The sequence below is a fragment of the Gallinula chloropus genome, assembly GCF_964237585.1.
Source record: "Gallinula chloropus genome assembly, chromosome: 3".
Classification (NCBI taxonomy): Eukaryota; Metazoa; Chordata; class Aves; order Gruiformes; family Rallidae; genus Gallinula; species Gallinula chloropus.
In genome coordinates this window covers 97,966,479-98,033,097 of record NC_140087.1, presented here as the reverse complement: position 1 = coordinate 98,033,097, position 66,619 = coordinate 97,966,479, and the positions used below count along the sequence as shown (strand labels likewise).

Sequence of the window (66,619 nt, the reverse complement as noted above, 5' to 3'; positions counted from 1 at the left end):
AAGCAGAAGGTCTGTGAACTGTGGAAAAAGGGTCTGAGCACCTGGGAAGAATACAGGAAAGTTGTCAGGGCCTGTAGGGACGCAACTAGGAAGGCTTTTCCCTCTTGGAAATGAAGCTGGCAAGGGACATAAAGGATAATAAAAAGGGTTTTTTTGGATATGTGAATAGTAAGAGGATGACCAGGGATAATGTAGGTCCCTTGCTGAACGAGGCGGGTGTCCTGGTAACGGGGGATGCTGAGAAGGTGGAGATACTGAATGCTGCCTTTGCTTCGGTCTGCATTTCAAAGGCCCCTCGGAACGTACAGACACTGGATGCAAGTAGGAGTGTTTGGGAAATGAAGAGCTTCCCTCTGGTTGAGGTGGGGGTGATCCAAGAGTGTCTCAAAGGGAGTAAAGCACACAAATCCATGGGCCCGGATGGGATGCATCCACATGTGCTGAGGGAGCTGTTGGAAGTGATTGCGGAGCCGCTCTCTATCATCTTCAACAGGTCTTGGAGAACAGGAGAAGTGCCTGAGAACTGGAGGATAGTCAGTGTCACTCCGGTCTTTAAAAAGGGCAGGAAGGAGGATCCTAGCAACTATAGGCCAGTCAGCCTCACCTCTGTCCCTGGAAAGGTGATGGAACAGCTTGTTCTGGATGCCATCTCCAAGCAATTGGAAGAGAAGAAGGTCAGAGGAGTAGTCAGCATGGATTCACCAGGGGAAGATCATGCTCAACCAATCTCATAGCCTTCTACGATCTTATCACCAGCTGGGTGGATGGAGGGAGAGCAGTGGATGTCATCTACCTTGACTTCAGCAAGGCTTTCCATACTGTCTCCCATGACATCCTGATAGCAAAGCTGAGAGAGCATGGGATAGATGAGTGGATGGTGAGGTGGGTTGAGAATTGGCTGTCGGACCGATCTCGGAGGGTCGTGATCAGTGGAGCAGAATCTGACTGGAGACTGTGACTAGCGGTGTTTCCCAGGGCTCGGTGTTGCGTCCTGTCCTGTTTAATATCTTCATTGACAACCTTGATGAGGGAATAGCATCCACCCTCAGCAAGTACACTGATGATACAAAGCTGGGAGGAGTGGCTGACACGCAGGAACACTGCGCTGCCATCCAGAGACACCTGGACAGGCTGGAGAGCTGGGCAGGGAGAAACCAGATGAGGTTCAACAAAAGCAAGTGTAAAGTCTTGCACCTGGGAAGGAACAACCGCTGGTATCAGTACAGGCTGGGGGATGACTTGCTGGAGAAGAGCTCTATGGAGAAGGACCTGGGGGTCCTGCTTGATGACAGGTTGGCCATGAGCCAGCAGTGTGCCCTGGTGGCTAAGAGAGCCAATGGGATCCTGGGGTGCATCAGGAGGAGTGTGGCCAGCAGGTCAAAGGAGGTGATCCTCCCTCTCTACTCTGCCCTGCTTAGGCCCAACCTGGAGTGTTGTGTCCAGTTCTGGGCACCACGATCGGAGTCTGTGCCTTTCAATACACCACACAACGGAGAAGAAGATGGTGGAGGTATTTTCCTCTGTGCCTCCCACAGGCTGGGTGCTGTTGCTAATCTTTACCTGTCCGAGGAACAGATGAGGCAGCAAAACTCATACAAATACCAGATCAACCTTGTGATCATCGCTGCTGTCATATCATAGGCTGCTATCACAGAGTGCAGTAAAATGAGAAACTTGAGCCCACTCCTGTACGTGGCAAACAACCCCACAGGGAGTACATAGAGTCACAGAATCACAGAATCACAGGGGTTGGAAGGGACCTCGAGAGATTATCGGGTCCAATCCCCCCTGCCAGAGCAGCTCCCCAGCTCATATTGCACACATAGGTGTCCAGATGGGTCTTGAATATCTCCAGAGATGGAGACTCCACCACCTCCCTGGGCAGCCTGTCCCAGGGCTCTGTCACCCTCACTGGGAAAAAGTTCTTCCGCATGTTGGTGCGGAACCTCCTGTGCTCCAACTCACAGCCATTGCCCCTTGTCCTGTCCCCACAGACCACTGAAAAGGGGCTGGCCAATTCTCCCTGCATCCGATATTTAAGATATTTATAAACATTAATAAGGTTCCCCCTTAGTCTTCTTTTCTCTAGACTGAACAGTCCCAGCTCAGTCAGCCTTTCCTCATAGGGGAGATGATCCAGGCCCTTTAATCACCTTCATAGCCCTCCTCTGGACTCTCTCCAGGAGATCCCTGTCCTTTTTATAGCAGAGAGCCCAGAACTGGACACAATACTCCAGGTGGAGTCTCCTTCACTGGAGATATTCAAGACCCGTCTGGACGCCTATCTGTGCAATATGAGCTGGGGAGCTGCTTTGGCAGGGGGGTTGGACCCGATGATCTCTCGAGGTCCCTTCCAACCCCTATGATTCTATGATTCTATGATCTGGTTTCTCCCTGCCCAGCTCTCCAGCCTGTCCAGGTGTCTCTGGATGGCAGCGCAGTGTTCCTGCGTGTCAGCCACTCCTCCCAGCTTTGTATCATCAGTGTACTTGCTGAGGGTGGATGCTATTCCCTCATCAAGGTTGTCAATGAAGATATTAAACAGGACTGGACCCGACACCGAGCCCTGGGGAACACCGCTAGTCACAGGTCTCCAGCGAGACTCTGCTCTACTGACCACCACCCTCTGGGCTCGGTCCGACAGCCAATTCTCAACCCACCTCACTGTCCACTCATCTATCCCACCCATTGGTGGCCGTCCCGCTTGTCCCCGCCCCCTGCTGGCGGGGCTGGGCTCGAGCTGTTTGACCTGGCACAGCCAATACTCGTGACGGCAGGAACGCCGCAGCCCGGGTTTGCAGGGGTTGCTTCTCCTCACTGTCCCAGCGCGGCAGCAGCGCCCCCCCCTCGCCGCAAAGCCCCGCAAGCCGCACGCGGCTGCCGCCTCCTGAGCAGAGCGTCCCGGCCCCGCCTGTAGGGGCGGGCACAAGCGGGACGGCCACCAATGGGAAGCGTGAAATCTGCATGTGCCGCTATGCCTGGCGGGAGGGAAAGGTCCCGGCGCAGATCCGGACCGGTTCCGCAAGCGCTGCGCTCGGACGGGCTCTGGCCGTTGCGACGAGCCGGGCCCTTGCGACACGGTGTGCAGCGGCGAGCGCAGCGGCGAGCGCAGCGATGTCACCGTGTGTTGAGAGTGATCCTAGTGCTGAGGATATATATAGCAGCTGGGGCGGGGATATGCACTGGATGTGAGGGCGATCTGGCTGCGACATCTGTCACCCCATCGATCGCCAGGGTCGATTCGGCTGATCTGGCTGGCTAGGCGGGTGTCCCCTTCCTCCCTCACGGCTCCACGTGCGTCCCTCCCGAAGCTGCGCGCTCGGTCGAAGAGGACGACCTTCCCCGATAGAGACGAACCGCTCCGCGGTCCGAGGGTATACGGTAGCTGCGCTCCCCTGCTAGAACCTCCAAACAAGCTCAAGGCCCGTGTCTAGGAGAACGTAGGGTAGTCAAGCTTCCAAGGCTGCAGACACATCCAAGTGAGGCGCTGCATGGGGCAGTCTGCCATTGTTTTCCCACCGGCCCCGGCGAGGGGCGGAGCAGAGCAGTCGGATATGGGTCCGGAGCAGTTCTCCATCCTTTGCATCATCCATCCCTGCCTGGCTCGCCATAGCGCCTTGCACCACCTCCCACTGCTGGACACCCGCGGGTCCTTCAGCTCCCTGCCTCACATCCATTACCATCCTTATTCCTGACACCTGATAAGGGTTTTTTCATCTTCTTCACCCCCTCTACCACTGATGTTACACCCGCCTCAAGACTGAGCTAAAGGGCTGAGTTTATAAGTTATCAACTCAGGGAGTTCAGGTGGAACATCGTGACAAGTGGTGCTCCTCAGGGGTCTGTGCTTGGACCCCTGCTGTTCAGTGTCTTTATTAATGATATTGACAGTGGGATTAAGTCCACCCTCAGCACATTTGCTGATGACACCACGCTGCGTGGGGAGGTTAATGTGTGAGAGGGACAGGATGCCATCTAGAGGCACCTGGGCAGGCTGGAGAAGTGGGCTCAAGGGAACATCATGAGGTTCAACAAAGCCAAGTGCAAGGTTCTGCACCTGGGTTGGGACAATCCCTGTTACCAATACAGATTAGGAGATGATGTGCCAGAAAGCAGCCTTGAGGAAAAGGACTTGGACTCATGGATGAGAAGCTGGGCAAGACCCACCACCGTGCATCAAAAGATCAAGAGAGGTGATTCTGCCCCTCTACTCCATAGAAAAAGGATGTGGGCCTGTATTGTAGTGTGTCCAGAGGAGGGCCACAAAAATGATCAAAGTGCCTGAGCACCTCTCCTGTGAAGACAGGCTGAAAGAGTTGGGCTTGTTCAGCTTGGAGAACAGAAGGCTCCAGTGGGACCTTATAGAGGCCTTCCAGTACCTGAAAGGTGCCTATAAGAAACCTGGGGAAGAACTGTTCACCAGGACATGTAGCAATAGGATGAGGGGTGATGGCTTTAAACTAGAAAAGGGGAGATTTAGGTTGGATATTAGGAAAAAGTTCTTCAATATGAGGGTGGTAGATCACTGGAACAGGTTGCCCGGAAAGGTTCTTGTGGAGGCCCCATCCCTGGAGATATTGAACACCAGGTTTGATGGGCTCTGAGCAACCTGATCTAGAAGATGTCCCTGCTTAGTGCAGGGGGGTTGGACTCCCTTGCAGCCTAACACATTCTGTGACTCTATGACTTTCTTCTGCTTCCAGTGCCTTGAAAGCAGGAGGAAAAGCGGTAGGCGACATCAAATGACCAAAACTAGAACCAAATAGAAACAGAGTATTTTAGTTGGAAGGGACCTAAAACCATCAAGTCCAAGTGCCTGTCCTCCTGAGGTGTTACTCATTTTACTTCAATACTGCAAAGCAATTTCAGAGGAGATGACATGCAAGGGATAAGTTTTATATGGAGCTCACAGTGTACCACAGAAATTACATGCTTAAACCATGTGGGCAACGGAGCCACACAGAGCACAGAGCTGCCAGGAGGCAGCACCAATCCAAGAAGGCACCAATTAATGCTTATTTTAAAGAAACAAATTAAAACCCAACCACAACTAAACAAACATCAAGAGCCTAACTAACATGTTTTTATTAAAAAACAAATAATCTATCAAGACTCCAGTCAGCACTTGTTCAAGAGTAACTTTATTGTGGGCAGGAGACTTGACACAGAAGGAACGAAACAAACATACGTAACATCCTTGAACAAAACCACCGAATAAACAAGAACTGATATTTCTCAAAGATTTTACTCACTTGGACAATTCCACCCTCTCCTTCCACAGAAGTTCCAAAATGTTCTTTCAGTAGATGTTTTCTTCCTCCCTTTATGGAACACACTACTCGTAGCAACAGCCTCATCAGAGAGAGAAAGAGCAGGGAAGTGGGTTTGCTGGGTTGGGGCTGTTCTGGCTAACGGCATGGCACGTACACAATACCTTTATGGAAACGTGGATTACAGAGGTGAAGGAGTCCACAGTCAGGCTCCGCTATGCCCAACGGTCATGATTACAGGTTATACGTACACCTGAGACAGTGTAAACAGTAGAATTCAAAAAACAGTTGGCATAAAGATGCTGCTAAATATTAAAACACAAAGTAGTAGGTTATGTATGATAAATTCTCAGATATGCCCCTTGTCCAGACTTCAGTATCACAAAGACCTCCATCTTTTCTGCATCTGCACCGCACACTGAGACAGCACAGTAAAATACACAGCTCGCTCAACTTGGTCCTCAATCAAAAAGAACTTCTTTGAACTTCAGTAGGAATTTGCTTGAGTAAAGGCTACAAGAGTGCTGCCTTTATACTTCTACTTAACAACTTTTATATCCCATTAAGTTGAACTAGCAGAAGTGATTCTGAATATCAAGATTATTAGCTGTTTTCCAAAATAAAGGCTCTACTTTGGGAAAGAAGGAGATACACAATAAAAAGTACTACTTCCCCCTATCATCTTTTCACCAGACTGACAAAACTCTGAACGCTATAGTCAAGAAAATCACTGCAGGGCTGATGAAATTCAGAGCTTGCAGACCAGATTCATCCTGTATTACTTTGAACAGGTGAAGCAGTCCCCTGCTTCCACCAAGAGGAATGAAGTGCATGGTATGGACTAGTTAAATTGCCTATTTAGGTCTAGGGATACTTAGGATAGGTTCAGGGTGTTCCTTCTTGAGACCAATTATTCAGCCATAAAATAAATTAAATGTTATCTAGACATAAATACAAACATTTATTCCCACCAAGAGAAACAACTGTCTTTCCAGTTCTAACACAAATATACATATTTCCCTTTCCACTTACCCAAAGACGCCATCGGTGTGTTTCAGTAATCAAATGGCTGCTTTATTTTACTGCTACACATTGACCTCGCTGCTTCTGAAGCAGTTAGGTATGGTTTGTAGTACTCACAAGGAACAAGTAACTGTGGCAGCTGGGCACATAACGTGCCCTTGGCATATATGAGTATACGCACACTATTGTTTTGGTTTAATGCGTATACCCTTTCGCTCCCTTTTTTGTCTTGTACTCTCGCACTGTGGACTAAGTCCACAAAAGCAAACAGTGACCAGTGCTCCTCACGCTCCCCTGCAGCACCGAGCCAGCAGCTTACTCCAGGGTACAGCATCCTTGACATCCCACACACACACTCACCGTGGGAAGTGCTGAGAAGGCCAGCACGTGTGCTCAAGTCGCCCACTGCCACCGCCCCTCATGGGTGCTGGCAGCTCGCGCAGAGGATCGCACTGGCCATTGAGCTCCTTCAGCACGGCCGGATGCTGAGCACCACATCTGATCTCTTCAGACTGGATTTAAGCCTCATAAATACACAATTTGCCTTATCTGTTCAAAAAATGAGCTCAGAACGGTGAGCATTTCTGTCCATTTCTGCAGGAAGATCATTTTCACAGCACACTTCAGCTTTGGTGGTGCTGTTCCAAAACACAGCTATAAAAGGTTTTCTCCCATTGTTGTGCTGTTGTATCTTTCCTCTGTGGAAGGAGGAGCAGGAACAGCCAAGTACTGACTGTGATCTAATGAATCTTTTGGTGATGGCTGGACTCTGGCACTCCTTTCTAGTGCAGAATTAAACCAGACTATGGGGCTATTTTATTTTCTCTATGATCTGCTAATTAATCTTCTCTAAACCACATTAAAGTGCTCTTCAAAGAGCACTGTGAAATCAACCACAATGTTAGAACAGTTTTTAGCAGGACCAGGTAAGGTCCCATTTTTCTCAGTGAAGCCTGGGGGCCTAATTTACAGAAGCTGTTATATTCTTCACATTGTAAGTGAAGATGTATTGAAGTGAAGAAGTAAGCTTAAGCTGGCTCATTTCTTCTGGATCTTTTTTTTTCCCCAAAGTGATTTAAAACAGTTGTGAAAATTGTCAGCTGTATGCACATTGTTTCCTGAAACTCTGCTGCTGGCTTATCACTAGTACTCTAGTACTGTGAAACCAGCTTTATAATTGTTAATAGTGTCTTAAATATGTCTTCATGTTGCATATTCCTAACAAAAACAAAAAAAGAAGAAACAGAATCTTGGTTTTTCTCCTTAGAAATCATTAGAACACCTAAACGAATTTGAGAGAGGTAGGTCCACATTCTGTTTCATAGTGAACAATGCCAAAAAGCAACTTTGAAGCAGGGCGAAAGTGCTCTCTGTCAGAAAACAGATCTATAAAAGGAGAGCATTCACCCTTCTCCAAACAAGAAGATTCCCCACATTTGGTAAAAGCAAAAATATGGAGTTGGAAAGCTGGAGAGCAGTCCAACAAAAACCTTTTAAAGGCAAAAATAATTATAAAAAAAAAAAGCCCCCTGCTGACTTTACGTAGTGTCTCAATGACTGCAAAGGGGAGTTCAGGCTGTTTGTCACTCACCCCTTTGATGTCAGCACAAAGCAAATGAGTAGAGGACAACAGAAACATGGCATCAGGATGTGGCATCACTGCAATTACACAGCCTCATTTAGCACACAAGTTCAGAAAGCGTCTGATCAATGCCCCTTCCTCATTACTTCCCTTCCACCCCAATATTGCACCACTTGGCTTTTTTAAACCACTTTTATAAAAAAGTTGATTCTAATAAAGGAAATGTTAAATTTTTAAAAAGTTCACTATAAAACTTTATCGTATAAAACCGCCAAACCCCCTGAGCCATATATACAAAATATACCAGATTTATGAAAATAACTGGACCCAATTATATAACAAAACAATTTTATACAAAAAGGTACAAGGTTGCAGTCAAATTAATACAAATAAAAGTAAAAAAAACCCCGACCTTCAAAACGTCTCGTTCAGAGAAGACCTGTTTCTTTTAACATCACAGGTATACAAAACAGTATCAAAGTGTCACAGGTCAGCCACCATTTCCTGGGAAACACACACTGGTTCACAGAGTATCTCCACAGGTCACCGGCGAGCACCGTACTTTGCAGACCAGTCCACACGCCCGTGGATGGGCTGAGCTGGTGGGGGGAGGGGCATCAACCTTGGCGTACTTTTTGTAGGTGAATTGAACGATGGGCGTCCAAGATGGGGTCTCACTGACTTCAGAGAAGCATAATCTACAGGATGAGGGAAAATGCCATGAGACAAAGGTTCAGTAAGTAGCTGTCTATGTTGAACAGCAAGTGGAGATCGAGATCCTTACTTTTTCAGGAAATAAGACTCCTTTTTTAATAGCATTTGCTGATGTGAAAACCCCCCCCAGTGGATTGAATTCTTAAAACCTTATCAGACAAGGAGTATTTATATCACTGATTTGGTAAGTCTGAATTCTGTGCCAGCTCTCACACTAAGCTCTAGGTCAAAGTCCCATTGAAATATGCTGTGGATAAACCACATTTTCCATAAACAAGGTAAAAATAAACCAAATCCTTCTTCATATGAAGTTCTGAAAGGTTACAAACTGCAGTTCCAGTCAGTCAAATGTTTACAAATAACATAAAGCAAAGATCTGAAGTTCAGTGCTGTGTATACATACACACACAGCATTGCCAGAGTAATGAGCAAGGGACCAAGACAGCCTTGGTACTGTACTTACTAGAAGATGGATCCACAACTGGTGCTAACTGAACCCTCTGCCCAGCAGAGCCTACTTCCTTCTTCAGAAATGAAGGGATATAACCACTAGTTAGACCGCCTGATCCTATGGGTCCTGAAAAGAAAAGGCATGGAACACTTGAGCTCAGCACAATGGATCTTACCTACTGTCAAAAGACGACAAAGGTCTGCACTGATGGGTCATCTTCAAGAGCAAGCCTGATGGAAACAATGGGCTGATGGAAACAATAACCTAAATGAAGACACTAGAAATCCACAGATCCTATATATACCTCCACAGATCCTATATATACACCTGCGTTTAGGAGACTGTCAGCATCAGGCTGCAAGTACAAGTTGTACTCTCAGAAGACCAATTTCTGTGCTTACTGACACCTCGTCTTTTCCCAGGTTTCTCAAAGCTTTCAAAACCTTAGCATTTCAGTTGTAGTTATTTTGTCTGACTTGCAGTAACTGAATATACTCACTCTTGGTTTCCTTGCAGTGACTCTGGGGCTTTGATGCTACACAAAGCTCTTACTGAAGCTAGTAAGAGTGCAATTTAATAAACTGGGACAGATTCACGTTCCAAATTTGGGAAGTCAGCTACAAAGCTTGTCCCTAAGATGAGCAGGACCAGACCAGCAGACTGACCTGTGGGATAAGCTGCAGAAATCGCAACAAACACATTTATAAATGCAGCAGTCTAGAGCCGTAGCGCAGACGGACACTAAGCAAGCCTGTGTGCACAGATCCACCACTCCTACACCTCTCAGGCACCACAGCAGCAGAGCAGTGGCAAAGCTCACTGTGGGAAATGCTGGTGGCAAGGAAAAAGGGAAAAACCTAATGACAGCCTGTGCAGCTACAAAAGCAGCAAAAACTTGCAGAAGAGCCAGGAGGGAGATACATGCTATGTGTATAAAGGTTCTCATGTAGGTTATCCATTTACAACATCCTCCCTTCTCCAATCTTTAAAGAACTGTTTTCTGATCAAATTACATTTAAAAAAGTAAGTTTTGGGGTTTTTTTAACAGAGCTTCTAATGGCCCAAAAATGTTTCTTTGTATCAAAATTTCCACAGAAATTTTCTCAATCGAGTATTTTCAGAAAAATATATGCAGAGCAAGTACTGCACTGCAGAACTGCAACATCACATGAAAACCTGAAGCCAAGGAAGACTTAAAGGAAATACAAATAGGCAAGCTAGAAACATCAACACCTTTCTTTATCTGGTAAAATCTAATGTAAAAATCTACAAATTATTTACTTCAAAACAAATAATAGGGATTAAATACCTGAAATAACAAATGCCCCAAAAACCTGGAGAAGAAAAATTGAAGAGTTTGCTTTTTGTCTCAATTTTTTAAAGCTATAATTATTTCACTATTTCAAAAAGCATAATTTAAAAGGCATGATAGAGAGTAAGATTTTATATGCTTTGTTCATATAACACAAGTGGGGTGTACAGCTACTTCTTCTATGACAGTCATTTATGTAAAATAATTTGGAAGCCTGAAAATATGACTGACAAAAACTGGCAAGGGAAACTGAAGGCAAGATGAAATATTTCAGGTTGAACAGACCTAAGTTGTCCAACCTTCTATGTATGTGGTACTTCAAAACAGACTTTTGGGGATTCATTAGAAGAAATTACTATGCTTAGTTTCAGGTAGTCTCCAGATCCAAGGAGCAGTGCTCATAACTGGTTTCAACAGAAGGAACAGGCACGGTAGCAAGTATCTTCAGAGCTGACAATGAATTACAAGTGGGTGACCCCAAAATACAGCTGTCTGCAACTGCAGAGGCATCACCTATTACCCCTTCTCACAGTGTTAAGCACAGATTCTTACCTGAATTCATCCTGTTAATACCTCCTCCCAAATCAGCAGCTTTCCCAGGCAATACAGAACCGGGCCAGGGGTTAGATGGAACAGACTCTTTGTTTGAAGAGGAGACTAAGCTATTCCTTGTGCTTATTCCTGTTGCAGAAACACAAAAATTACCATGCTGAAATCTCTGTTGTTACATGGGTTCCCATTCATTCCATCTGATGCACAATCATAGAGACGTCCAGTTTGGTCAGCTTAACCAAAACCTTTTTCCTTTTAACATGCCTCTGGGTTAATTCCCATCCTCTCCCATGGGAATGCTACGACTCCCATAGGTCCTAATCCTGCCATGATAATAGTGTAAGTAGTTCCCCTAGCATCGAGCTCCTAGTTCTCAAGTCACCAAAGACAAACCTTGCTACCTAAATGAAATCTGAGCTTGCTGTCAGACACATCATTATACAGCTTTTAGCCTAGCAGTGAGATGAGAGGACCTGAGAGTAAATAACGGTAGATTATGTTTCTCATAGTACTATAGACTTCTTTGGCGTATCTACTGAAACTACAGATAACTGTGAACTGTTTGCAGCAGAGACCATATGTCACATATTATCTGTATTTAATATACATGCCATATTTAAGCAGGGTACCTTGCATGCAAGGATGAGCTCACAATTTATGGTAGATCAAAAGCAGACTTGGGATCAATGTGGTCTATAACTTCCTGTAGTAAAACAACTTTTAGCTACCAAAACTCTACTTAGTGATCCATTTTGAAAGTCAATGAAATTAATTTTTTCAGGAAAAAAGAGACTTGAGTTGACCATCACGATACCTTCTAATTTACTTCATTTTGAAATATTAGTATTACAAGGGAATGAACAGCTAACACTGCCTTAATAAACAAAAATTATGAAAGAGGGTATGTTTACATTCAGCTCATTTTAAATACAAGCAGACATCCTGTCTGACCTCCTGCACTTCATCCTGACTAGTGCTGGTCTCAGTATAGCAGAGGTTAACATGAAGACAGGCATGCAATTCCTCTACAGAAGTTATTAGTCAGCTTCTGTTGTTCACAGTATGACATACTCACGAGGTAAACGTAGGACACTTTCTTTTCCAGTCTAGAAGACCAGTCTCATCCTTCTTATAGAAACAGAGAATAGCTTGGCACATTGAAACATTTCCTAGCACGCTTCACAGTGTAACAGTATCCAGCAGGAGGAGTAAGTACCAAGGATCCCTCTTGTATGCAGGATTTATCTCAGTTGCTAGACTGCTAGAATGCAGTTTGTTATCATGGCCATCAACATTAGCAAAGCTCTTGCTCTCCTTATTTTCTTTAAGCAGTAGCCCAATTCCATAAGCTCAAAGGATGAAGCCTCATGTACCAGTAACTATTTCACACTGCTGTGGGAATTACAGGAAGAAAAAGTAGTAAGTATTTTTTACTAACCAGGTAAATACCTAGAATGTCTCAAGTAGTGTTGCTTTGCTGCAGAAACCCGCAATGTGGGAGTGTCCTGCCGTGGGAAGTTCATGTGGGAAGGTGCACTGCTGCCAGAGCCTACAGCATCTGAAGGCTTCAGATCCAAAATGCCTTCAAATCTGTAAGACAAAAATTGCTACACTTAGTCCAATTCTTACAGCATATGTTTATCCACAGTTGGCTGCCTTATCTGCATCCCATCTCCAGAAATCATTTCCTCATACTGTGTTTGTTACAGCATAAATACACAAACAACAAAGACTATTTTCAGCCTGAAGCCATGCAAGTGCCCCTGAAAATCTGGGTTGCAATTCTAGTTCTATATTGCGATAAAAGTTTTTATGAACCATCCTGTAAGTTTTTCTCTACTGTGTGTGACCCACGGAAACTGCAGTTTACAGCCACACAAAGCAGTTTCTATTGTGGGATGTGTCAAAATATTTTAGATGAGCAATATAAAATATACTTCAAAGATTAACTTGGGAACACTTAAGCTAAGCATCATTTTCAGTGAAGGAAAACAAAAATGGAATTCTATATAAAGGTGCAGTGTCCATCAAACAATGTGCAGCAATTCAAGGGGCGGCATTCAACAGGCAGACAGGGCCAAGCAGGAGAGAGACAAGCTGTGTGTCCTTTACCAGCCTGGACAGGTGTTTCCAGACACACAAAGCATAAAGAGCAATGTTAAGAAAGAAAGAGGCACAGCCCAAGGAATTAAGACGAAACAGCACATGGACTCAAAAACCTCAATTTACCTGCAAAGAGTTTCATCACTCTGCCTCTTTTTCAAGTCCATCCTCGTGATGGAAGAACCAAAATCGAGGTCTTCTAAGTCATCCCAATCTTCAGAACTCTTTACTGTTCTGGCAAGATGTCCCCATCTTCGCCTAGGTTTTTGTTTAAATTCACCATTTATATTCTCAGTCCCAGCAGTTGTTTTCTGTTATGAAGATAAAAAAGAAACAACCCATGCATCAATCCCATTAACATTCTGACCACTGTACATCCTTTCTACTCATACAAAATCCCAATGTCATCCTTTAAGTGGTGCTTTACAACACAGAGAAACATCAAATGGCTTTCATCAGAGTCACTTCTAGTTTATAGCAGAAAGTTATAACTATTCTTTATTCCCATTTCCTGCCCTTTTAGTAAAGTACAAGGACATAGAAAGAGAACAAGATGATGAAACACAAGGAAAAATCATGGTGGATGGATCTTTACCTGGTGAGGAATCTTATTGTGAATTGCAGGCAGAACAACCTGGTTAGATTTGTCCTCCTGTAAGTAGTTACTGTGCTCAGCCCCAGAGTTAGAGTTGTCTGTCTTATATGGGTACACCAAGTGCTGAGAAGACTGGCTCTGTTGAAAAGGCCTTGAAGAAATGCGGGCATGAGGTTTTGGAGGGGGCTGTGCTGGAGGAACAGGCTTAATATGCAGAGACGATTTATTATGCAGTTCCTTCTGTTTTCCCAGATCCTGAATGCCAAGGGCATGCCCAACCTGGAAGTATGGATATCGAAGTGCCTAAAACATAACGAAGATGTTAAGATCCAACTTAGGAAATCAAAGGTTTTCATTTACCCTCGCCTTCTGTGGCAATACAAATTTAATTTCCTTTTTTCCTGGGGTGGGAAACAGCAGGAGACCCATCTCTCAACCCTAGATGCTAGAGACCACAATCCACTTCAGCATAATGCTGCAATAGTAGAAACGTTTCAACAGATACCAAGTTATCAAATCCTCTCTGAACATGCAAAAAGGAAAAGGCTGTGCAGAGGTAAGATGCTTAGATGATTAAGGTTCCAGAGGATCTCACATATGAGGAAGGACTGTGAGTCCTGGGACTGTTCAACCAGGGAAGACAAGGGGCATCTTATCAGTGTGCAAATACCCAATGGGAAGGTGCAAAGAAGATGGAGCAAGGCTCTTTTCAGTGGTGTCCAGTGACAGGAGCAAAGGGCACAGACACAAAGTGTAACACAGGAGGTTCCCTCTGAACATAAGGAAACACTTTTTACTGTGAGGGTGACTGAGCACTGGCCCAGGTTGCCTATGGCAGTGGGGTTGGACCAGATGACCTCCAGAGACCCCCTCCAACCCCAACCATTCTGTGATGGATGGCATGCACCAATAGCAATAGCAATGAAAGGCACCGCAGCCTTCAGACGTGTCCTACCCTGACTGTGCTGCTATGCACAGTGACCGGATCGTACTTAATTCAGGTGTACAGACTGCAGTCACACATCTCATCACTCAGCACACACCCAATGCAGTTATGTTACATACAAAAGACAAATTGCTCTCCTTTGATTAATCCCCTTTCTTTTGCAAATTGTTCTTTGCTTCTGCTCCTCTCCCTTCTAAGTGCCACACCCCTGAGCAACTGTTAAATGACTGTCTATAAAGGGTGTCTGAAGTGAAATGAAGAGTCATCATACATAGATGAGAGAAAAAGAAAACAAAACCAAACCTGACTGGCTGTTGGTCGCTTTTTGGGGTCCCACTGCAGCATGTCTCTCATGAGCTGCACCGCTTCACTGCTAGCATTAGGTATGAGGGTTTTTAAGTTGTTAGGTACGCACTGAGGCCAGCGAAAATTCATGGAGGCTGAAAGTTGGTAGCCCTCAGGCCAGTCGTTCTGGAAGAATGAGGTGTGCAATCAAAAGGAAAGTTCAGCTGTAACAACGTATCATAGTGCCAAAGTACACTACATTCTCCTACCAGTACTACGGCTGTGTACAGCTTACTCTACACGACATTTAAGATTTCACTGAAATTTTCACCTGAAATATCTCATGAAAGACAAGTCTTGCTTTATATCTGACCAAGTCAGAGACACAAATTGAATCAGGAGGTAGGAGTCTTACCGTGATTCCAATTTCTTGGCCTCTTAAGCCATGGATTTACATGCAATATGCAGGAGACAATGAAATTTATGCCTAATGAAATCAGTCTAATGATGTTGTTTGCTGTTCAGGTGCCTCTTATTCCTCCTCTAAACGTCAGGTTTTACAGTATAATTGCATAGTGCTTAGTTCACAGAAAGTAAGTTTTAATTTAGTTTACTGTAACTGAGATCAGTACCATACAATAGCAGTAATCATGAGTACTGATTATGTTGGTGCTTACTGCTATTGTGTCATTCTGTATTGCAGAACACCTCTAATATTACTGTGGTGTGGAATGTCACTTTAGGTACCTTCTTTGGTGTCCCCAAGACTTGGCAGATTTTGAATATAGTATCAATTTCACTGGCGCCTGGAAAAAGAGGCCTCAATGTGTAAACTTCTGCCATGATACAACCAACAGCCCAAATATCTATTGGAGAACTATAGCTGGTGGATCTCAGAAGGACCTCAGGAGCCCTGTACCTTTAAGAGAGAAAAGGGGAAAAAAAAAAAGAAAACTCCCAATAATCAAGCCAATTCAAACTGACATACAAGAAACCACCTATCTTCTCATTCTTTCCTTATATGAGCAAACATCCCTTACAAACTCCTGTCTTGTATGCAAGACTTAATTTTTAGTTTCTAGAATGAAGAATTAAAACCTACATGAGCTCTTGTAAGCTCTCTTATGCCTTCCTGACATACAGCAATCCCAGCGTGTACCCCCTGCCTTACCAGGCTCCCTCTTTGTTCCTGGGCTGCTGCCATCTCTAACCTGTCTTGCACTACCTGATGCTTTTTGAATTATGCCCAGCTTAAAATTTCCATAAAGGGAAGGCATCAGATTTAGTATTTTACTTCTTTAAAGGCTTTATCATAAGTTTCACACAAGGTAAGCAAAGGCTAGCACTTACCATCTCGTAGACACATAATCAGTGTAAGGAGGTCTAGATCGGATTTCTCGGGCTAAGCCAAAGTCTGCTATTTTCACAAGTTCTGGTCCCATGCAAAGGAGGTTTTCAGGTTTCAGGTCTCTGTGGAAGAACCCTAAAATTCAAATGAAATACTGATTGCAATGCAGTGTCACCGCTCCCCCCACCCCCCAGCTGCAGAACAGAAGTTAAAACATAAGGTGGTGGGGTTTTTTGCACTTTGAAACTTCTTTTATTCAGATATCTGTGTGTACCTTCTAAACTAAACGTGCATGCCCACTGGCATCAGATGAGTCCTAAAAAGCAGCCATCTGCCCATATTGAGAATATAGAAGTCTACAGAAAAGGAACTGAGCAAACCTCCAAACTAAAATACCAGGCCACTATGAAATAGGGGTATTTTCAGTAATATGAATTTCTTGTAAAGTGCCATTCTTTTGATCGCTCACTCTATTAAAGTTAGCAACGACATTTTTAGTGTATAATATTTAGTGTATTTATTTTAGTATATTTAGTGTATTTATTAGTGTATTTGACAGACACTATCTTGCTGTAACTCAGAAAGTTTACAGCTAAAACATAACTTACCATGCTTATGGATAAATGCAAGCCCTTGCAAGATCTGATACATAATATTCCTAACTGTGGACTCAGGAAACAGTTTGTTTCTGTGGAATAGAAGAGAAGAAGTAAATATTAACCATTAAGTTCACACATAGCTCATGCTATCTAGTGAACCAAAGATGAAAGGTAATAATGACAATAGAACTATTGTTTTTGTTATGTTTGTCTATTTTAAGCACTCTCATGTAGTTTGTTTCTCGAACAAAATTTACACAGTTATTTGCAAACTGCCATATTAAGACTATGTGACATCAGGTTAAACTATATGGGACAGTGAACTAAAAAAAGGGGAGAAAAAAAAATTGGCCAAAGAAACCTTAGCGTGTACAGGTCACCAAGTACACCCCTCAAGACAGCAAGGGTTCATGTTAACTTAGTGCTTTTCATGCAGAGTTTCTGCAGGCCTCTCTTCTAAAGCATATGCAAGTCAAACTTTTGACCTTGCTGTTATCTAAATAGCTGATGTGCTACTTCTTCCTCTTCTGTTATCTGAAAAAAAACAACCTCATCTGCTACCACTGGAAACAACAGTTTCTTCTCATAATATTGAGGCAAGAAGACCAGCTATGGCAAGCGGTTCAGTGACAGCCTCTCTCACCAGGAGGGGATTCTGATCAAACAGCCCTGTACCAGCTGCCTCTGCACATGCCAAAACACAGCAGAGATGGGCTGGGGTGGAAATCTGTGACAATTTTGTTCAGAAAGAGCCGAACAGTCAATGAAGAGGATAGCCTGGGACTTACTCAATTTCCTGAGCTTGATCCTCTGAAAAAAACCTGATTACCACATATTTCCAAAGTGAGGTTAGCTACTAGAGTCAGCTTTTCATATTTGCTTACTTATTTTTTGAATTACAGAAGAACGAGTCATATTTTCTCTCTAGTTCCTTTCAGAAAGAATGACAATTTTAACTAAGACTTAAGCAAATAAATCACATTCCTAAAGGTTTGACTTATACAATGTCTAATTAATCCAAGGCCTAGCTAAACTGTAAAAAATATGATGTGTAGCATGGTTTTGCAGAAATATGGGGTAGGATATATCAGGCATTTCTAAGGAATTCCTGAAGATAATTGGTTTGTATGTTATGCACTTGAATGACTTTCTCAAGGTTCACAATTTCATTACAATTAAAAAGCAGCATCCCTATATACGCACACAATTTAAGATTTTCTATACCTGTGCTTGCAGAACACGTATTTTTATGCTCCAAATGGTATTTTATGTAGTATTCACAGAAATATACTGTAGCAATAACCTTAATTTGTTAAATCAAGTAAGATTACTGTCATCTCCCAGGGTAATTCTACGGTTCATAGAGAGAAAACAGTCTCTTCAGAGAACAATTCAAAGCAGGGAGCTACTTTGCCCCAAATCACCCTCTGGAAGATATTATTATGGTGCAAAGGCTAAAATTAAGATGTTACTAATGCTCCAGGCAAATATAAAAAGGCTAGATTTTAGAGAATGCTGTCAAATGAAATATACAGTTTTTGGACACATCAGTTCAAATTGCAAGGAAAAAAAATAATTCCTGAAACCAATCCAGAATTTGACCCCACCTGATTACCATCTCAACCACTTTTTATTTGTTCATTTATTTGAGGAAACTGTAACAGATGAAATGGTGATACCACCCTCTAATAGAAAAAACATTGCTAGTTGGAGTACTTGCCTAGAAATCAGGAATTCTAGGTTCAGTGCCTCCTCAGCTGATGGCTGTTAAAAGCCCACTGTTCCTAAGTTTCAAAAGAGTGCCCTACTTACATGCCAGGCTAACCTGGCATATAAACAAACTGGAAACTCTCACTAAACTATCTGTGGTGTGCTCAAATGGAGACAGCCACAACTCCTCCTGCAGCACACAGCTTTAAGCCATAGAGATCTAAGCCTGAACAAATGATCCCAAGTCCTTTGAAAACTAACAGGGATGTTAAAAGCACATTATGCAAGTAATTAATTTACATCAGGAAGTGGTGATGGTGATACATACCTTTCTTTCATTAACTGGTAAAGATTTTCCTTCATGTATTCAAAGACAAAATACAGATGATCATTTTCCCTGATAACTTCTTTCAGCTTTACTACATTGGCATGGTTTAATTTCTTCAAAGACTAGAAACAGAAAGTGGAAACAGGATCTTACAAGGGTCTTACTCTAATGAAAAGTAACTATTAGACTGATGCAGAAGACTTAGCTTCAAAAGTGGTTCAATGTTTTAATTAATTGGGCAGCCCTGAGACCAAAGACCAGATCTCCATGTATTACCAGATACATATACAATATATGTGTCAATTAATGCATTGATCATTCCAAAGCCAGCTATCTGGCATGACAGTAAGCACCAAAACAATCGTATTTTCTCACTAAGTAACTTCTTAATGGCATAATTCACACTCTTCTTGTACTTGCACTGGCAATAGTCAGGTTAAGCTCAGGTCTAAATATAAGTCTGCAAATTCTTCCTTAGGATTGTGGATTAACCCTGGTGGGCAGCTGAGCTTACTCATCCCCCACAGTGGGATGGGGGAGAGAATTACAAGAGTAAAAGTGAGAAAACTTGTGGGTTGAGATAGAGACAGTTTAATAGGTAAAGCAAACACAGCACATGCAACCAAAGCAAAACAAGGAATTAAGTCACTGCTTCCCATGGGTGGGCAGATGTTCAGACATCTCCAGGAAAGCAGGGCTCCATCATGAGTAATGGTTACTTGGGAAGACAAACACCATCACACCAAATGTCTCCCTGTCCTCCTCCTTCCCCCAGCGTTTACTGCAGAGCACAATGTGAAGTGGAATATGCCTTTTGTCAGCTGGGGTCAGCTGTCCTGGCTGTGTCCCCTCACAGCTTCTTGCCAATCCTCAGCCTGCTCACTGGTGGGGAAGCATGAGAAACAGAGGGCTTGAGGCTGTGCAAGCACTGCTTAGCAATAACTAAAACATCCCTGTGTTATCACACCATCTTGTTCACAAATCCAAGACAGCCCCACACAAACTGTTATGAATAACAATAACTCTGTTCCAGCCAAAACCAGCATACTTCATTCTGTGTAGTCTGTGTTGATTCCTGCTGCAGCTGAACACTATCAACACATGGTACTGTAAGAAAAGGGCCACAGTTTTTCTGCATGTTTGCAACAGTGATAGCAAGGATTAGAAATGAAGGGAGATCCTTGGAACATACACCTAAAGCTACATTGGTGTCAGAATTACATGCTAAATGTCTGCTGCCAAACCAACTACCCATAAACAATTCAACGTGGAAAGGTCACTGCTGTGCACAGGGCATGTGTTCCCAAGCTCTGGAGAACAAACATCAATCCACTCCAGGTTTTGGGGTAGGTAAGCTCCAGCTCTCGCTGCCGGTCACTAAGACGAGAAAACAGCTCTCTACAGCCAGATGATTTTTTGTAAGACTACAGATTTTTTATAAGAATTTTTATAGAACTAGAGACAGCCAGTTGGAATGCAGAGCCAGGGAACAGAACTGTAGTTCCACATGTCATAGCTCATGTTGGGTTGAGTTTTTGATAAAAGGGGTGGAAAGAATTTGATGTTACCCCAAAATGTGACAGTGATCACCTAATTTAAAGTCAACCATTGAATGAAACAAGTACCTTAACCTCTCGAAGGTTCATGCATTCCTCCCATGAGTAAAACTTTCTCTTCATTCTACAATTGCAGAGGAGAAAAGAACAATTAATACACAGTCAACATCAGCTGGTCTTAGAATCGTAAATCTCATTACATCTTAAAAATTCGGTTCCTTCATCAAAATAGATGTCAAAAAATGTTACACCTCTAGACAAGGCACACTCTAATAGAATTTAAAAGCATTGCTATTACACAGGATTGCCTTTTTTCTCATATTTATCTTGCTACAAAAAATTTCAGAGCCTTCAACAAGGCAGGGCATGCTATTTTCCTTTCCAGGACACAATGTGGTAGAGTACAGTCTAATTGTAAAAAGAAAAGGGTTACAACAGTTATGAACAACTTAGACTACGTTTTGAAACAAATCCAATGAAGACCAAATTTAATTGCTTCACTGGATCTCAAATTTTACCATACTCTTCTTGCTTCTCTTCTGTACATTTTTGTTTTCTGTAATTTCAATACTTTTTCTGAGTTTTACTTTTTAATTTTTCAGCACCCACTGCTCCCCACATTTCTCTCTCCCTTGTGAGCTGTATCTATCATGCCAACTGCTTTTTGAATGCTCTTTCCTCTCAAGCTTTTACACAACTCTGCTCTAACAGAAAGAAATTGTGGCAGATCCATTTTTTCCTACTCCAAAATAGAACTCAGAACACAGTATCTGTGTGTAAGGTATAGTCCTGTATGTTCTTATGCATTTTGATTATGACTCGTTTCTTTCACATGTAACTACACTTTAGGGTGAAGACTCACTCATACACACACAAAGAGCAGAGATTAAACTTACAAAAATACCCAATTGCTTAGTGACTGAATTTTAGAGGGAGTTGGGCACCCTCTAAAGATTTCAATCTTTGTCATGCTTTAATAATAATTCAGTATTACCTATTACTGTAGCAGGTTTCCAGTTTGAAATCAGCTCTTAAAACTAGAAGAGTTTAAGAACTACAAGCCCTTCATTTCATGGAAGGGTCTAGACTTTTTTGTTGCTGTTGTTTAAGCAGTGTTTTGCAGTTACAGCCTTGTGCATTCAGCCACCAGGTCACTTCTTGACAGATTGACCTTAATGTGTAAGCTAATAAGAGTACCACCTTCTGGTTTGTTCTAGAATTTCTGACTTTCTACCATGCTACAAAATAAAAATCAAGGGTGTCTCTGGCGAGGTTTAATACAGGAAAAATACTCATAGCACAGAGAATTTTAGAAGTTACTAAAGCCAGCTATTGACTGTTCATACAAAACAGCATTGTACTGAAAGCTCTTTCAACAAGCCTGTCCCTGGGTCATGGCTGGTATTTCAGGAAGGTGCCTGCAATGCTTTACAGCTGTCTCTTACCACAACTAGGACAAACAGGCCATTTACAAACTGAGGTCAATGCTGAAGCAGCAGAGAAAGTGGATTTCTCAAGGAATGTTAAGAAAAGCTTAAGTTGAGAAGACCAATACATAATTGAATATAAAAGTACAGATAACAGACGATACAGACATTGTTTTAACTATCACTGCAAAATTAAAATCACACTGTAAATTAGACCATGAAATGTATGTTCCATGAGAGCAGCAGAGAAGGGGCTGAGGATTCCACAGCAGCACTGCAGAATACTTTTAAAGACTATATATAATATATATGTAATACATGTTTGACTGCATATAGTAGCAAAGTACTATTACAATAAGCCTGTATATCTCACCCTCTTTCTTTCTGAGAGGGCTTTGGAGGATTCAAGGAACTTGAGCTTTGTGTACCACCCCAATAAAACTCCAAATGAAAATACTTACTTTTTAATGGCTATTAGCTCTCCAGATTCAATGCTTCTCCCTAGGAGGACAGAGCCGTAGGTCCCATCACCAAGCTGTCTGATAGTTGTGTACCTATTCATGGTGAGGATACTATAGCTGCAAGCACATTTCAGTCCTTAGTGTTTCTTGTGTTTCTCCTCCGAGTGCAACCAGTTCTTTCTGTGGCAGCATAAATACAGAGCACTCAGGACAGTGTGAACACTTGCAGGAAGCATGTTTTCAAGACTTAGCCTTTGGTCTGAAAGCACAGAACACAATGAGTTTGATTTCTGTACCCTTCCAAGAGTGCTTGTTTGCAGACTCTGCTCTCCTCCAAGAGACATTCTTTGTAAGCTATACACAAACACTCGGCTTGGTCTCTCACCAGAAAGGAACACCCTGTATCTGGATGTAACAGGCTACATTCCCCAAATCCTCTCATACACTAAAGCTAATGCTACAGCTATGTTACAGCAAGCTTGTGGGCAACCCTAATGGAAGAAACTGTTCCTGAAAGCTGAGGACAGTCTCATAGCCTGGAGAAAAGAGTTTGCTACTGGGAAAAATGAAGCACTACAGCATGGAGGGAATCTGTTGTAGCCAAATCATCCCACATGCGAGTCACCATCTCACATGGCGTACTGTCCTCAGTTAAAACAAACCTACCTCCTGACTTTCCATGAGGTCCTGTGCTACAGATAGACATATTTATTCCCTTAGATAAAGGCTTCAGAGAAATAATATTATATTCACATCAAGTAAGACCAAATGTATTTCATTACAGCAGCCCTAAGCATGAATATGTCTCTGGAAGTAATGGCTACATCAGATTTTCGATTCAACCTTTTGTCCTGACACTGCACAAACAACTGAATGCTGGATAATAAAGCAAAAATGTTCTATTTCCTCATTTTAAGTAGCTGTTGTTAGTATTTCCTACACTTTAGAACACATCATCTATCCTATGTATATTTACTATAAATTTGGAATAAAACAAAATTCTATTGCAAAAAGGGTTTGGTCCCAGACTTGCATTTTTCTCCAAGAGGACAGCCATATGCATGGCTGATGACCTTTGCCTTTTGCAACCTGCATTTCAAATTACATTTCCACAATTTCAGGGTGTTGTTTTTTTTGGCTTTTTTTTTTTTGTAGCAACCTTAAATCTCTCTTCTATCATGCCTTATTTCACAAAGCCAAATTTTTTAAAAAGTTAATGGGATTATATTGCTTGGACTCTGAACTGACATCAATACTGAGAGCCGCAATGCTGTAGATGCAGTATGTTGGTAAAAGCCTTTGTTTTCAGTCTTCTAAGCCTGTTAGTTCCACTAATACTGATACAGGAACAAACAAACAAAAATTAGGAAATACGATGTTAATACATCTTTTGGCAATTTTATACATCATGCACGAATAAGAAACAGCACATCTCTAACACCATCTTAGACGCTGGGTAGTGTCTCAGGTAGGGCAAGCTGCTTCTAGCAGTACCTGTTTCTCTCCACATGCTACTACTGCAGAGAACCATGACTGAGAGCCTTAGAGACCTAATCCCTCGGTTTGTACTACGTGCCAAGGAACACAGAGCCTGTCTGTAAGAACGGCACTTTGGAGTATCAGTTCCTTTTTTGGCTGGTTTTCAGGCTGTGCGCCTGCATAGTATTCAGGTAATGCTTTGCATCCAGGTTAAAAAGCTCTGCCTACTCCAGCTGGGTGGCAACTCAGCAGCTCTGGTTCCCAGGCCTTTATTCAGGCCTTTGGTGAAAGCTTCAAACAACAACAAAGCCTTGCGTGGTCTCCTAGTCTGAAAACGTAATATTTATTAATGTAAAGCAAACAATTTTATACAGTAAGTTCAAATTGAAACAGATGGGACCTGGGGATTTTTCAGCACATACTCCCCTAATGACAGTCATGAAATTGTAATCACCAACAGATGCGATGGCTGTGCTGCCCCAGGCCTGCTGTTCATGTATCTCTTTCCGGGAGACGGTGACTGCAGAGGAGCATTTCTGCCTTAGCAAACCAGAAGATGCATAAACACTGCTTGCATGTGACATTGTTAGTAATAATCACCAATGGCTATCATGGACAGATCATTTGTCCAATGTCTCCTGATTATATGAGGCGGTGAACGTAACTGCCTACTCCTTACTGTGGATACTAATTTAGGCCCCTTTTGTATCCACAGCCACCGGTTTTCACAAAACTCGTAAGAAATTATCTTTGCGGTTCCAGCTCTGCTGTCGGACATGACCCAAAACTGACAAGGGAGTTGAAGTATTTCTGAGGCATAAAGCACAGACAAAAAAACTAGAGAGGAAAAGACAGTCTGGAAATACAGACTTCAGTGAGGAATGCATGTTAAAAATCATCCCAGGGTGCCCAGAAGTTAACATGGCTCTTACAGAAGCACAAATCTACCCATACAAAAACCCACTGAACAGAACCTAAATAAAATATTCTTTAAATCAGCATAATTTCTTGTCAAGCTTAATACTGCAGTTGTTTTTAAAAAAATCTATTTCACTTTGTGAGATTTATGTTCTGTCCTTATTCGCCTTCTGCTACCTCCCATCTTCAACTATAGGCATAAGCTAAACCGAAGCCTGCAGACTGTTTCACCTATGCAGAATCCCACTGGAATCACGGAGAAGAGCACACAGACTAAAAAGCAGTATGCAGAGCTACAACAGGTACCATCCAGTTGAGGTTCTAGTCTAGAACTACAATGGAATTCACATCACTAAGACAATGTAAATACAAACTGCAAAACTGCCTTGGAGTGTGCTGGCATTAAAAAGTAAAAGCCTTGACTGTATTATAACACTATGCTCAGACTCTGCCTCACCGATAAACATTTTTTCCCGGAAACAAACCAGGAAAAGCCCTTTAAAAGTGAGCCTAATTTAATGTATCGAGACCACTTTCCGATTCAATCTCAGCACTCCGCTCAGGCGTGCTCTCCGTATGTGTACTCTCCCGTTTGCGGGGCTGTAGCGCTGGGAACTGAAAGTGAAACTGCTCGCTCTCCGCCAAAGCTGCGAAACGCAAACAGTAAACAATCAGCAAGCGCCTTTTAGAATCTGCTCTGTGCTTTGGCAGCGACCTGAGGGATGCGCTAGTCGAATGCACTCAGACAAGGCGTGGTTTAAAGCCCCGGATTTCAATCGATGTTGCCCCAGCCGCCGCTGTTTACGCTTGTCAGGCAAGACTTGGGGGTGCCCTGTGAGCCGAAAACCGAGGCAGGAGCAGTGGGCACCGGGCATCTGCGAGACGGCGTGGTGGGGAAGCTAGCCACGGGCCCCCGCGCCTGTCCGCCACGACACGCCAGGTCGCGGCTCCTGCCCGGCCTCCGCGCTGAGGCGGTGACCGACTCCCTGCTCCGTCCCCGCCGCAGCACTCGGTATACTACTCGCCTTCCCGCCCCCCCGCCCCGTCGCGGGCGATCGCCGCGCCCGGCGGTACTCACGGCGTGCGAATTTCCCTCCTTCAGCCAAGCCCCGGCCCGCGGAGGCCGGGCGAGAAGCCCCTAATGGCGGCACTCGGGCTCCACCGCCCCCCGCAGCTCCCACCGCGGCCCTCTTGCGCAGCCTGCGCCGCCCCGGACGAGGTGCGGCTCACGGCGGCCACGGGCCTCGCTCAGGGCGCCGCCGGCCGCCGAGCCCATGGCGCGGCCCGCCACGCCGCGCCCCCGGCCCCTGGCGCTCTCCGCCCGGCGACGGCGGGGCTCCCCGTGGGGGGATAACGTCCCACGGCTGCGGCCTGCCGGGCGGCTAGGCCGGCGCCGCTCCCCTCTCAGCCGAGCGGGCAGCGAGACCCCGCGGGCCTCGCCGGCGGGATGGGGCTGTGTGTGTGTGGGGGGGGGGGTTAACGATCCCCCAAGAGCGAGTGGCTGTCGGAGGCGGAGGCGAGAGACGGCGGGAGCAGCTGGACGTGACCCCCCGGCGGCGCCGCACCACCGCAGCCGGAGAGGGGATTACGGCTGAGCTGGGTTTTAACCTAATTAAAAAAAATAGTAAAAATCCCCTGTCACATCCCCCAGAGGAGTTTGATTAGCAAAACAGAGGCGCCGAAATACCAAACTGTGAACACACGGCAAAAATACTGACATTTTCGCCTGAGCCTTTCTCCCCTCAGCCGCTGAACCTCCCTGGCTCTAGCAGGGTCAGGTTAGGGGGTGGCAAGAGAAAGGGAAATGGGGCACAGAAAAAATTTGCCTCATGCAACTGATCATCAGAACTGACTGTAGTACCGATTTAGTGCTTTAGTCTTAGCATCTTTTTGTACTTCTTGATCCAGGTTTTAGAAGTAGAGCGTGCAGGAGCTTCCCGGGGTTCGCGAAGCCAGATGAGCTGGCGTTCCCGTGCATGGCACACGCAGCTCCTCCCCTCGGGGAGGATTGTACATCAGTGAATCCTACAGTGAAACATGCTTATTTGACAAGAGATTGGTTAGAAAAAGGTGTGGAGGAACTCCAAAAAGCTTTGGATCCCTCCTTTCCCCCACCACCCTCCCGCCCCGGAAAAAAAAAAGGAGCCAGTCTTTACATTTCTTAGACTGAAAAAAAGGAAAAATAAAAATGTTTAAATTCCCTCCTACAGACACACATGAAGCCAGGAGGAGCAATGCACACCTACTCAGAAGAGATTTCTGCTTTTAGCCACTCCTGTTACCTCTCACAGGCACAAACAGGCCTCAGCACCCGGGCCAGTGCCAGCTCTGGTTCCCCGTTTCTCCCTTGCAGGGCTTCTTCATTCTCAAAAGAAGCGTCCCGCCCAGACAGGAGAAAAGCCAGGCAGCTTTGGCTCCACCCCGAACTACAAGCAGCATGGAAGATAACCAGTTGTATTCGCGGTCACCCCATCTCAAAACCTCGGCCACGCTACTGTAAACCACCCGCCCAGGGGCAGCCAGCCCCCCTCCTCCCCCCACAGCTCCGGCTGCCCGGGCAGGGACCCGCACCCGGTCTGTCAGTCAGCTCCCTCTGTGGCTCTACAGCACGCAAGGACCGTTCGCAGGGCTGGATGCGCAAAGGGCAGGGGGCCATGAGGTGCACGTGACATTATCATCCGTGTAGCCGCGGCACCAGCCGCTCCTTTGTTAGCCCGTTCTCGTCTGTCAGGCGGGTCCGGTCTGACCGCAGCCACGGCGGCAATGGCGGCCCCCACGCTGAGCCCTGCTCCCGCTGACACCGGGCTTGGGGGCCGCACAGAGCGGGCGGGAAGGCGACCCGGGGGCCTGGATATCGCTGCCCTCCCTCGGCTCCCGCACAGGACCGACGGCGGCGGCGAAGCGCCGGGCCACCCCTCAAGCGCGGAGGCGAAAGGTGGGCTGAGCAACGGCCCCCTCGGGGCGTCGGCGCCGTCTGCTAGGATCGCCGCCCGCAGAGACTACGCTTCCCGACGGCCTGTGCTCCGCCGCGGGGCGGGACCGGCCTGGGAAAGCGCCGCTTCCCAACTGGCGCGGCCGGGGCCCAGCCGGGTGTCGCCCGCGGACTACGTTTCCCGGCAGGCAGCGCGCCGCACGGCTGCAGGCGAGAGAGCCGCTGCGGGGCTGCGGTGCGCGCTGGGACGGGTAGTCCGCGGAGTCGGCGCCCGCGCCTCAGAGCGGCCCGTGCGTCAGGCGGCGCTCTGACCTTGCGGGTTTGTCTGGTCGTGTGTCTCCGCTGCTCCCGGTCCGCCTGCCCCTCACTCGCCGGGAAGATGGCTGCCGTACGCAGGGCCCGCAGTTACTCCCGCTGCGTGGTGCGCTTTTCCGACCGAGAACTCTGCTAATTTCCCCCCGCGGGGAGGACACACGGACCGAGCGGGGGGGGGCAGAGACCCCCGGGACGGGACAGCGCCGCCCGAGCGTTGGCAGCATGGTGAGCGGGCCCGGGCCGGCCGTGCTCCGCTCCCCGCTGCAGTGCGGCCCGGCGCGGGGGAGCGGGTGCCTGGGGAGGGGGTGTGTGTGCGCGTGTGTGTGTGTTCCGGTGGACGCGCGGTACCGGGCGCCCTGCGGGGAGGTGGTGGCGGTGGGGCCTCGGCTGCCGTGGCAGGTGCGGGCGAAGGGGAGCCCGGCCCCGCCCCGCCGCCGGGGGACGCTGAGGGGGCGGCGGCGGCAAGAGGTGTGTGCCCGGCGGCGGGGGGAGCGGCTTCCCGAGCAGCCCTACCCTGTCCGCCTGCCTGCGGCCGGCGGGCCCCGGGTGACGCCCGTGGGAAGCGTGCCGTCATCCTGGCCGTGATCCTGCCGCGGGTAACTGCGCCCCGAGGAGGCACGGCCGCCATCCGCAGGGAGCTCGGGGCTGAGCAGTGGGGCTGCTCGGTTCAGGACCGTAGAAGCACCGGGACAGATCACCGTGTCATTACAGATGAGCATGCCCTATCTTTCTCTCTTCCCTCAAAAAAACAGATGGCACAAAGTCGCTTGGTAATTCAAACGGCTCTGTGGGCACCTCAACTTGTTTCAGTTTGTGATTTAACACAGAAGAAATAGTGTTTGGTTCACTATTGCTCGTCTCCAGCACCTCAATATAGATTGAAATATCCATGATGAGAACTCAGTCATTCAAAGTAAAACTGTTTATATCATTCAGGAGCTCTTAAAACTTATTACCACTGTGCTTTAAACTCTTATTTTTTAATATGTTGTTGCTTCTACCGCATTGACAGAAAACGAAGGAACTTCCTAATTTTCTTACAAAAAACAAGAAGAGTATTAGCTGTTGGTCACTGTTTTGCTATGTTATGCTTGCTCATCCTTTAGCTCTGTACAGCTCACTTGTAGCCCTGTGCAACTGGTCGCAGTCACCTTTGAACTGTTTGTGATCTTGGCTTTATTTTGCTGAAACAAAGATCTGAACTATTAAAGGTCTTGACTTTACAGTTTAGTAAGTGGTTGGTGTGCTCTGAGGAAATCAGCATGCAATTACTGATTGCAAAACAGTTAAGCTGTGAGAATAAGCTAGTTTTGCATTTGGCAAATTGTTTCAAAAGCTTTGCAAACAAATCAGAAACAAATGGACTGAGCAGGCTGCTTTTTACAGGCCGAGCCTAATTCAGATATTTGCTTTTGACATGTTGACCTTTTGGTGGCTTGACTAGCTACTACTTTTCCCCTGGAAAATTACTTGGGCTGATGGGTACACACGGAAGATGTCTTACTTCCCAGCAGGATAAAGTCACTGCTCTGTATGACAGCTGACTCGTAGAGGGAAGAAGGCCAGCTGCATAATGATAAACAAGCTAGATGTGTCCATTAAGTAGCAGTTACAGTAAGAAACTGTTAATGACAATTTAAATGTTGTCAGAGTGGGACCAAGGAGCCACACTTTACACGTTACAACATGCTTTTGAGTGTCGTCGTAGCTGCGTTCACTCAGTTGTTCTAGCAAAGCTGTAGGGCTTCAGCAGATAAAATACATCACAGAAAGGTGATGCTACCAAAGATCATTTTTCCAGTCCAGTTAGCCATGGAGTCATTATGTGAATGAACCGCTTGACTGGTAAATTGGATGGCCCCTTACACTGCCACTGCTGCCAGAAGACATCACCATGTAGAGGAGGTAATGACAAAATCAGGTTCACAGTGTTTTGTGACAGCTTTCAGGCTGTGGACTAGGTTTTCACAGTGTAGCATATTTTCTGTTTGGATTGAGAGCACATTTGAGTTTTAAAGAGAATTGGATGACATTTTGATAGCAGTTGGTCCAGAACTGTGACTGAGACTCAGAAATGAAGAAGGCAGTTCAGCAGAGACAAGGGGAGGAAAATCGAGATTCTTGAACGGGTTACTTTAAAAGTTTTTCAATATGAGGTAAATTTTAGCCAGCTTCATAACCTTCTAAATAATTTTAACCTTTAAATTAGTTTTTTTACAGACTTAATGAGTTAAAGGTTTTAATGGGCGTGTTTTTCTGGACGAGAAGATAGTGTGTTCATTTTGCTTAAAAATAACTTTAGTAGTCTCTGCATTTTGCAGATAAAACCAGGCTTATTCTGCACGGACTGAGAGCTGACTGGGCATAATTCAGCTGCAAACCAAAAGCCTTGCAGTCTGGGCAGGCAGAGGTAGGCCTTGTTTGTGTCAGCCCAGCGCTGTAATAATGCAGCTGCAAGACATCCATTCCAGTGCTAGCGTGTTACTAGGCTATCTGTGTTTGGCCAGTGTAGGTGTAATCCCTGGATGCTAAAGCAATGTGGTGGAAGCACTGCTGTAACTCACAGAACATTAACTGCCTCTGAGCAAATTCTAGACTCAACCCTGAAATTTGCAAGCTGTTTACTCCTTGCTGAGATTGAATGCTGCTTGTGCTTTGGAGCTTACCTGTTTTCTCCACCGAGAAATTAAAAATGTGCAGTCTGAAAACCAGAGTGTAGGAACAAATGCAATATCTTATTTACTTTAAACAACCAACACAGTCTGCATTATCAATTGCAAAAGATAAATGGACTGTGACATGAGTGAAAACACATTTACAGATGACACACCACTAAGTTCGTGGTCGTTGGGGGAACCAGAGACAAGTGCTACAGCTGGACTCCAGGGAGGTGCTAGTCACAGAGCGATTAAACGATGCCTTCCCATCAGTTTGCCAGTATTCTGCAGTTTGATCATGAAATTCCAGATGCTGTAAACATTTTACAAGTTTCCTGAATGCAGGAATGCTTTGATTGCTGCGCTTTGTGCAGGAGATAGAGGTTTCTTTAAAAGAAACACGGAAGAATCTCACTGACAGAACATCACTTGAAGCGTTTGAGCGCTGTCCGTGATAGGATGGAGAACAAAAGACACTTGTTGTAATCTTAATGCCAGGCTTATAATCTCACTTTGCTTTATGTACTTGCAGAATGTTAGAAAAATTGGGATGCTTCAGCTGCAGAAGAAGTTTAAACAAATGTCGTAGTCTGTTGAGGTGTTCTGGGTTTTTTTCCCTTTGTTGGCATCTTGCTACTGTTGTCAGTGGTGTGGCTTGCCACTCATACTCAGAATTCGTTTTCCTTTAGTATAGATTCCATAAATCTCAGTGTATTTCATAATGAAAATTTATTTATATCTTTTAAAGTTTTTCCCTTAAACTAGCCAACTCCTGTGTATAGCCCTGTTAAGTTTAGTTAAAAGGTCTTATTTGTTTAACCTGTCTCATGGCAGTACTGTAAATAAAACCAGCTGTCAAGCTCTCATGCTAGCTTTTTGTTATCTTTTACAATGCCAGCCTTTCTTCAGTTTCATGTGTAGTTTCTGAGATTGCCCATATTGTCTCATAATTTTCATAAAGGACCTACTGTTAAATCACTAATCTTTCTGTGCTTTTTCTAAATATACAAATCAAAACTGCTGGTTATCTTTGCAATGAGAAGATAGTGATTAAATTTTAATTTCCTGTATGAAGCACACCGCTGTTCATTACTGAAACTCTGGCTTAGATACTGAATGCTTTTGTTCAGGGATTAGGGCAGTGTAGGGATGCCTGTAAGCCTTCCAGCAACATGTAACTAATCTGTGTTGGGTTGGTGTGACTGAAATGTAACATCCAACTGCATTGGGTCAGTACTGAAACGCAAATGATACCAGTAATTTTTAGATTAATTTTTGTCATCAATTAAGAGCAATTGGTGGGGTAGGTGGGTAAGATAGGGGAAAGGGGAATATGCTTAAACATTTTTTAAATGAGTGCCCATGACAGTTGTGCTCTCTGAATGTGCTGTAGGGACTTATGCAGGCTCTATAATCAACTCTGCTCTCTACTAGGCAGAAGCTGAAGAAGATTGTCACTCTGATTTGGTAAGAACTGATGACAATGAAAGATCTGGTGAAGCAAATCTTCAGGTACGCTTCTCATGCTAGTGTTTTTTTACAAGGACAGTACTGCTGTGATTTAAGCTGCATTACTGATGGTCATTTAGTTTCCACATACTTGTTTATCTGACAGATGCTTAATTTGTCTGCCTCTCCAAAAGTGAAATAAGTAAATTTTGCATTGTTGTTCCAAGTGTCACATTCAGTCTTCAGTTATCGGTGTAGATGAAAAGAAAGTTTGTGACAGATTTCAAATTCCTTTGAAGAAATGTAGAAATCAGACAGCTGTTTCTGTTTAGATCAGATTCCAGTTTAAGTTGTCAGGAGACTGATTGAAAAGCATATTGTCTTAGACTACTAGATTTCTGTGTAGTTGCTTCCCAGAAGTTGTGATGATTGCAAGAGGCATGCAAAGTATAACTTCAAAGATGCTGAAAAAAGTGCATTGGAAGAATTCCAACTTGTGTTGCTTCTGGGTAAGGACTGTGCCTTTGGGAAAGAGAAGGGAGTATAAGATCTTATTTGGTTATGTAAATGAAAGCCTTGATTGTTATAGAGTTTGGTATGTTAGTATACAAAAAATTAGGTTTTCTAAATTTTAATTTCAAGAGCTAAAAGACTTCTTGATTAAGATAACTTTGCATAAACAAGAACAAACACCATGTCTAGAAGTAATAGTTTTCTGTGTAGTCTTGTGTCTTAACCATAGTACTAACAACCACTTCTTGAAACGTAGTTTTTCTTGTGAGGTGAACAATCCAGGTAAAAGCATTTATGTGATTGAATGAGATTGAAAAAGTGCTTGATCACTTTTTAAAAAGAAATTATTTATAATTGCTAACTCTCTGTGTTTAAACTCCAAAGCCATTAGGACTTGGAAGTCTGAAGCATATTTTTGAAACTCTTGTTTGTACTTTAAAATTTCTCCTCAGAAGGTATGCAGACTGAATATATGACACTAAATTAGAATTATTCGGATTTTTTAGGCAGAGCTCCAGATGTTCAGAGCTCAGTGGATGTTTGAGCTTGCCCCAGGTATGAGTTCTAGTGGGTTGGAACCTCTGCCATGCAGAGCATCTTCAAGAGGACCTGGAGTAAAGTCTGTAGATGCCAGAGGAAAACACGAGATAGCAAAAGAGGAAAAGGTACTGTAAACATAATTGTATAATGTTGTGTTTTGTATGTGTTAATATTGCAGTGCAACTATCCTAAAAGCTAATGCTGAATTAAATCTAGAGAAATAACAGAGTTTATTAACCTGTTGTCTCCATAGTAGTTTCTTTCCATGATCCTACACCGAATTTTCTAGTTTTTATGCTTGGCTTTGTGTCACCTTCCCAATCTGCTTTCAGAAAAACTGTAGGTAAGGGACTGCAGCAGGAACATGGATAGTTTGTTGATTGGGAATTTCAGTAATGGCTCGTAGCATGTCTTCTCACTCTGTTTATGGAATTACTTTATTCATTTCCTTCTTAGGGTACAGTAGGTAAGATGAAAAATAATGCTAAGTGACAACATGCTTGTATTTGTAAGGAATTTTTAAAAGTGTTCTATGTAATTTGTTGTGCAGGCAAAAGAACTTTTCCTGAAGGCGGTGGAAGAAGAACAAAATGGGGCCCTTTACGAAGGTAATACTGAAGTCTACAATGAGCACCCTCATTGCAGAGGAACCTAACACTCTCTGATATTTGTGCAAGACTGTATGATGCCAGTGAACTTAAACTGCAGGGTAACAGTAATTTGAGAGCACAGTTATTCGGATAAGCAGATAAACTTGCTGTAAAAGGAACCGTCACTTCACAGTTCTAAGGTTGAGGTGAAGCTAGAGTGAAATCAGGGAAGGAATTTCTAACTTCTGGACAATGGGACAGTATTTTGAAACCCAGCAGTTTAATGAAGAAGCACTGGGTTGCTTCTTCGTATAGTACGTTGCTTTCTGTAGCTTTCCTAACAGTAATTAAGCAAGATGATGTACTGTCTTTCATGTGCTCAAGAGTTTCCTTCACTCCACTTTGAACTACTTAACCTGTGGAATGGTTTGTTGTTTGGGGCTTTTTTTTTTTTTTGTTTGGTTGGTTTGGGCTATTTTTTAGTTTACACAGCTTGTTAAGGTAGCTTCTTTAAGAATTACTGAAGTGAATGTTTGAATGTGGTAGTTTTATGAGTTTTGCTGTAAATATTTACCATAAATATTTAAGATGCTTAGCTTGCTTGCCCTCTTGCTGACAGCACTAGCAAAAATGGAAATTAAGTTTTCTTCCTCATAGTTAGCTTTCAGAGTATATACATTAAGAAGCTCATCTTCAAGCAGAGATAGCAGGTAATAACTGGTGACTCCAGTTATTACAACAAGTTTTCTATTTCTTTCATTTAAAAAAGGAACACATAACGTCTGTGACATTTTGCTCATCCACTGGAGATGGATCCAGTTTGTGGTTGAAGCGCAAGGGCAAGATATGCAAACCTAAGAGTAGTCTGGAAGCGCCTGAACTCACCCACCTGTTGAATGCAAAATTTCCTCTCTGCCATGGGAGTTTTCCTTCCCTTGCAAGGGATTTCTGGTCAATGCTCCAGATTTCAAATGAACTGAGAGAAATATGAGTCCCCAGTAGGTAATAAAATTAGTTGGTTTAACTTCTAATTTATTACATGTTTTTATGGGGCAAAATTACTTTAGGCTGAAGTATTTTGTGTGTTGGGTATAGAATTAAATGTGCAGTAAAAAAACCCATCAGAGTGAAATCTGATACATAATCTACCATATAGGAAATTATGAAGTAGATTATGAAGGTTTTCATCCCAACAGTTTCCAAGTAAATAAAAAAAGCAAGGAAAGCTTATTTAGACACTGTGTATATAAAATGAAAGCTCCATCTGTGTGAGTGCACTCCTTGTATATCAAACCCTGCAGCAGAGTAGTAGTAACATCTAACAGAGCTTCATTCACAAGGGGCTTGTAGTCATCTGGACTGCACGATTATGAATCTTTCTCAGTTGAATTTGACGTGACACTTCAAGAAACAGTCAAAACTGTTTCTACACATACATCCATGAGACCTTAGAGATGTGGCCCTGTGCCAGACACAGATCTATTACTGAGCGCATGTCGGGACATCTGTTTACAGACAACACTTCTATCTGCTGACCTGGCCCAGGTCACCAGAATTCAAGTGACATTTCAGCCTGCTTCTGCAATCTGCTGATACCTGACGTTTGTGAGACATTCAGCTGCAGCAGCATGCTCATGTTTAAGTACAGTACAGGCCTTGCTGCAAGATTAAATGCTAAAGTTGAGACTGATCTCTGTTTAGCTGGCAGCTGGTATTCCTCATCCTGCCCAGCCAGAGGATACTACTTGTCAGTCACCAACCCTGACATGAACTCAGGAAATAGGAATGCTTACTTGCCCCAAACTCAGGCTTCTCAGACTCGTTAGCATGTCAGAATCTGAGCTCCAAACTCACTGATGTTTAATTTTGGGGTTTGTTTTGTCTTTAAGGGTCCAAACCCTTAAGTAAGATTTACTAGGTAAAGGCATTTCACATTTTTTTAAATGCTTTTAGCTGAAGCCATCTCTCTGAAAAAAACAAAAATCTTTGCTTTGATAAGGTACTATGGCAATCAGACATGTTTAAACATTCAACCTTTATTTTCAGCCATCAAGTTTTATCGTCTAGCAATGCAACTTGTACCTGATATAGAGTTTAAGATCACCTACACACGGTCCCCAGATAGTGATGGAGTTGGAAAGAGGTGGTAAGTATGAAAATTTACTAATTAAGTGCATAGGACTACTGAAACCTGAAATACCTTTTCTCAAGCATGTGAATATTGGAATTTGCAGTTGAAAGTCACTTTAACATTTGGAAAACTTGTCTACTTTAATTCGAATACCCTATTTCATAGAGAGTTTACAAATACCTTGGTCCAAGGAGGACTTTTCTGTGCTGTAGTTCAAAGATGGCAACAGGTTTGTTTGGTGCTAGTTAAATTCAAGTGGAAGGATTACAAATAGTGCTGTTACTTAAAACAACAACACATACTAAAAAAAAAAAATCAGTCACTTTATGACTTTTAACTTTTTCAGGTTTATGAGTTACACCTTTAGGATCTTCTACAAAATCATAGGTAGAAAAAAGATCAATTAGTAAAAGCTTTGTACTGTGTAATAAACATCATAATTAAGCAAGGAAATATGCTACTGTTGTTGTGCTAACACAGCCAGATGGGAACATTTCCAGTAAGTAGAGCAGTACATTTAGAAACCCATAGATTGTAATCTGAGTAGTTCAGTCTTTCATCATTATGAGCATTAGAATGCCCCTGGCCTCAACACACCCAGCTTAAGGTTGACCTGCTTTGAGCCCAAGATTTAGATTGGAGGACAGGGTTCAGATTAGGGCCAAAATTTCTGTTTTATCTCAGGGTAGTGCAAACAACCCTATGAAACAGCTTCCAAATTCAGTTTACTGGTAGCAGCCATAGACACTGCTGATAGCACTGTTTTCTCTATTCCCTCCATTAAGCCTCTCTGTCCATCTGCCATTTAATGTATGAATTTTCATTCAGTTTTGTAAATGTTGCTGCACTGTCCTCAGCACTATATGGCAGTGAGGGGAAAATCAGCCAGGACTCTCAATTGTTACTTCAATTATTTGTAGAGATTCTAGTTGCAGTGGGCTTGCTTTCTGAATTACCATTTTAGGTATTTAATGCAATCTTGGTGAGAAAAAACCAAACTACACTATTATATTTGTCAAAACAATTTACAGCATGGCCTGTAGGTCCTGGGGCTGGCCATCGTATTCATCAAAATAGAGGAAGCTGTGTTCGGTGCAGTGGCTTATTATGTTCTTAGTTATGACAGGCCCAATCATAACTGTCTTTTCTATAATAATTTAAAATCCACTGCTAGGTCTGCTAGTTGCTTCATATTCTCAATTCATTCTATTATGCTTATTTAGAGTAGAATTAAATAATATTAAAAAGTGACTGGAAGATCTCTTGTTTACCACCACCAAACCAGGGGAAATAAAGTGTATCATGATGATGTCAAGGAGAGTTGTGTAGTTTGTGGCTACTTGGGGGAAGGAAGCACACACCAGCTAAAGAATCGTTTTATGACACACAATTTAAATGTAATTTTTTTTAAATAGGGTAATGTTCTTTTATCACTTAGTCGTCCTTCAAGTTTACTGATGAATAACAAGCATGTTGCTTCTGCCATCTTGTTCTTGCTCCTGAAACTTTTGTCTGCCTATTTGAAGCATTGGTTACAAGTAATTTTTCTAAAGGAAAATCATTATTGGTGGGTAAACCCACTGACAATCATTCTTCAGTGAATAATGCAAGAGTAAAAGAAAAAAACCCTTAATTATTTTCAATGTCTTACATCGTGCCAAGGATTACAAAATATCATTTTCCAACAATAGTAATTTCTTTCCTACATATGGCTTATCACAGACAAAGTGAAAAATCAGATCTGTATTTTCTTGGGGTCAAGTGACTTCACTGAAAGTAGTGAACAGTGAACTCTCAAACCCAAAAAGAAACTGGAATCGCAATTAAATGAAAAAAATCCACGTTGTTACTGTCAGATGTGTTCCAGTAAAATCTCAGTGAACTTGATAGGATTGCAGTGGTTGTTTTATCGTATGGTTAAATGAAATTGCTTTAAAAACACACAGGAAACAGTGATATTGAACAAGGGTAAGACAGTAGATTGATGCCCAGATAAGGACATCTGTTGGTATATTTTGTCCAGTGTCACAGTGTTGGCATTCCCACTTTTCTAGTGTTGAGGATAACCAAGAGGATGACAAAATGGCTGATCTCCTGTCAGATTTCCAGCAGCAGTTAACTCTTCAGGAATCTTCAGTCAAACTCTGTCAGCCTGAGGTTGATGTCAGCCAGACCCATATCTCAGGTATGAGACAAGATACACTGTAAGTTCAGAGGCAGGATTTCTAGAGATGTTTCACTGACTTCATTAAAACATGTCTCCTTCATTTTAAAGTCACCCTTGAAATAATGGACATGGTATCTCTTTATTTCCTTCTATAGTTGGATGTAAAAGAAAAAAGATAGTCGGTGGGCTAAACAGGTCTTTTGCTTATACATGATTTTGCCTTTAATGCACAAGCTTTTCCATGTAGTGCTACTACTAAGTAGAATTTTTCAGGTCTTACTTAAAAGTAGTAACTTCTAGAAATAGACTTGCTGCATTAAGTGCATTCCAGTTTTCCTTGCAGTTAATGTCTGAAAAAGTGAAATGTGGGGTTTTTGGTTTGAGTTTGCAAATACTTGTTACAATTCTTAGGTGAGAATAAGAGACAGTTGTTCTGTGAAGAATATGCATCTTTGCGTTTCCTCCTCTTATCTGATTCCATATCTGATTTTTACCACAAATATGTTTCCAGGTTCAGCAAGACTGTTCAGCATAGCTAGAAAGGCTTCTGAAGGGTAATGGGTTTCAGTGCTTCAGTTCTAGGATAGTCATCCTGAGACTTCCTTATGAGATCTAAACTCTAGGGAGTGTGTGTAAGCTGTGAACTCTCTTCACATCAGACACTACTACTGCGTGTATCTTTTGCATCCCACGTTATCAGTTGCTCTTGGAAATCTTGGCCTCATCTCCTCTGTTCTGCTCATGGAAGGAAAATAAAGTTAATGTCACAAGCTGTTCCAGTCAAAACATAAAGAAAACAGGATTTGTTTTTTTTATTTTAACAACTTTGGCATTGTATACTTGGGAAAGCATCTTCTCTTTTTTTTTGCCAGTAAAGTCAAGGTGTTATTACTATAAAATGATCTCAGGAGATGTCTCTTTTGAACAGCAGTCTTAGTCTCTTTCTAGTTTTATTTTCTGCCTCCCTGCCAGTTGCTTGTTACAGTATCTTGTTTACTGATTTATGGCAGAGTGAAAACCGTTAGAATCATGAAATTAGTAGGCTCGAAAGGACCCTTCTTGGTCATCATGGTAGTGCAATAGTGGGAGACCTTAGCAGCCCAAGGAGAACTGAAACATTGGGAAGCAAAAGATTTTGCTGAATTGATTTCCTGTGTTCCATTTTACATTTTATTGATATTCATAATCTTAGGCTACTGGTTAACTCTTGGTGCAGGGCAGGATCAGAGCCCTGCTGTGACCGACGTGCTGAATGTGCTTTTTTTCTTTTTACAGAAGTAAGGATTAGGTCCAGAAGAGCATTCTTCACCAGAAATACTATAGTATTGTTTCTACAGGGTGTGCCTGTTATCTGAAGCAAGGTGTCTTAACAACCCTAGTTACTAGAAACGTAGAAACATGGAAGGTGAGATAGATAATCAAAGACTTTGGCTGACGGGTGACTTTCCGAGCAGGGGATGTATACCTGGTAGCACTAGTAGCAGATTCTTCAGCATTTGTACATCCCATTCTTCAAGACACTGAGAGTTCACATACCAAAGATCTCCTGAAGAGCCAGAGACTGTTTTGTACCTTGCAACAATAAATACATCTGCACAACTTTTGTTTCTACCAGAACATTATTTTAATGGCTGTAAATACAGACAAGAAAACAAATTAATGATTTGACAGTAACAAAAAAGAATTATGTCAGATTCATGAAAGGAGATGTGTGTTAAATGGATACAAAGATTGGTGCCCAGTGGCATGGCAAATGTGTACTTTGTATCGTGTTAGTATTCTGAAGTTTCATCAAATTTTATAGCAAAACCAGTCTGATTGGTTTTGTGAGAGTGCTGCAGCGCTGTTTTTAAAGCAGCATTTTTTTTACTAGAAGTCAGAATTCTGTTAAATTGTGGTTTCTACCACAGCATTTACAGCTAGTTACTGTTTAACATAATTTGTGCCACTCAGCTCTTTCCTCTGAACTCAAAGCAGTTATACTAAGTAAAATCATCAAGTTTTATGTGTGTGTATTGATACAGTTCACACCAAAGGCTCTGGAAAGCAGCAGTAGTTGAAAAGAAAGGAAGTGTAATTCCTGGTGCTGTAAGATTACGAAACAAACTCACACACAACTGAAACAACAGAGAAAACTTAAGCAGACAGAAAGTTATTAGGAGGAATTTTGGCTTATTTCCCCAGGCCTTTCTCATTCAACTTTTATTACGTGATCTTGTGTAGCTTCAATGAGGATTCTGCCATTATATTGTATTGGATTAGGAAAAGTCTCTGAACACAATGATGCGGTTATAGTGATACCATGTCAAGTTCACAGTGGATAGGTGGTTCTTAGGACCTCCTATCCAATACTGAACCTGCCTGAGCTTAGTTAGCCTGTTGTGCAAAATCAGTAGTATGCTTTGAGGTTATGTTACGTGCTAGGCCAGCTTTGCAGGCATTGTGGCTGTATAATGTACATGTGGGATTTTTGGTATAACATCTTACAGTTGTGGATATTTGTAGACTAAAGCTCTGTTTCATTGTAACATCGTACCATAATGTACTTTCAATGCCTGATTTTTGTTCTTTCATTATGTGACTTTTGTCTAGTACACAGCGACTTTTTAATTAAAGATAATTTTTTTTGTTGTCTTCTGGAATCTGGCTCCACTGTGAAAAAGTCTGGGTTTTTAAAATGGAAAGCTAGAACTTCAGTAACTGTAAAATCTAGAATTATAGGTAATCTCTTGATTTGCAGGTTACCAAGTAACAAGGAACTCTTTTGTCTTTGCAGTGTTGCCTATGGAAGTACTAATGTACATTTTCCGATGGGTGGTTTCGAGTGACTTGGACCTAAGATCATTAGAGCAGCTGTCTCTTGTCTGTCGAGGATTTTACATTTGTGCCAGGTATTTTGTGAAACTTTCCTAGAGTGAAGCTTCTCTCTGCTCCAAGGAAGAAAAAAGAGCTTTTCTATGCTTAAGCATATAAGCAGTATGTAGAGGTGGATAGTAACTCCATAATGCAAAATTGCCTGTGGTGGAAAAGTGGTGGGGTGGTTTTTTTGTTTGAGTTTTTTGGGTTTTTTTTTTTTGCTTTTAAACAGCTAAATTGTACATGTAGGACTAAGTCCTGCTTTTTCTTCCCATGGCAGATTTAATTTTATGCTCCTCACAGTGCTAATCAGCATTTGAATACGTCACTAAATGGTATGTTAGATAAGTGACTTCACTGTAATAAAAAAAAGTTGCTGAAAGTCTTACTTGCTCTACCTTGTTTAAAAGTCAAACTTGCAAGGTCTCCAAAATAACGTTTCTTGTGTTGTCATCCTCATATGGCCACACAGAGAGGTGCCAGACTGCTGCAATGTGATTGCTCTGTACTTTGCTGAAAATGGCATTGTGTTCGTCAGTTTCACTGGGAAGAGGAAGTGGCTTGTAAATGCTCCAGGATTAAGTAAATTAGTCAATGATTTTAAATTATGACCTATTGTTGTTCAAGAACCATTCTTTCAGTTACATCCAGGCTGAATAATGGAGGGTGTTAATTTGATATATAAAAGCTAAACAAGGGTTGCAGGGAAGTTACTGCATTTGGTTTTTTCTCATTTTCACTAGAGATCCTGAAATTTGGCATCAAGTCTGTTTGAAAATATGGGGCAGGAGCTGCAATAAACTTGTTCCATATGCCTCTTGGAGGGAAATGTTTTTGGAAAGGCCTCGTGTTCGATTTGATGGTAAGATACACTGTCAGAAACACTTTTTTATATGGCATGTAACCATGACAGAAGCAGTTGGGTGGTTTTGATGTTTATGATCTGTATTTGTTTGGGCTTTTAAATCTGTAGAACATTTGTGAAGAGAAGGGAAGGGTGCAAGGGACAAAAATAAAAATAAAATAAAATATTTAAGTAACAAAATTAAACTCACAGGTTTTGAATTACTGTTTTTTATCTTCAATATTTATGTATGTAATTTTTGTTTGTGTACTTATATCTTCCTTTGCTGTAGGTGTATACATCAGCAAGACAAAATACATACGTCAAGGAGAACAATCTCTTGATGGTTTTTATAGAGCATGGCACCAAGTGGAATATTACAGGTAGAACTGTAGTACAATGAGTGAGTGAAATGTTTCTCTCTCTTAAGTTCTTTAAATCCAGCCCTTGATACCACAAACATTAATCATTCTTAAAACACAGTGGAACAATTACAGTGTGTGATGCTCTGTATATTTTTTGAGTGTAGGTCTTAAGAAATAGGAATTACTATGGTAATTGGAGATGAGCTTAGAAGTGCATTTTGTCTTCAGTGATACCATTTCATGTGGATAAAACATAAACAGTAATACTCATCCACAGATTTCTTTCCCCAAATCAGTTCTCCTTTACATTTCTGATACAGTATTTTTTCCAGCAAAAGGGTAAATGAGTGATTATTTAATAATTGTCTTTTATTTGTGAATTGTCTTTTATTTGTAACCAACTGTAGATAATCAAGAGGCTCTGCTTTCTTAACTTGCTGTAAATAGCTTCCCGCTTGTTTCCTCAGCCTGCTTTTCTGCTGTCCTTTGTTTTCCCAGAATTAATTGTTCCATTCTGCCAGTCCCTTCTGAGCTTGGAAACTATTAGTAGAAATCATTGAATCTCAGGGCTGTTTCTGTAGTTTCACAAGCATCATTGCAGTACCTGAGTATTGCAAAAATTGATCAGATCCCAGAACCTGCAAAAGTCCATGTGCCATTGTCCATTCTGTGCTGATCCTGTCATTCAGATTTTGTTGCATTTGTCTTAGTGGTAGGAATGGAGAAACCTACCTGAGGTCGGATTTGATTCCATGGTAGCCTTCTTGCTTTAATTAGAGGTGGCAAAACTCATGAACCTTCTGTCCTTTTTCATAGCTCTTCATAAATTGAAACTCTCTTTTGATTTCTGATCTCTTTTTTCTGTTACATGTGAAGAAATACACTTCCAAATCCTATTACCTGTTAATTTCTGTCCTTCTGGGAATCATCCTATGATTAAAAAAAATCCACCAAAACCAACACAAAACCCTCACAAAATAAACCCAACATAAAAAGACTGTTTTCTAGGTTTGTATTCTGTAATTATATTTCTGCAGGTATTTGAGATTCTTTCCAGATGGTCAAGTTATGATGCTAACAACTCCTGAAGATCCTCAATCTATAGTTCCTCGCTTACGGACTAAAAATACAAGGTTACCGAAATATTTGGCTTTACAATTTTTATCTTGCTTTTCCTTGGCAATTCCTGTTTATTTTTTGTCTCTTTCTATAGTCTGGCTTAGCAAACCAAGACTAAATATTCAATGTTATTTTATGTTGTGTTATAGATGTTTATAGTTCTCAGCAGAGAACTACAAAAAATTTTGGTCTTCATGCAACTGTATTTTTCATAGTAAGATCCTCATACTGTAATTAGGTTTCCTTTGTGGGTTATATGATCCTCAACTTATAAACAAAGTAGAAGGAAGAATACTTGCTGTTAGCTTGGTGGTTTTAGAATGCTTTAAAAGGTACTGTTTTGTTACTGACTGCCTTCTCATACTTCCTTGACTGTTGGAAGGAAAGTGAAGATTTTTGTGGGATATGACAGATTTATTGCTTAATTTGATGCTGGTATGAACTTGTTAAAAGCATAGAAAATTGATTGAAGATTGAGAACAGGTTTGAGATGTTCACCAGAAGTCTGAAAACACTTAGCAGTAGGCTAGCTACAACTTCCCTCTACTGTCCTATGTGGGAGAATTAAAAGTGACCTTCCAAAATGTTACCAGCATTTCATATCATCAGTGAGCCTAGTGCTTTACTAAATGGAAATCAAAATTAGTTTCCTGGATTATATTTTGTAGTCAGTCTTCTTTTCATTGCTGATATTTGCATTATAAGTACCTCACTCTTGAGACAGAGAATATTTGTATGTTCTTGAAACTTCTTTTTCTCTTCCAGAACGGATGCAATCTTGCTTGGCCATTACCGCCTTTCCCAGGAAACAGACAATCAAACCAAAGTATTTGCTGTAATAATGAAGAAAAAAGAAGAGGTAGGTAGCAAAATTGAATAGAGGAAAAATAGCTTAAGGAAGGGGATTTTTAATATTTTTTTTCCTCAGAATTAGTATTTTAAGGTACCTGAAGATTGGCATTGAACAGGAGAATTAAAAATAGTTCCTTTTTAAATATATATGCGTAGTAATTTATCATACCTTTCCCCCCATATGTAGTGGTCTTTTTATTTATTTTTATGACTGTTATTTAATTAAGACAGGTAAATACCTGGATCACATGTGAGCCGTGGTTCTCCCCTGTAGGCTTAATTGCCATGCATGCTGCTATTAGGTAGTTAAATGATGTTAACAAAGAGAAGGGAAGGATTGAGGCATCGCTGGACTCTGCAGTTATGTTTCCCATCGCTAAGTAAAACTAAGTGAACAGTATTCATTAATTGAACTCTGAATGATTGGGTTGACTGACTTAGATCCCAAAACTTTCACATTAACAAAGTGTCTGTGAAGAGAAACTTGTGAAGAGTCAGAGGTATTACATTACTTTACAGTCAGTTTGCGTAGTTGGTGTGGTGCCCTCCACACTTGCCTTACTTTCTGTGAAAGCTGTTTCCATAAGTAGCATCTGAATTGATGTATTTTCAAGGAATGCCATTAGTACTTGCTTTTAAGTGTGAAAGTTAACAATCACAGTTACTGAGGCCTCAGGGTAAATAGTTGTAGTATGCAGTCTTTGTAGGTCATGAAACTTCTTTTCTCTTTGTACAGAAACCAATTGACTACCACAAATACAGGTACTTCCGCCGTGTTCCTGCACAAGAAACGGATCACAGTTTTCATGTAGGACTACAGTTGTGCTCCAGTGGGCGCCAGAGGTTCAACAAACTTGTCTGGATACATCATTCGTGTCACATTACTTACAAGTAAGTAAACGGAGAGCAAGACCGAAGAAAAATACTGAACTGTAGAAACAGAGGTAACAGTCATTTGTCCAGTACTAAGTACAGAAGATGTAAAGACTGAGAGACTTACGAGGCTTTCACAAAATGTCCTGAAAACAGTAACTGGTCCTGATTTGATAAATGGTAATGAACTTTACTAAAATTTGGGGATTTCTTTAATTTTTTATAATGGTATGAGAAGTTTCCTAAGTGGTAGAACTGCTGTATTTTAGCCATTTAAGGGATTTATGCACAGTGTTTGAATGATTTCAGAAGCGAATCAGGGCTAAATGGCTTAGTGTGGTTCTAGTAAAGGGGTGTGGAAAACATGCACTCATGGAGGTCTATTTATTGCCTTCTGTGGACGTGCAAGCTAGAAATGTCTGTTCCCATCACGTGAGATCTGTAATGCTTACAACCTGTATAACCCAGCAGTGCACAATACAGGCATGTGACCAGCTGCTCTGGTCACTAACCAGGCTAGAGCCATGGCTGCTGTTCTTGCAACTGACACTCTAAATTACTTCCAAGTTAGCTGTTCAATGGTGGCATTTAGGGTGGGTTTAGGCTTTGTCTTCAGCCCTCCTAATATATGCATTTTCAGTGTTTTTTTTATAGAGACATAGCTCAGCTATTATCTGTAAGTATGTAAAGGAACTAGGAACTAAACTACTGGAGTTGGGAGTATAGGTAACTTCCATAAACTCCTTTTATAAAACCTAGTATTTTCATACCTAATTTATGAAGAAGTGGAAATATCACAGACATTCTTTTTAAGTATGAAGTTTCTGTACTGCTCAGGTTCTGCTTACTTCTCAGTGTGGTGGTGTCCTTTTGAAACTAGAATAAAGATGAGTATGAAACACAGGTAGGAGGAGGACAGACACTTTTCATCACAGAAGATCAGAAATACCTGGGTTTCTTTTTTTGAAGTTTTGTAAACGTACAAGTTTTTGCTGTCACTCTGTATTCTGAATTCAGGGCTCGAAGGGAAATGAATGAAAGAGGATTTTTTACCTCAGTGTTAATAGAGTGACTTGAGCAACATCTTGTGCTGTTTCAAGTCCCAGAGATAATAAGAACGAATGAGGAAAGTGATGATCAGAAAGAAAGTGTACTCTGTAGTTTGATTCAGCCAGCATTCAACTGCTTTCAGAACAAGGCAGTACGAAAGGCGCTTCCATTCCAGCGGCACTTTGGTGCTCACAGTGTACTGTGGAACATGATTGCATTATTGAGGGACTCCAACAGCAACTGGTATCTAATTTTTTTGCAATACTCTTGGCAGATCGACTGGTGAGACAGCTGTTACTACGTTCGACATTGACAAAATGTACACCCCTTTGTTCTTTGCACGAGTGAAGAGCTTTACTGCGTTCTCAGAAAAGCCGCTCTAAGAAACACCTTCTTCTCTCCCAACTCTTGCATGAATAAAAGGTTGTAGCTAATGAGCACTTAAGTTATAAATGTGTATATATTTGGAATATTTTAAAACTTGGAATTTTTTGAAGGGAGTATGTTCTATCCAGTTATTAATGGCTGGGGTTTTGTTTCAAGGTCAAGCTTAGGAGTATTAAACACCATTACTTTGTGACAAAACTCTGCTAACAAAGTTATTTTAGCCACAGTTTGCTAACAAAGTTTTGTTATTTAATTCGGTTTGGTTTGTCTTTTTTAAATCAGGTTGTTTCTGGTTTTTAAATCAGTCTGCTTAAAATGGGAGTCTTCATCTGCCTGGACACCAGTTTGTCCAAAAGGCATTGTTACAGGAAAAGAGCGCTGTCCATGGGACAGTGTGTATGGTCTCTGTTGAAGGCTTGAAATGTGGAGAAAGTTGTCTTACATCTGTTAAACTTTGTGACTCAAAAGAGCTTGAAATAAATGTTTTCTTTAAATTAAATTTATTTTGTTTGCCTTTTAAGATCTGGCATTTTGTCAACATCAACCTTAAGAAAAAGCAATCGAGGGCAAGCAAGCATGATGTATAAAATCTAACAGCAGAGATACATCCCCACCAATGCAGTGATGTCAGTTGGTCATAAATGTAATTTAATCTTGATAGAAGTTTAGTGGAGCCTGCCTTCTTGACAGGATGGACACCAAGGGGAGAGGGGTACGGGCAGTGAGTTGTTTTGTTGTACCGTAGGATGAGTTTGCAGGGTATGAGGCTCTGCTTGGAATTGTCATACTGTGACATGCTGGTGTGTACTGCTTGAGCAGGGCTCACTTGGACATGACTGTAATGTGTTATAACCCTTCCTCTAACCTCGCTACAGATGCTGTAAGCCTTTTGAGCATTTGTTGTACTAAGGTAAATTTTGAGGCTGCTGTAGATGTTCGGGTGCTGTGTTCTGCTGATCATGATGTGTACCTTGAGGTTTGGTGCAGGTACTGTACGCTGCTTCTCCTGCTTATGTCGCTTGGGGGTGTAGTGCAGACACTATAATGCCGCTTATTATATATGTATCTTGGATTCCAAAAGAACTTGAGCTTTTTAGTGTGTTTTTTTAAGACATCTTGTATAATTTACCTTTGAACATCTTGTTTCCAAATACTGACCTGGACTTGAGGACTAAATTGTGAAAGCTGTGGAAAGAACTATACTTGTTCCATAATTTATAAAGTGTATCTTTGCAAGGAGCTACATGATTAAAAATACATCAATAAATCATGATTTTGAACATGAAATCCCTTGCAATTCCTTATTTTTCCAATAAATCATTGAAGATGATTAATTAGCAGTTACCATGCATAAACTACATGCTAGGCAAGATTGATAGGTGCAATTAACCTCTTAATGACTTATTTATGGTACTAACAGGTTATCTGAGAAAAGCAGAGAAACCTTCAGGTGCATGAGTTCTGAATAAGGATGTGTGGACCTGAAACTGCTTTTCCTAGCTAGTCTAAGAAGACTCTGCCTATAGCCCCTCTTTGGCCTGTGTCCTTCGACTGCAGTTGTGCTGTTACTTCATTCAACAGAACGGTTAATAAGGAGTGTATTGTGTTCTCATTGCTGAAGGGAAGAACCATTGTTTAGAGTATCAGCTTTGTGCTTTGAAATACTGCCAAGTTTGTAAACAGAAAAAGATGTTAGTTAGTCACCTAGGCTTTTGTTGAGGGTGAAAGATAAAGATCCGATTCTGCCTGCAGAGAAATGTCAGGTGTTTGTCACAAGAATCAGAAGACGATACAAGTCAGCTGTAATAGAAGAGCCTTTCAATACAAAACTCATTTTGCAAGACTTACCTGCTTCTTCTGAGCATTTGTTGTTACTTGCATTGGCCATGTGTTTGAAATACACCCTGCCTGTAAAGGGAAATATAACTAATGTCTTGTTACAAACTCTGTTGAGTCAACTTCTCGGACAAGGAGTATTTTAAGATTACACGAAATAGTCTTTCACCAGGAACATTATGTAAGCCTTCTATCTGTGAGACTGATTAGTATCCTTGTTCTTCTGCATTTAGCAATACAAGGAAGTTGAGCTAGTTTTGTCTTTTGAAATGGTTTATCAGCAGATACTGTCTGTTCCCGTGCTGCTATTAATACAGCACTTGTTTCAGCAAAGAAATGGATGAATAGTCGCCCTTCCTGCATTCTGTCTAATGATTTTCAGTAGTCAGTGGCTTTAATTGCTAGAGGCTCTATGTTATAATTTACTTTTATTGTCCTTTTAATTACCATCATAAAGACATTAGTTGGTGTATCTGCTGTTGGGAAATTGTCCTTTACTAATTATATTATTAATTTGAATAAAAGAATAAGATACACAGCTATATAGTCCTTTCTCCTCAAGAGTTTGTTGTATGGGTTGAGTCAAGTTCACTTATAAAAGTGGAGGGCTACAAGGAGTGAGAGACATGGTTCTCAGAGCTGTAGGTCTTTTCTATGCATTGGATTAAAGACAGCAGAGCAGACTGTTTTGTGGAGAGAAGAAGCTCAGATGATCACAGGTTATGCTGATTTTCCCCAGTCTGAGAGATCAGCACCGGTTCAATGCTGGGCTGGAGACGGTGTGATTCAGTGCTCTGAGCAAAGGACCAGCAGTAGACACTTTCCAGCTGCTGAGTTCAGCTCCTGATTCACCCCATAACTGTGAGCCAAGCTGGTCAGAATTTCAAAAACCTGGTATTTACACAAAGGGGTTTTTTTGCTTAAAGAAAGAAAACAACAGAGTTTGTTTTGATGGGTTTTTTTAATCCAAGAAATTTCCCCTGGAACATGTGCCAGTTTATTTGGAAACTTGTTGATGTTAAAATGGCTGAACTATTGAGGTGCTTTTCTGTTTGACTTTTCTACCATCCAAGATGACAAAAATATGAAAGGCTATATACATTTACAAACCAGTTTGGGTTTCAGAGATCAGTTAGGTATGGTATTTAGTATTAATAGCACCTGTAAAGAAATCAAAGGTTTCCACTGGATAGTCAGCCTGGATTCAGGCTTTGTCCCTTATGCCAAGACTAGCAGTTTTGATAGTAAAATGACTTGCACAATCATTTGCTTAGAATGGGAAGGTTAGTGCTTTGCTTTACTTATGTCTTGTCCAGAATATAGATCCTCAGCCCCTTAAAATAATTCTTAAAACCGCAAGTCCTAGATAATGTTAGCTGAAACAAAGGATTTGGAAGAGAAACAAGTCTGGGATATATAGAAGTGGCATTCTCTCTTAGCTAAAACTGTTCAGCTCTGTGAGCTCATTTTGAAAGGGGCCAGATGCACCCACACTGACATGTACACATCATTCGAAGCAGTAAGAGACAACTGTTAAAGTAGCAGTACAGTGTGATTGTATGGAACACATATTCAGAGTATGAACAGAAAAATCATGAAGCATGACTGCTTCTGAAGACAATATTCCTGTATCTTTTAGGATTGACAGCCTTCCTGCCTTGGCAACTGCAGGTATTCTGGCATCTTTTGAAGATGTTTGTGGCACACTTATTAATTTAGCCTCAGAGTGCTCTGAGAAATAGTTGGATATGATGCTGAGCTAAGAAAAGTAAGGCTGATCAGTCCTGCCAAATGAAATTACTCTTTAATGTGGAAACTCAAGATGAATAGACTTTTTCCACATATTTTATTTCCAAATGAATGTATTTTCCCTTGAGAAGACACCTGCAAGTGCTGCAACCTCTGTATTAACCATGTTAATCTTACATCTAAAGTCAATTTTTTTTCATTATTTTTACTTCCACAATGGCTAGAGATGGCTAAAGTTGCTAAACCAGAAGTTCTTCCTGGTTTAATTTGCTTTTTATTTGTTTGTTTTTAAGAAAACAACTTTGCCTGCTTGATTACCACTTCCGACCCCCCTTATCGCTGCCCTTGCAGGATGTTGCCGCTTGGTGATAAACAAGAGCTTTGGTATGTGGCTTCCTGATGTGTTTACTGGTACCACTGCACAATGTTGCTCTTCTGCCATTAGGTGGCATGCCACAGTTCGATGTTTCCCTTTGTACTTAATAAACTTAAGTATGTTTATTTTTCCCTACAGCTTCTTTAAAATTTGAGAATGTTCCAGGAAAAATAGAGAAAATGCAACAAGCAGTAGCTCAGCATTAAGTTACAGCCTGCCAACTGTTCTGCTTCAGAGGTTTCTGCAGTAGTAAGACATCCACAATAACAACTAAATGGGAATAAACAGAAAGGCCAGTTCTTCCAAGGGATTTTAAGTATCTAAATCTTAAGTAATCTAAATTTTAAATATTTTAACTGGAGTGGAGCTTTCAGTCGGACTCCAGGAGGATGGCTTCCAAATTGGATCTGAAGCAGACAATATGTGAAGTGGGAACATCCTTGTATGACGAAGGGTAAGGTGCTGAAAAGTATGTCGTAACCAGTGCCACGTGGAGAGCATATGTTCCCAGAGCAGTGGTCATCGTTGCAGTCCCTGTCCTGCTCTGAACGCTTCTGTTCAGAGTCCAGGTTTGCAAAGGCAAGGTTGTTGGCCCTAGCCAAGGACCATCAGACATGCTTTTGTGGGGCTCTGGTCACTCCATCCTACAGTGTGTATAACACATCTGTTTGTTGTACAGCAGCTTTCATACAGAAGATGGAATGTCTCCCCTGAAACCCTGTAAAACTGGCAAACAGGGATGTGTGTGGAGTCCCTCAGACGGAAGAGAGATCTGGAAGTGTGTTTACCTTCTATGTGGATCTCCTCCAAACCTTGATGTTGCATTGCCTGCCATCTTTGGGAAGCAAAAAAAAAGCAGTCCTTTTAAGAAGATACGGCAGGTGTCTCACTGCAAGGGGAGTTCAGGAAGCTCCTTCCTACACTGCTAAGCAAAAGTACAAAATACTCATCTTTTTTGTCCTCTTTTTCTTACAGCCCAACATCCTTTCCTCCTGACTTGAACTGCAGCCATCACACAAACTTTGCTTTTAAGACAGCTAGGGGGAGCAAACACCTCAGGGCTGGTGGGTATTGAAATTCGGTGACTTTAGTGTAGAGGAGGCACAAATCTCTTCATAATATAAAGGAAATTTGATAAACATATCAAAGTAACAATCAGTTACAATTACTTTTCACTAGAAGTTTATCAGGGGGTTTGAGGCTTTCTTCCTAGCTGATCTATCCCAGTGGCTGTGGCATCTTTTCCAGGAGCAGCAATGGAAATGTAGGCAGAGCTGCATCTTTTTGCCACTGCACCTGACATGATGTGTGGGATGAAACTGCTCGGTCCTGGCCTACCTGAGGTCTGCACCACTGCTGCAGGGCTGGCTCTGCACCTCTTGGGGCCTGTGGACACGTGCTGCCTGACCCCACACACAGAAAGGGCAGCTGCACTAGAAGCTGTTTTGTGGAAGCTGTTGTTAAGCTCAATGGAATTGTTCCTTTTCCAGCACAGCCAAATTGGTCCCTGTGCGGGGTAACGTCGGGATGGACATCATCAGTCTACTGCTCCTCAAAAGCTCTTCCATGTTGTCTTCTTAGTAAGCAGTGTTAACTCACAACCCATTTCATCTGAATCCTTCCCACACCTCACTGATTTTTGGGTGGTTTGTTTTTTTTGGAAAAAGATCATTCCTGTTACACAATCCTCAAGACCACCTTTGAAGTTCAGGGTACTCTCCAGATCTCCTGTGCTTTGGTTTCAGCAAAAATCCATTAAAAGGTCCTTAATTTATTTTGGATAATGTGACATCTGCCTTAAATGACAAATGTGAATATAGGGGGTTGGTTCAATGCTGCCTGGAAATTTAATCCCATGGAGGAGAAAATATTGAGTACCCTTAAACTCACCTTGAGTACACATATTAGTAATTGACAGTGTCTAGACAGATGGTGATCTGGAAAGTAAAGTCTGGGAAAAATAAACTTACAGATATTAAAGTCAGCTGCATTTCCCAGTGGTAATAAAATGGGAAGATATGGGGGGGGGGGGGGAGTGCTCTTTCACAGCAGCCAACAAAACAGTTGCCAGCAATTTTGTTTGGAACCTGCTCCCTCTTTAACAACTGTGCCTTTTTAAACATTTCCCATAAAAACCCACCAAAGTCGGTAGAACCTGAAAAACTGCCACAAAAAGTAATCTGATGAACAGATAAATATTCGTCTGGGTATGTGCAACTCAGAGAATCAAGTTTTTCTTCGTTCCTCCTGAAGGGCTTTCATTTACTCTTACGAGACTGAGATTGTGCTCTGTGCCATCAGCACGTGGTTCCTGCTGTTCACAGGAGCAAAGAAAATAATGACGGGGCAGAGTGTCGATCAGTCGGTACTCGCTGGGCTTCAGCACAGCAACATTCCTGACCATCGTAGGCTAATTCTGCATTTCTGCTGCTCATCAGGCCTGGAAGGCAGCATAGAACAACTGTTACCTAAACAAAGGTTAAGTTTATGGCACATGAACAAGGGAAAGATTGCTGTTAGCCCAGTTCCATGGTCAAGCCCAAGTTAAAGTTTTCAAAAAAAGCGAAGAGAGCTGGGTGCTGTGTTCTCCTGCAGTGTAGTGCTCTTTGACTTGCTCTACTACATGAGGACAACTAAAATACAGAGGTTAAAAGCAGGGTGATGAAAAGTTGAAAATGTGGCTAAAAGTAGGAGTCAGCAAGCTTTTCAGGAGCCCCTGTGTTTCAGAAATGTGCAGAAACAGTGTTTCAGAGATGGACAGGTTCAGAATCCTGCCTACAGGTTGGGCAGCCAGCTAAATGCAAGGTGGGCTGGCCCATCTCCCTGGCACTGTCTGTATGCCCTCATCATTGAGCATTTGAGGTTAGTGACAGAGAACCTGGACAGGCAATCCTAAATACAGCTATGCCCAAACCACCCACGCTTCACACAGAATTAAAGGTGTGTGTGTGAGCTTAAGCTTTCCCCCATGTCACTCTGAAGCCCAGGCCTGGGAGCAGGCCTGATTTCCTGAATGGGCAAGAACCAGAGGGAAAGACTTTGGTTTCTGAATCAGAAGAGTTAGGCTGTGGTTACACAGGTAGAGACAGTCATGGGTGGGAACTGAGCTCCGGGGAGGTAGTTCCAAGTTCCCCCAAGTCTGTGCCTACTGAACACGCAGCCAGCCTGCATGGTTAGGATAAGGTAAAACAGGAGTTTCACTCCCTTTCTCTAAATCTGCATTTATCAGCAGGACTGGGACAGGGTAACAGCTGGTAAAGCTACAGTCATCACAGGGACAAAGAGACTATGTTGATGAAACAAAGACCATGTTCTATAGCTTATCTGGATAATAACAACTACCGGCAGCAGCAAATATACCTGTGCTGCCACCACCCTTCAGTGAACTGGCATCAAAGCCTGCCTGATTCCAAGCCCTATGACTGCTGCAGGTCTATTTCCAGCCAGCTCCCTAACAAAATGAAGCATTAAGCACTGGTCAGCCTGACAGTTTCCACCAATAATGTCTGAACTTGCTGGAACTCACAAGGCACAGTAGCAGAGGAAGCCCCAGCTGCACAACTACTGCCATGCAAGACCATGATTTCAGCCACGTAGGCAGAAGTTCTGAATTAGTTTCTTTAACCTCCAATATAAAGTGTGGAAAACTGTAAATCCACTGAGTGCTGTGACAGGAGGGAGCAAGGAGGCTGCCTGGAACTCCATATTCCCAGGGTGAAGGAGTGATCAGGCTTGGAGGAGAGCAGCCATACCCTGCCTGAGGGCATGTGAGTGGCCAAGAAAAATGCACTGACATTGTTGAAAGGATCCACTTAGAAAAACTTTAAGCTTCTTGCTGTGTAATGAGGTTTTCTTCTCTTCCTGGAACAGGGCTTCCGAGAGACCAGCCATTTAAAAATGCTGCAGTGCTCCCTTGGTGCCTGGGAGGGACCTTTCCAGAAAGCACTGGTTTTACAGGAAAGAGCAAATCACACGCTTTATCATGGGGTCGGGTGAGATCAGAGGACGCTGAAGAACAACCCGGCAGGGAGGCTGAGTGCTCCCTATTGACAGCAAGATGCCTCAGCTGCTGCTGTAGGAGAGTCTGCAGCCTCACCTAGCAGCTGAGGCCGTGACAGGCCGGTTCTCCCACCTGCAGCCAAGGACCAGGAGCCAGGGCTGTGTGTGCTGGAGCTCACAGCCACACCACAGGAAGGCCACAAACACGTTTTTGAGTGGGCTTCTCATTCAAGTCATGGCTGTGGAGAACAGTTTCACCTGTCTGAAGGTAAACCTACCTTCCTTGCATTCAGCAGCACTGCTGTGTAAAAAGGAGTTAACAGTGAACACGGTAGTTTAGCAGATTTGGGCAGCCCTCCACAAGGCAGCACTGGGAGGTTAAGCTGGACATGAGATGGTATCTTTGATGAAGATGGTGTTTTCTGGAAGCTTGAGAGGAAGCTGGTGTGTGGCAAGAGCTCTAGTATCATTGCAATGAAGTATTCGTTGAGTGCCTTATCTGAGTGCTTCAGTCAAGTTAGAGCTTGCCAAGCCACACCAGAGACCCTAGTTAAATTACCTGCACAACTGTTATTAACTAATGAGCTATAAAATAAATATAAAACCAGAATATACCTCACTTGAACCGGAGGGAAAAACCTCCCTCTTCCCACTGCTAGTGGGTTGTCCTTTTGGCCAGGAGGAGAGGAGAGCAGTTACCAGCAGGATGGGTGATGCTCTTCATGAGAGCTTCCTGTGTTCCACTGCACTGATGTACCACTCCTCATAATTTTGGTGGCACGATGGTGGTCTGCACAGGTGATGACCTGCTCTGCCATGAATCCCCCATCAACAGGGAGCAGCCATCCTGCTGCACTGGCTGAGGCTTTCCTCTGGATCACTTGCCTCACTCTCATGCACCAAGCCACTCATCTCATTGTAGAAAGCTATTGAGTTGGCTAAGCACAGTTTCCCCTTCATAAATCCATGCTGGTTGCTCCCAATCACTTTATAGTCTTCCATGTATTTGTAAACAGCTTCCAGGAGGATTTTCTTGATCACCATTTTGAGGTGGAGCTGGACATCCTGTATTTCCACAGATCTTCCTTCTTTTTTCTCGTTGAAGACAGGAGTGACACGCTTTCCTCTCAGTCTTCAGGAAACTCTCCAATCAACCATGATCTTGGTTCTGTTCTGTTCAACATCTTTATCAATGACCTGGATGAAGGGATTGAATGCTCCCTCAGTAAGTTTGCAGATAACACTAAACTAGGAGGAAGTGTTGATCTATCTGAGGGTAGGGAGGCTCTTCAGAGGGATCTGAACAGGCTGCACCAATGGGCTGAGACCAATGGGATGAAGTTTAACAAGGCCAAGTGTAGAGTGCTGCACATGGGACATAACAACCCCATGCAGTGCTACAGGCCTGGGGGAGACTGGCTGGAGAGCTGTCAGGCAGAAAAGGACCTGGGGGTGTTGGTTGACTGCAGGCTGAATATGAGCCAGCAGTGTGCCCAGGCAGCCAAGAAGGCCAATGGCATCTTGGCTTGTATCAAAAACAGTGTGGCCAGTAGGTCTAGGGAAGTGATTGTGCCCCTGTACTCGGCATTGGTGAGGCCACACCTTGTGTACTGTGTCCAGTTCTGGGGTCCCCACCATAAGAAGGACATTGAGGTCCTTGAGCAAGTGCAGAGAAGGGCAACCAGGCTGGTGAAGGGCCTGAAGGGAAAATCCTATGAGGAGCAGCTGAGTGAGCTGGGGATGTTTAGCTTGGAGAAGAGGAGGCTGAGGAGACCTTATCACCACCTACAACTACCTGAAGGGAGGTTGTAGAGAGGTGGGCGATGGTCTCTTCACCCAAGTGACAGGTGATAGCAAGAAGAGGAATGGCCTCAAGTTGCTCCAGGGCAGGTTCAGATTAGATATTAGAAAAAATTCTTCACCAAAAGGGTTATCAAGCATTGGAACAGGCTGCCCAGGTAGGTGATTGAGTCACCAACCCTGGATGTATTTAAAAGATGGGTAGATGAGGTGCTCAGGGATGTGGTTTAGTGGAGAACAGGTATGGTTGATCTCAATGGTCTCAAAGGTCTTTTCCAAAGTAGTGTTTCTGGTGATTCTTTCAAAGATTATTTAGAGTGGCCTCACGATGACACCTGCCAGCTCCTTCAGCACTCATGGGTGCATCATGTAAGAGCCCATCGAGTTCTGCTTGGAAGGTTTAAGTGCTCCCAAACTTGTTCTTCTGCACTGATGGTGAGTCCTCCTTGCTCCAGGAGGTGAGCAATATAGGTGAAGCCTACCTTGTGAAAGACAAAAGCCCCATAGAGCTTGGGGACTGCAGCAGCTCAGGGAGAAAGGGTCACTGTGTTGAATCAGGACCTGTCTGCACAGCTTGCATGAGAGCCAGGTTCAAACTGCTTAGGATGTTCAGATGTGCAATGTTAATATCCTATTCACGCTCTGCTTTGATTACTGATTGCTTCTATTTTTACTCTGACACTGGCAGACTTCCTTCATTTTTTTTCTTCTTAAATAAACTGTGCCACCTTCCCACCCTCCTCTGCCTCCCCTCGGTCCCCACAACAGTGGCTGTCCTGTTCCTGGCACAGACAACCCATATCCCTGCTGAGATCCACCACAGCAGCCACTTCGGCATTCTGCTTGCAATAAAGTAGAACACATTAGATGGTCCCATTCTAGCTCCTTGACCATAATTACTTAAAAAGCCCCAAATACATCGAGGGGAAGCAGAGCACAACGTCCAGGAGTACCAGACACATCTAATACCAGTTAGAAAAAACTCCCAAAGGCCAGGAGGAAAGAAATCTTTCTAAAACTACCCAGAATGTATCCCCTAAAGCTTCTTCAGCTGGAGTCCTTTCTACCACCAGCAATCTGACAAACTTGTTTCATGTAAATATATAGAATGGATTTTAGATGATATTTTAGAAAATAGTCCATAACCTTGCAGTTTATACAAACCAGTTTATAGCCTCTGTCTGCCAAGGGGCAGAGGCTTTGTACAAGGGGTTGAAAATGGAAACATCTGTCTGTGCTCTGTCTGACCTGCAAGTCTTTTCACACACAGAGGTAGAGGCCCTGGGGAGAGGAAGGTGAAAAGGAAGGGAAGGTGTGTACCAAGGGCTGGAGAGATGTGGGTCAAATCTCTGTTCTGCCTTCTCATCTCCCCACTGGTATGAATGCTACAGAAGCATCCCCATTTCCCACAATGATATTCTGAGGATAAATATGCTAAAATATTGAGGTGTCCAGCTGCTGCCTTTTATCATCACCCTGGTTTGGCAGGGATGGAGTTAATTTTCTTTCCAGCAGCCGGTGTAGCGCTGTGTTTGGGAGTTAGGAGGAGAGCAGTGCTGATTGATAACATACTCATATTTTTAGTTCTTGCCAAGCAGTCAAGGACTTTTCAGCTTCCCATGCTGCCCTGCCAACAAAAAGGTAGGGGGCACCCAGGGAGCTGGGAGGGGGCACAGCCAGGGCAGGTGACCTAAACTGGCCAAGGGGATGTTCATACCATACGACATCATGCCTCCTTTATAAATGGGGGTGAGCTGAGAGATTGGGAAGCTGGGGGTCCTGTGCAGCATTGTGTTCGGTTGGTGAGAAACTGTGCTGTTCACTACATTTTTTTGTTGTTAGTTTGGGGTTTTTTGCTTGTTTTTATTTTCCTGTTGAACTGTCTTTATTTGGACCCATGAGCTCTCCCCTCTGGTTCTCTCCTGCATCCTGCTGGGGGGTGGGGGTGAGCGGCTGCATGGAGCTTAGCTGCTGGCTGGGGCTAAAAACAGGACAATTATTAAGATACCTCCTTCTGCTTTTATGCCTAGATTTTGTCTGCAAATGCTGCATGAGTCAACCCCTCCCCCCACCATCAAATCTGTGTTTCTATGAGATAGTCTGGCTGATGTGTCATTCTGAGCAACGCTGCTGTGATTCTCTGACGACTTCAAAACAGCCCTTATATATAAAACCATGCACTTCGGAGCAAGCACAGGGATTGCTCCCAAACAATTACCCCTTAAATATTGAGGCCAGTGTTCTCAGAGCGAAGATCCTGGGAAAGCAGTGAGTGCAGACCATCCATGCCATGGAGGGATATTTGCGTAAGCTTTGGCAGGAGCTACAGCCACCTGAAACTCCGATAAGCCAGAACAAAACATTTTGCCTGAGCAATCACCCACATCCTGACCTCCCATGCTGCCTGCCTAATATTTTACTGCAGCTGTGCCTTGCAGAAACCATCTTCTGCAGCACAGGACAAGGTTACAGCGTTACCTGCAGGTGGATCCTCACATGCCAGTCACTGTTTCTTCGAGAAGCTGCCCTGAACAACCTCAGTGCTCAGTATATTTTCCTAAAATTGTGGAGGGTGATGTGCCACCCCTCACCCCTGACTCTTATCACCACCCAGTTGGGGACAATACCTCAGAGCTGGTTAAAAGAGGCTTGTAGCAGTGACACACACATTTCTTTTCACATATCCCAGATATGCTGCAAACAAGTAATTTTTATGGAGGTCAGAGCTGGGATTGACATCTTCATATTTTGAGCCGAACAGATATAAATTTGGCACTATATTGACCCACTGTGCTGATTGTACCAAAAGAGGTACCAAAAGAGGAGGGAGTTCACAGTGAGGGTGACAGAGCACTGGAACAGGCTGCCCAGGGGAGTTGGGGAGTCTCCTTCTCTGGGGACATTCAAGACCCGTCTGGATGCCTACCTGTGTGACCTGTTCTAGGGAACCTGCTTTGGCAGGGGGATTTGACTCAAACTCTAGAGGTCCCTTCCAACCCCTATGATTCTGTGATTCTGTGAGTGGCTGCCAGCACAAAAGTCACTGCATGAACATGGAAAGGTCAAGCTGACCCTGGCAGCTTGTCAGTCTGGACAGCCTTTCTGCATTTACTCTTAGAAAAATTGTGATGTCTTAGTTTTCTCCTTTTTAAAAGGAAATAATCTGTCCTCCTTGAGCCTGAAATGTGTTCCCCTTGCAAACATACTGGGTGCAATAAATGCTGCATGAACAGGGCTGAGGGTCCCCCAAACTGTGGGACAGCCTTGGGTGCTTATGGGAGCAGCAAGAAGGCACAGCCCTGCTCCAGCAGGTAGCTGCTGAGTGTAGCTGGTGCTCCCAAGAATAAGTTTTGTTTTGAAAGCCTTTTGGTTCAGACTTCAAGGCAGACCAACAGAAAGCTTCCGGCTTCTCAGGCAGGAAGAGAGTTTTGGGAGCAATTATCCTTTAGGGAGGTTTGGTAGTGTTAGTCCTTTAGGAAGCCTGTGAAACTCAGTATCTGGACGCTGGCCATCTTCAAATTCTTGAAGATACGGTTGATCTGCAAGAAAGAACATCAGACACGAGGAAGATAATGCTAACAGTTGGGGTTAGGATGGTGATGTGTGGAACAAGGTAATGGGATTGAGTATCAAATCCATTTTGCTGGAAGTTTGTAAAAACAGGAAGGATAGTAAAGGGAACTGGTGGTACTTCGGTGCAGGAACTTTGCCTGAGGAACCTCCCGGCCACACATCTGTACGGTACCATTGCTGAAAGTGGTGTGGCAGAGAGGTAAAGAATTCAGAGAGGTGAGATGAGACCGAGAAGGATGGCAGTGGGCAGGTGCAACCGGTTTGGCAATCACCAAGGAATCTCAGCTATGGGACACAGCAGCCCAGGAAAGGGACCTGTCTGTCCCTTCTCCTGCAGCTCAAGCACTTACGGCTTCAACCAATTTCCCTTCTTCTGTCTTGGAGGTGGAGGTTGTTACTACACTTGATCAAAGTGTTCTTTTCCAAGTTGCTGATCCAAAGAATCATCACAGAACACACAAAGTTTGGTATTAGTGTGGGAGCAGCTCACAGGCTAAGTAAAGGTTTGGTGAACTGACCTACGCATGCAACTGTCGGTTTGTCATCTACATTTAGATTTTTTTCCACATAAACCAAATCACTGCACATCCCCTATTTCACAAATAGCAATAAACATTTTGAAACACTCTATAAATACAATTTGTTCTTGTCTCATAAATGTCTCTGAACTCCACCCTTCCAAATGAGAGCAGTTTTCCCAGTAACTAATATATTACAAAGTATTTTTGAAAAAGAGGGAATCTAAAAAGATGAAAAGGAGAAAAAGAAGATAAATGATAAGACTGAACCTGTTTGATGGACACAAGATATGCCACTGTCTGAGGTACAGTGAAGTTTTTATCACCACTTGTTTTGTAATACTGTCCTCTCAGAGTCAATAAAACAAATAAAAGGTTTACTTTGCCTTGGATGACTGGGGAACAGCTTGCCCCACAGGCAAGGCAGGGCATGGTTAGGACCTCCAGCTGGGCAGTCAGTGGAGCCAAGGCTCTCTACCTTCATGGTGGTTAAAGGAACAAGCCACAAGATGCAGCTCCAGACATGATGTCCCTCAGCTCTCCCTTGTGAGGTGGCAGCGGGGATGCATGTCGATGCCTCCATCTGTGGGGCAAGGGCTGGTAGTCCCTGCAGCCCTGTCCATAGAGCAGCAGAGGCTGGTCATGCAGGCAAGTCATGTAGATGTCAATTATGGGAAAAGATAAAGGAATCTTTGCCAAAGGACTCTGAGCTTTGAACTCAATGGCAAGAAAATTCATATTCTGCACCCTACTTTTTAAAGCAAATGTAGGGAACTGATAGCTTCTGCTGAAATATGGAAGTGGTCAGAAAAGGGGGTGATGTTGGAAAAGGGAGCTGAAGGATTTGTTACAGTCTGCAATGAAAGAAATGAAAAGTGGCTGAAAAAAGCAGCAGGACACCTTGAATACATAAATGTATGAAAGTGGGTTCAGCCCTGCAGAGGACTTAGGCATACTGGTGGATGAAAAATTGGAAATGAGCAAGCAATGTGCACATGCAGTCCAGAAACCCAACTGTATCCTGGGATGCATTAAAACAATGTGACCAGCAAGCACATCAAGGCAGGTGATTCTGCCTCTCTGCTCTGCTGAGACCCCACCTTGAGTACGACATCCAGGTCTGGGGTACCCAGTACAAGAATGACATTGAACTGTTGGAGTGAGTCCAGAAGAGGGCCACAAAGATGGTCAGAGGGATGGAGCACCTCTCCTGTAAAGACAGGCTGAGAGAGTTGGGGGTGTTCAGCCTGGAGAAGAGAAGGCTTGGGGGAGACCTTACAGCAGCCTTCCAATACCTGAAGGAGGCCTACAGGTAAGTTGGAGAGGGGCTGTTTGCATGGGCATGGAGTGATAGGACTAGGATTTAAGATGAAGGACGGTAATTTTGGATTAGCTAAATCTAAATTCTTCCCTGTGTGGGTGGTGAGGCCCTGGCACAGGTTGCCCAGAGAAGCTGTGTCTGCTCCCTCCCTGGCAGTGCTCAAGGCCAGGCTGGATGGGGCTTTGGTCAATCTGGTCTAGTGGAGGGTGTCCCTGCAAATGGCAAGGGAGTTGGAATTAGATGATTTTTGAAGGCCCCCTCCAACTCAAACAATTCTGTGATGATTCTGTACAAAACATCGACAGGGCTGCTGCAGTGGAGGGACTTAGATCACTGCTCAAAGAAACTGGAGGAGTCCAGAGGGTCGCACAGAGCAGTTAAAGTCCTTGAGGTCATTCATCTGCACCTTCTACAGTCCCACTGGCTTGAATAAACTGAGTATCAAGGGGGACTGGAGTGCTACCAAACCAGAATGGCAGTGACGTAGTCTGTAAGAAGAGCTGGTAACTTTTATTAAATCAACAAAACAGTGGGGGAAAATACAGCAGTTAAAAACCCCAAAACAGCAAAAACGAGTCTTCAGGTCTGAAAACCCCTCCTGAGGCTGGCACGAGGAACTAAAGAGGGAATTGGTGTGGTACCACTTTCACATTGGTGTTGCAGCAGGGATCAAAAATTAGTCACGTTGCCAGAGGAGAGACAGGACATTTAAACCCGCTCATCGTAACAGGTACAGGTTAAAAAACGTGTCGTCGTAGCACTGGTTGACACCCATACAGCACCCTCCTTCACCCCTGTCTCCCCTCAGAGGTGCCAAGAGCTGGTGGTTATGTTGTGCCCCACTCGCTGTGGGGCAGGGGCCTCCCTGAGCTGCAGGGTATGGCAGTGGAGGCAGGCAGGAGCTGCTGCAGGCCAGCAGGGATTTCTCCTCACAGGATTCACCCCCCAAAGGGCCGGCATTAGGCCTGAAGGAGTCATGGCCACCCTCTGTCATAGGCAGGATGTGATGGGTGCTGGACTGGGCACAGTGCTGGGAAGAAGGGGCTGCGCAGGGCATCTCAGTGGTGGGGATGGCAGGGCTATTGCAAGGCCTCCCAGTGCTGGGGCTTCTCCTGAGGGCCAGGGTCCTGCTCCAGGTTGGTGCATCTCTGGAGTCCCCATCTTCCCCAGCTGCCCTTGGGCATGGCAGCCGCCCAGAGCAGCTGCCCAGTGTTGGCTCCTGGAAGCTTTTGCTTAAATGTCCCCCAAAATCAGCAGGCAGTGTGTAACCATCGGGCTTGGAAAGAAGCAAAGGCAAAGCCTTCTGCATTGGCATCACACCTGTCAGAGACTTGGGAAAGCAAAGCATGAATTAGTAAAACAAACAGCGGCATGAAATAAAACCCCTCCTGCAAGAGACCCTCACGAATGCATCCCATTAATCCCGGTAACAAAGCAGACGTCGCAGCAGCGCCTTCCTGCAGGGCAGAGCCAGTGGCCTTCAAGGGCAAACCAAACACAGCTCCTACACAAAGGGCTGCCTTTGTTTCACCGTTTTTTGCCCAAAGCCTGTTTTATACCGAAAGACTTGTTAGACCTCACATTCACAGCCCTCACAGTCTGCTGCCAGCATACCTGAAACTGAAATTATGCTAATACCTTTGACACCACAGACTATGTAATATTTTTTTCCTATGGAGTTTGGAAAAGTTCAGTCTGATTTTTTAAAACTGTTTCGAAGAGATATTTTTACTGCAGTAATATGCTTCAGCTTTTCAAGACTACACTTCTATTCCTAACTGATAAATTTAACCTTTCTTTGCATTTTTTTACCCCACAAAAAATTGCATTCAGGGAGGGAGCAGCACACGAGAATTATTCTTCTGGATATTTTTTCCTGGATATTTCAGAAATTCTTTAATTGCCCTAATTATTGGATTATGATTTTGCAACCTTTAATTCCCTTCAGAACACTCATTCTGGGCTATCATTTCCTGTAAGTACTTACAGGTGTCTCCTCTTTGTAATTCTGTTTTTGCACCTATTTAATTATAGTGATTCTGCTGACTGCCAGAGTAACAAAGCTCTTTTCAGCTGTTCTCTCATCATGAGAAGGGATTCTAACAACCTGATGTAGGGCCCAGGCCACCTTCAGGTAAGTACCTGCTGGTGCCAAAGAAAAAACATCCTATGTATCACTTGCTGTATTTTGAGCTCATGCATTCTTCTGAAGTTCTCCTCCCTGGTCTCCTGTGAGCATGTTAAAATCTAACTGTTTCAGAAATCTTTTTGTGGTTTCAGTGACACAGGTTCTGTGTGTCAAATCAGGCTCCTGAGTTAGTTGTATTGCAGTCAGTCTTGGCAGAACATGAATATGATGGGTTATTCCCAAGAAAAGCCTGCTGGAAAGCCATGAACCATAAAGCCAGTTGAAGGTAAGTGGACTCTGACTGCACTGAGTCCAACCAGCTGAAGAGCAGGCTCCACAATTAGATATTTATGACATCTTTGGTCTGTTCCTACTAAAAATGAAAACACTGGGAAAATGTTGTAGGAAGGGAAAGATGAAGACGTGCCTAGAGAGAACTTGACCTCAGTAAGACCATTAGGCTCACGTATAGAAGAAAAAACCCACATGGCTCGGTAACATTTTCTTGGTGAGGACTCTTTTAGTGTTTGTAGGAACAGAATTAAACCATTGATATGAAAATCATTGTTTCTGTATTTGTTAGAGATTTATACAGATGTTTTGCTGATTTTGTTATGCTTATATTTCCAGACATGTGTGTCAAGAAGCCCCCACTAGGATATTGTGTACCCTCTGACCTTCCCATCCCAAGTCAGTGTGTCTCCATGAGAGTCACTCCTGAGCTCTGGTTTTTAGCATTTTCCTGAGTATTTGGGGTAATCCTGAGTATGTCCAGTAGAAATAGCTACATCTAAATTTTGTATTCCATTCAAATGGGTTTAACTTCCTCTGTTCACTCATAATCTATTTCTTGGGCTCCTGGATCCCCCTGCACACCATGCCATGCATTTAAGAAGTCTGTCCCCAACCAGTTCAATTATCTCTTTTATCTGTAGCTGGAGGAGCACTGATTACTATACCAAACCAAACCCCAGGCTGGGGAGGATGCACCACTTCTAGCAGATCAAAAGAGAAACCATGTGTGAAGACCAGTGGTGTACAGTTGTGTGTAACACAGCCTTTGCAAGGAAGGTTACTGGGGACAGCCTCACTGCTCTACCCAGTTGCCTCCATCAAGCAATCCCTAGCATCTCTGTAGATGCTTTCACAAGTGTTTCAATACCCAGCAGCCATGGTGTTTGAACATCAATGCTTCTGTAATTCCTCCAAAGCACTCTTCTGCCTTCAAAGCCTTCCTGGAGACCAGGTGGGCAAATGGGGCACACCAGGCCGGGGGGGATGTTCTTATCAACTCTGGCAAAACCTAGGAGGGACAAGCAGAGGTGGAGGGTGGCTTTGCTTTTATGAGGCATCTCTTCCACGTCAGTTGAGGATCTTGGGACACATGTCATCATGGAGAAAATGTGACCTTCCACTGTCTCTCCAAGGGTGGGAGAGTGCCTCCTGCACCTGAGGGTGCCCTCACAGCCCTTGAGGATTTTCAGGTGGTCCAATCCTGCTCAGGGGCAGCTGTCCTGCAGGAGAGCATCCCCCTCCCTGATGGGCATTAACTCTGTGAATAAAACAATCCAGGCCTGCTACTGAGGTAACTGGGTTTTCTTAAATAAAGGTTGGGGGGCTGGAGGAAGAAGGAACAAGGATTTCTGGATTTGCCTTGTTAATGCCAAGTTTGTTTTGTCAGGATGCACTCTATGTAATAGGCATATCATATAGGTAATATTATATATTGTGTTCTGTAGTAAAGAGTGTACAGTGTGCATATGTGTACACACACACCACCCATCGTCCTGTTTTTCAAGAGTACATTTGTTACAATTTTTTCATGAGGTGGCACAATCAGTACTGAAGTTAAATCCAATGAAAGCCTTCTAATATTTTCATTCAAAGTCATTATTGATGAGGCTAAACATGTAATTGCTTTATTTCCAGATTCTTTTAATAATAATTAAACTTCTGGAGCAGCACAAAGAACTCAAAGGAAAAATATCTAAAGGCAACTCTTTCATTGAAAAAAGGGGAGAGCTGGGCCTCTAAAGCTATGTCCATGCTGCTAATTAAAGTGGGACCAAGGACAGTTGTTGGTAACAGGGACCTAAAGGCATGGCCTGGCAGTGTCCACACTACATCCTGTCCTTGGGTGACCTCTGGACCCGCAGTGAAATGATGCAAGGGCTGTGCTGCAGCCCACCAAGGCCGCCTTTCACAGCATCAGCTTGAGATCTTTGTTGCCTGTGGCTTGTAGCATGACACCTTGTAGGTGCACAAGCAGCTTCAAAACCAGCTGTGTACAGTGAAGGGATCCAAACCTAATGCAACCTCGCCCAAAATCCTGCCAGGGAATGCTCCCTGGCACATGCTGTCCTCCTGACCCGTGCTAGGGCTTTTTGTCTGTGAGCACAAGTTAGCACTGGACAAATCCATGGCAGGGACCAAGTGATGTGAACAAGTCTGCCCTCTGGCCCTGCTTTACCAGTATAAATGTAATCCTCTGCTGCCACCAGGCCCAAAGAGGCTCCAGATGGGGGGTGCTGAGCAGAGCAGGACATTCAGGACAGCCCTGCTCCTTCTTGGCCTGATCATGGGGAGGCAGAATGCAGAGGTGTAAAGCCTGTTCCCACCCAGACCCAAAGCCCAGGTAGCTTCCACCATGTCTTGAACCATGGATCACTGACCCCACAATTTCATTGAATGACAATAAGTTACCTCAATCTCCCGGATTCTTTTTAATCTTGGAGAAGATGAGGAAAAAGCTGTCTGTGCTTTTTGGATTGATCTTCTTGCTTCTGCTTCTAGTTTTGTTTCTGGACGTGGATGGTCATGAGCTCCTTTGGACTTTAGAAAGGAATTATGATATGTTAAAGTTAGAAACAACTTTGTTATTAAGGGAGGAGAATTTGTAGCACAGGCCAAAACCACACGTATGGCCTGATTTAATGCTTTTTATTTAACAAGACTTATTCATGTGAGGCCGAATAACAGACATAGCTCAGGTGAAGTGTGATGGGCTAGAAATTCTCTGA

General features: G+C 43.3%; 3 protein-coding genes across 3 annotated transcripts in view; 1 reads left to right on the top strand and 2 right to left on the bottom strand.

Moving 5' to 3' along the window:
• Positions 1–8,254: 8,254 nt before the first annotated feature.
• Positions 8,255–25,865, bottom strand: CILK1 (ciliogenesis associated kinase 1). The gene is made up of 14 exons (XM_084261249.1): positions 25,738–25,865; positions 22,263–22,521; positions 20,444–20,498; positions 18,819–18,940; positions 16,790–16,869; positions 16,184–16,316; positions 15,581–15,752; positions 14,852–15,019; positions 13,603–13,905; positions 13,134–13,318; positions 12,343–12,494; positions 10,905–11,033; positions 9,053–9,166; positions 8,255–8,573 (listed from the first exon to the last, which is right to left on the bottom strand). The coding sequence occupies exons 2-14, from the start codon at positions 22,361–22,363 to the stop codon at positions 8,419–8,421; spliced, it is 1,869 nt and encodes a 622-aa protein (XP_084117375.1). The 5' UTR covers positions 22,364–22,521; positions 25,738–25,865; the 3' UTR covers positions 8,255–8,418.
• Positions 25,866–27,970: 2,105 nt separating this feature from the next.
• Positions 27,971–47,693, top strand: FBXO9 (F-box protein 9). The gene is made up of 13 exons (XM_084261821.1): positions 27,971–28,131; positions 31,998–32,075; positions 33,032–33,190; positions 33,616–33,673; positions 35,702–35,801; positions 37,841–37,971; positions 40,730–40,844; positions 41,553–41,671; positions 41,946–42,036; positions 43,056–43,151; positions 43,903–43,996; positions 44,726–44,880; positions 46,187–47,693. The coding sequence occupies exons 1-13, from the start codon at positions 28,129–28,131 to the stop codon at positions 46,293–46,295; spliced, it is 1,308 nt and encodes a 435-aa protein (XP_084117947.1). The 5' UTR covers positions 27,971–28,128; the 3' UTR covers positions 46,296–47,693.
• Positions 47,694–62,189: 14,496 nt separating this feature from the next.
• The window catches only part of GCM1 (glial cells missing transcription factor 1), a gene marked incomplete at both ends in the record, with an annotated part of 8,281 nt that continues 3,851 nt past the window's right edge, over positions 62,190–66,619 (bottom strand). The window contains 2 exons of the mRNA XM_084261164.1: positions 62,190–62,801; positions 66,303–66,431. Of these exons, the coding sequence (XP_084117290.1) occupies positions 62,190–62,801; positions 66,303–66,431 (741 nt within the window). The remainder of the gene's footprint in view (positions 62,802–66,302; positions 66,432–66,619) is intronic.

Bases quoted from the DNA above. Each gene is read 5' to 3' on its own strand.
- CILK1 (XM_084261249.1), bottom strand. From the start codon at position 22,363: ATGAATAGGTACACAACTATCAGACAGCTTGGTGATGGGACCTACGGC. The intron at 13,906-14,851 runs GTTTGGTTTTGT...GTTATGTTTTAG, and splicing joins AGCGACCAACAGCCAGTCAG to GCACTTCGATATCCATACTT. The intron at 13,319-13,602 runs GTAAAGATCCAT...TCTTCATAACAG, and splicing joins ACAATAAGATTCCTCACCAG to AAAACAACTGCTGGGACTGA.
- FBXO9 (XM_084261821.1), top strand. The intron at 37,972-40,729 runs GTATGAGACAAG...TTGTCTTTGCAG, and splicing joins CAGCCAGACCCATATCTCAG to TGTTGCCTATGGAAGTACTA. The intron at 40,845-41,552 runs GTATTTTGTGAA...CATTTTCACTAG, and splicing joins GGATTTTACATTTGTGCCAG to AGATCCTGAAATTTGGCATC.